General features: G+C 36.8%; 1 long non-coding RNA gene across 3 annotated transcripts; it reads right to left on the reverse strand.

Annotated features, from left to right (window-relative positions):
• Positions 1 to 4,981: 4,981 nt before the first annotated feature.
• On the reverse strand, positions 4,982 to 29,603 carry LOC127953183 (uncharacterized). Of its 3 annotated transcripts, none has more exons than XR_008153107.1 (3): positions 28,996 to 29,603; positions 16,399 to 16,697; positions 4,982 to 5,111 (listed from the first exon to the last, which is right to left on the reverse strand). It is a non-coding gene; the product is annotated as an uncharacterized LOC127953183 (long non-coding RNA). The 3 variants fall into 3 exon arrangements; XR_008153105.1 differs by lacking the exon at positions 4,982 to 5,111 and adding an exon at positions 11,233 to 12,008; XR_008153106.1 differs by lacking the exon at positions 4,982 to 5,111 and adding an exon at positions 11,233 to 12,008 and having other exon boundaries at positions 16,399 to 16,708.
• Between the last annotated feature and the right edge of the window lie 42,486 nt (positions 29,604 to 72,089).

Genomic DNA, 72,089 nt, shown 5'->3' on the forward strand with positions numbered 1-72,089 from the left:
CATACAACTGTATGACTTTAGAGCTCGTAGTAACACAAAATTGTAGATTTACACATGATGACTTTGATGATTTTTGATGATGATTTTGCTTTGGTGGTTTATAATATTATGATTTATCTATATTAATAAACTGGATTTAAACTGAGAATTCTCCCTAAAAAAGTAAAATTCCATCATTATTCACTCATCCTCATGTTGTTTCAATCCTGTATGAGTTTCTTTGTTCTATTGAACACACAAGATAAAGACATTTTGAAAAAAAACTTGGTAACCATACAGCTTTTGGTAGCTGATTGACCTATATGAAAAAATTATGACATTTTTGGGTGAATTGTCTCATTTATAAAAAAAAATAAAAAATAAATAAGTGGCAAAGTTTTATGACCCCATGGCCACATATTTCGGGACAGTTGCACCACCTCACATTTTTGCTTTATACTCCTTTAAAGTGTCTAAATGAATTTTAATTGAGAAATAAAACTTTTTTTTTTCATACAATATGAGGTCAATGCATGAATGGAATTTTTAATGTATTATTAAATATTTAGATCAATGTGCATCCTGTCATGTTTATGTATGTATGGGGGCTGGTCTCATGTGGCTGAATGCAGTACAAGAGCTCTTATGAAACATGCATGTGAGGTGCTGCAGTGGGCTCATTGATGATGATGTGCCCAACTCAGTACTGGCCAATCGGAACACTGCTTAATTAACTGTGCTCCACCGAGATGAGAAGGAGTGAAAATGCAGCTGAAAAACCATAACATTAACATACAGTCTGGTGGAATATCCATCCTACCATCTGCACATCCAACAACCACGACAAGCCCACTTCAGCAGGAATGGGAGGGGAGAGAATAAAGGATTCAACATTTTCCCACAGGATACTGCAGCACATGTCAAACATACATGAATTTCACACATGGAACAGTTCATGGTACAGACTCAAAGACTTTGATATTCAAAACATGTGCTTACACTTAATCTCAATTTCCATTTCTTTCTGTTCAACATATCTGCATGACAGACAGAGAACATTCATCAGATTCAAGATCAGAGTAAATTTGCAATTAAAGCAGCATTTGTCAGAACCGTCGCTGTGTTTGAGAGCTGAATACGGAGGTCAGAACTGCCCATCATACACTACATGATTTACTGTGAAATATGTCAACATCAACTGCCCAAAATTCACAAACTTGCTCTGATTTTTTACAAAATAACATCAACTTGTCCTAATCAGGGCAAACATCTTTGCAAAAGTTGTTCAATTTATTCCATCCTTAACGTCTTGTTTAATACAATGCCTTCACCTGATACATACCTGAATACAGTACAGTATAATTTGCTCATTTGGTATCCCACAATCCTGTGTGTAGTTAAGTGTTTGTCCAAAGAACTTGTTCCAAACAGGCCAGTTGCCAGGCTGTTCCTCACTCAAGCCACTGGCTGTTCTTCATTGAAACCACTGGCTGTCCCTCACTCAAGCCCCCGGCTGTTCCTCACTCAAACAACTGGCTGTCCCTCACTCAAGCCCCTGGCTGTTCCTCACTCAAGCCACTGGCTGTTCCTCACTCAAGCCCCTGGCTGTTCCTCACTCATGCCACTGGCTGTTCCTCACTCAAGTCACTGGCTGTTCCTCACTCAAGCCACTGGCCGTCCCTCACTCAACCCACCGGCTATTCCTCACTCAAGCCACTGGCTGTTCCTCACTCAAACCACTGACCGTCCCTCATTCAAGCCCCTGGCTGTTCCTCACTCAACCCACTGGCTGTTCCTCACTCAAACCACTGGCCATCCCTCATTCAAGCCCCTGGCTGTTCCTCACTCGAGCCCCTGGCTTTTCCTCACTCAAGCCACTGGCTGTTCTTCATTGAAACCACTGGCTGTCCCTCACTCAAGCCCCCGGCTGTTCCTCACTCAAACAACTGGCTGTCCCTCACTCAAGCCCCCGGCTGTTCCTCACTCAAGCCACTGGCTGTTCCTCACTCAAAGCACTGGTCGTCCCTCACTCAAGCCACTGGCCATCCCTCATTCAAGCCCCTGGCTGTTCCTCACTCAAACCACTAGGCGTCCCTCATTCAAGCCCCCGGCTGTTCTTCACTCAAGCCCCTGGCTTTTCCTCACTCAAGCCCCTGGCTTTTCCTCACTCAAACCACTGGCAGTCCCTCACTCAAGTCCCCGGCTGTTCCTCACTCAAGCTGCGGGTCGTTCCTCACTCAAGCGCCTGGCTGTTCCTCACTCAAGCCACTGGCCGTCCCTCATTGAAGCCCCTGGCTGTTCCTCACTCAAACCACTGGGCGTCCCTCATTCAAGCCCCCGGCTGTTCTTCACTCAAGCCCCTGGCTTTTCCTCACTCAAACCACTGGCAGTCCCTCAGTCAAGTCCCCGGCTGTTCCTCACTCAAGCCACTGGCTGTTCTTCACTCAAGCCGCAGGGTTCCTCACTCAAGCCACCGACTGTTCCTCACTCAGGCCAATGGCTGTTCCTCACTCAAACCCCCAGCTGTTCCTAACTCAAGCCACTGGCAATTCCTCACTCTTTGAAAGGACAATCTGGTGCTTCTGACTCATATTATATAAGTAGGTTTTCATATGTTAAGGATTTGCCACTGATGATTCAAACGCGAGTTTGAGTAGTGTAGAGTACCACTTGTTGTTTGTCATTTCTCCGATCAAAAAGGCAGACATGATTTTATGTTTGAGCAGCGTGATATTCAACACAATGTGTAAAAAGACAGTAAGTCATCATAATCATAATAAGTAATAATCCTTGTTTGTAATAGGTTTTATTGTTTTGTCATCTCATTCCTATTGAAAAATAATGATTACAGATTACAATGATTACAATATTTGCTTAGTTAACTGTAAACAGCCGTTTCAATCTTTCTGTTGTTGTGGTTGTTGCCTGTAAGTCAGTGAGTTACATTGGGGCTTTGGGTGCAGCCATTATAACTGACAATTCAAGAATCTATTCAGAGCTACTTTTGTCCTGGGACTCAAAATTATAAATTTTTATGACAGCACTCATAACCGCAAATGGATTCATCCAACAAAGTACTTTGTTGTTGACAGCAAAATTACTCTATTAATTCATGCCTATATCCTCTTCTGAAATATTGAAACACGCCAGGTAACAGTGCCTCTAATATAATGACACATCACACAGAAATATATAGCAACCAGACTAGTAAAGCAGATGCAATTTTTGTAGATTTCAAATGACACCCTGAGGAAAAATCTGAACTTATTCAACTTAAAAAAAGTTAAACAGTCTGGAAACTAATTGCATGACATGAACGTAAATTCCTGTTCTGTGGTGATAGAAATTAATAGAATAGATACAGTACATGCCTACATTTCATAGTAAACATAAGCCATACAGTATATAAATGTCTCAATTTGTCAATCCCAGCAAATTGTGCAATTATAGAGTTACCAAAATATCAGTTGTCACGCAATAGTGTCCCATTGTATTTCAATTTATTATAATTATCATTAACTCACTGTTCAGTAAAATAGCAGCCTCACAAGTTTGAAAGGGGGTTTTCCCTTGGGATTGTCCTTTTGCACTGCAGTGGGGAATGCATCAGGGAGAATTTAGCAGTAAGGACAAAGAACACGTCCATTAATTAGCTTCACTTCTTGAGAGTGGCAGCACACTAATCTGCTCTAATTGCTTTTCAGCTTTAACTCCACTGACATTGCACTCATTGTCTCCATAACATAGCATGAATAAATACATTACACATACTGTATACAGTGGGGTGCAAAAATCTCTAGCAAGAATGGATGTTAATTGCATTTTTCTAATCTAATACAGACTTTTCTTATATGATTAATGACCTAGAAATAGTGAAGGTTCTGTCGGATGTCTCTACATCAAAATGATTTACATCACGACTGAAAAATCATAAAATATTCTGTGTAAGACCAAAGCGGTCTGTATAGTTGAGATGAGATCAGCTTCTTAACCATACATCTACAAGAGAATGCTAAATAGAATGTTTTTATTTCTATTTTTAATTTTGCACCCTCTCTGTGTGATGAATTCATGATTCAGTTTTTTCAGGCTCTGCACAATTTCCCTGAGGGAGCATAAAGTATTGTACTTGTCAACTGCCTCACACATATTATTAAAGGCAGACAATATTTCATTTCCTCTTGTGGTTCCCTTATGATTTTACCAAGGCTTTTGTTATAATTTTGTTTTCATGAGCATTTTGCCACCCGCTCTCCAGATTACATAGTTTGACAGGATCACAAAACAATCAGTGCTGAAATGTGTCAGAAGCTTGGTAAAAGCTAATGCTAGGAAGGCGTACAGAAATAATCAGATGGTAAATAATCTGCCTGTTCCTGCGATGTTCAGCCTCTTGTGGAAAAAGAAATGCACATCTGTATTAAATCTGCACTTGTAGTGTACTTCAAATATTAAAAGTTTTACAATAATTTTTCTATGCTGTCAAACACATTTAAAGTTAATACATTTTAAATATACTGGCACTACATCATTACAAATGTGTAATTAAAAATATATTAAAATAAGTTGAAAATGACATTAAAGTGTATTATATCTCATAAAACATCATGGAAAAATTTCATAATGTCATTATGTTTAACAAAAGAAATTATGGAATTACATATAAAGATAACCTTAAATCCTACTTAATTGAGTCAAAAGGTAAAGTTAAGCTAATTACATTAAATATATTTAAACTATAATACATTTTGATTTGATTGCAATGAACAGGTAAAAAAATTATTAAAAAAAAAAATAAAAGAACAGATTTATAGATAAATAAATGAATAAATGTATTCAGTTTTCACTTAAGTGTAGTATATAAGTATATTGTTTTGTGTAAAGCATACTCTTTTTAAAAGTATGCCTCTCCTACAAGAGGTTTAACCATGAATTTTATGAAATAAATCAAAACCACTGTCTAGCAAAAGTAAAAGTGAGGCTATTTCAAAATATACTCTACTTTACTCTACTTGAAACTTTAGGCAACTGTTTCGAGCTAGTGGATAGTTTCTCCCAGGTTCGAGGTGTTCTGTGGTTCAAAATGTTTCTTTTATTGTTGAATCTGTGGGTCACTGGAGTGTCCTGGGTAACTGAAAGATAGAGAGACTGAAAAACAGAAAGACAGATTACTAGAAAGCCACCAGGGTGGGAAGATGAGGGTGTGGAGATACAAAAGCAGCTGAAAGGGTGGCAGTGCAGTAAAATAAATATTATCTCCTGACACAGCTGTCAGCATAGCACTCGGAGTGATATAGCGTTTCACTTATGCAAATCCAAGCTGACAGAAAAGACAGCTGAGGACAGGGCAGCATCTCCACAGCAGCAGAGCACAACTGATACTGAACACCGCCTGATACTTCTCACACACACAGTTGATGTTCCTATACATCCACGCACACTCTCTTCTGGTCAGCCGTTAGTCTAATTGATAAAGCAGCACATAACTGCTCCCTTGAAAACTGCAGGACATAAAATCGCTGCTTCACGCCAGCATGCACACCTTAAATTGGACGCAGAGCTGCTATCTGACAAAAGGCGTCATATTTATAGAGCTCCATGAATACTGATGCATGCAAATGTAACTTTGGCATGCCTGCTATAATGACTCTATAAATAAGACTGCATGCTTTGGTGTGTGTTATCACCTGGGAGGAAGCACAAGGAAGAGTAAGAGCAATTAAGATACATTATTCATAATAGCACGTCCCATTGCCTGCGCTGTAATCAAGCTGTCATGCTCTATTATACTCCCATTGGCGTTCAGAGACCACTCAAGTGGCTCTGTTTGATTTTGCACAATTATGCAAGTCAAACATGCTCATAACTTTAATAACCTCACTGGACATTCTGTTTCAAAACTACGACTGCATTAATATCACAGGGATTTTAACCCCCCTAAAATCTTGATGGAAAATAAAATGCAGCTTCAAGCAGCATTATGGGACCAAGCACTGAAGGAACAGATAACCCAGAAAGCTCATTAAATGACACAGGAAATATTCAGAGGCTATACAATGGGCCAGCCACAACCGTATATGTTTCATAGCTGTAGAGGACACATTTGCACAAATTTTGAGGAGAACTTTTTTTGTGAGAAGGAACATGCAAAAGCAGTAGGCTTACATGGCAGGCTAAACAATGAGCATGCTAAGCTAACTTAACCGCTAATGTAGCTCGTGGTTAACTTAAAAGCTGAAGAGCTACATTAGAAAGAATTGCCAGTGGTTGGCATGCAAATCAAATAGCATACAAAGCTAACATAATATAGACATAGTACAGAAGATAGTCTGAGCTCATTTTGGACCACATTAGATAAATTGTGAAGGAGTAGTATCTGAAAAAATTATATTTCAAAGTAGTGGAAGAGCAAATTGTTGTGAGATATCGGCAGAAGTAACAACAGAGAAATAAACTTGAACAACAAAAAGTTACATTGTAAAAGTTATTTTATATCTCCTGAACACTAGGTGGTGATTCAGACTTTTCAGGAACATTCATAAGATCCTGATTGTGAACTGTAGCTAAATTTGTACTGGTGAAAGAGTTTTAAAAATATTATTAGGACAAAGGACAAGGAGTCATTTGAGTCAAGATCTGTCAAAGCTATAGAAATTGGGAAGAGTAATAAAACAGACTGATTTAAAAATGGTGCATACTGAAATAGGTGGAGTATTAATGTAGGACATAGATTGTGAACAACAGAAGAAAAGTAATAAGGTAAACAAAATGCCTTTTTGGGGGGGGGGGGGGGATGCAAAGGATTGAAAAGTTATGAATAAAAGAAAAGCGCATTTTTGAAATTCTGATGGTTCTATAGTTTTGGTCCCAGAGACACAAAATTTGGTCAGATTAGTATTCAGCACAACCCTGATCAGTGTACCAAATTTCATCACTTTTTATTGTGTACGGTTCATAGGGCTGGCATAGACTCCCATTTGGGGAAGAGCAGAATGAAAGAAGGAATGTTTCCTAAAATATAGTTTAGAATAGTAGTAAATGTAATTCTATAAGTCTAGATGAGAGTTAAAAAAGAACCTGATTCAGCAATTCTAATATCCCAAGGCAGTCTGTTCGGTAATTAGGCTATAGATCCTGCACAACAAATGCTCTATCCTCTTTAGTTTTGCGGCATTTGGAAAATCTAAGAGGCCTAACTGTTTATTTGCATTTCTCTCTGCTCATCCCTCTATCATACATTTTCTTCATTTTTCAGTCTGAGACTGATTAAATAAATCAATGGAAGTCCATATTACTTAATAGCTTTGTTCTGCAGTTCCATAATTGTAAGACAGTGAGGTAATAATTTCCGGTTGGGATCAAGCTAGAGTGCAGGAAATGGAAATGAGAAGAACTGGAATCTGCAATAATGATATGAGAAAGCTTGCAGCTTTGGAGCTGAAATCACTAGGATAAGGTTTGGCTTCTGCTAAATTGACATGTAGCTTCTTCTTTGAGGTAAAACACACACATTTAGACTGTGAGAAACGGGCTGTCAGCTTGTTTGCGTGCTGGAATATCAAGGTTACAGGATGAGTTATTATGGGTACTCCCCTTTTTCTTTTCTTCTCTCCTGTGTTTTATTATTAGTTACTACACTAAATCACTATATAACCAGCATGTTTCCACTTGCAATGTGTCTCACATGGTGGGTGGATGACCAAAATAGCAGCCTAGTTCGTCTATAGTCACGCGCCGGCCCTGCAGCTGAAAATGCATATCACAGCAAAAACTAAGACATGAGGTCAAACTCTAATTGCCTGTAGATCTCAGAGACAGAATTTGGAAAAGATCTGGGGAAGTTGCTGGCAGTCACTTATTTCCAAAATATGAAAAAAATAAAATAAAATAATAATAATAAAAATAAATAAATAAATAATGGCAGTCAATTGGTTACCAAGATTCTTCTCTCTCTCTCTCTCTCTCTCTCTCTCTCTCTCTCTCTCTCTCTCTCTCTCTCTCTCTCTCTCTCTCTCTCTCTCTCTCTCTCTCTATATATATATATATATATATATATATATATATACGCGCGTGTGTGTGTTCAGCAGAAGTAAGAAATTCATTCAGAATTGGAAAACCTTGAGGGTGAGGAAATTATGAATTATTTGAAAATGCTTTGACCAAGCAGGACTCTTCTTAGATAGAGGCCAGACAGAGCAATCAGGAAAGAAAAAAACCTTTTATAAGAGCAGCAGACCAAGAACCTGATGGTCACACTGGATGAGCTCCAGAAATTATGGGTGTAGATGTGTGGGTTGATTCCTTGATGTCTGGGTTGTAAAGTGTCATTTGGACAGTACTTTGGATGTTGGACTTCAGTCAAGTCATTACGAATACACTGGTCAGTCGCAGTGAGAATTCAGCTCAGTGGACCCACAGGCTCTCGGCTAGCACTGACATGACATTCCAGACCCTGTGTTTATACCAACATGTCAAACCAACATGTGTTTATAGATGATCACAGTTCTTGCTGTCATATTGTATATGAAGACACTATAAGAGTTTTCCAGTGTGTGTTATGGATGTCACATGCAGTTGGTCAAGTAGCATGCACTTTCATTATAGAATCCTGTGCGTAGGATTTCCACATGATGAACTGTCATTTCTGGCACTTTTTCCTGGTTGAAGTCCCGCTTGAAGCGAACCTGATTTTATTGAAGGCTCATCTCTGACTTGAGAGATGAAAACTTGAGAGATGACAGTTCATAGCTTAGAGATCTGGAGTATGTCCTTTCAATCTACTAGTCTTACATACCAAAGCTTGTAGCCTATGCTACCTAAGCATCAGAATGAAGAATTTACCTCTGTTGTAGACTCTTTTACTGGTAAAGAAAGCTTTTTCCTTCAGTACATAAGAATAATTACCTTTTCTTTCCCTTTTACAGTGGGTTTTATTGATCGTGACCCTGTAACTTCATCAAATAAGCTGTCCTGAACTAGCCTCTAGTAGGTGTGATTCCTAACTGTTTCGTAAGAGCCAAAATTTTCACAGAACTTAATCATGCTCATGCCATGCTCACTGAATGAAAATCATGTAGCTTCACCGCAATATTGCAATATCTCACAATGAGAATGCCAACAGTTATTCATTACCAGGGACTGGAAGAGTCTGGCTAGAAGGCAGAGGCACTCAGTTATAGTTCTACACTTTATTTAAAAAAAAAAAGAGTTAGGATCTAACAAATCACAGCTCGCAGCACCTACAAAGTTCGAGAATAAGATAACCGAGAGAGGAGGGTTACCGGAAAGTGAAAACACCAAAGAAAAGGAATGAATCTGAGCTGAGTGTTGGAGGAAACCCAAGAGAGAATGCTGGGAAGAAATAAACTTCAGATTTCATCAGGCATGTAGGTGGTGTGACTAACAACCAGAATTTTCTGTAGTGAAAGTTTTTAATATGCAAACTAATAATTCAATGATCAGTTCACCTGAAAAAAAAAGAAGAAGAAAACACAAACAAACAATCAATCATTATTGTTCACTCTCATGCTGTTTTAAACTGAAGTACAAATTGTAATGTAATTTTAAGTGAGCCCCAGAGAAACGCTCAGTTTCACAATCATTATAGATAACAATCAGTATTTATAAATTGTAGCATTGCTCTGGAAGTAATTTGTATAACTTATTGTTATTTAATATTTGCATTATATTGTTTGTAGTGTGCATGTCATGGGCCTTACCACTCATAAGCAATAAAGCTTCACTCACAGGCCCCCACACATTACATAAATACAGTATGTTATTTTAAAGAATATTATTTCTGTAATAAAGTTTGTATTTATTAAATAAAAAAATATAAGTATATAACATATATAAAATAAGTTTTTAAACATATGCTAAAGTGTACTTTTTTTCCACAAGGCATGCTTAGTTAGCATAATAAACACTACACTTGCTGTCTAATAATGACTTAATCTGTGGTTTTATTCAGAATACAGCACAGCCTTTAATACCCTATATCTTAAGTATGCCTTACAATCCATTACAAACATTAAAGGATTAGTTCACTTCCAGAATAAAAAAAATAATATATAAAAAAATATAAAAACACAAAAGCTGATAGCTTCCAATGATGCTGGAATTTGTGCTAAAGGAGCTCCCACCAAGTACTGTTTTAAAGTTAGATTTCTAGAATTAGATTTTTATTTATTTATTTTTTTTATTTTTATTTTTTTTACTGATCTTAGGGAAATTGTCTAATATTTTGAGATACTAGTTTCTAATTTTTGGAGATGCACCTGTATGGCCACATTGCCCACAAATGAAGAATGGAATTCTTTCCTTGTGTTTTTACCCCCAAATTGGATGAACTGTGATATAAACAGCCATGATTTTCCATGTGATCCTCAGAGGGTCAAAAGAGGTGGCATGTGTGTGACATGATTTAGTCCTCTCACACATGCCACCTCTCTTGACCCCTTCATTTAATGCATAAAAACTAAGAATGGGATTTTTTCCTTGTATTTTTGCTCCCAGATTGGATATACAGTAATATAAATAGCCATGATTTTCCATGTGATCCTCAAGGGGCTAAGAGAGGTGGCATGTGTGTGACAGGATTTAATCACAATGCAGGCATGCCGCTGGAATAATAAGTCACTGTGAGGGAATAAAACAAAGTGGACGCCATGTTTGTCTTCCTCTCATGCATGTATCTGGTTAAAGCACAGATGTATTTAACACAGGGATTAATTTCTAAATAGCAAGGCCAGATGTTGCTCTATGAATGGTGTTTAATGATACCTGCATGCCTGTCCCACGACTGAGGACACCACAGATGTGTGTGTGTGTGTGTGTGTGTGTGTGTGGCTGCAGATGTCGGACTGGATAGACTGCGTCTCCCTGTTTGACCTCATTTTTTTCTTAATAAATGTAATACTGTGGATACTGTGTCCAGTATATGGCCATTATCCTCAATATGTGAGTGTATCAAATTCATATAAAATATTTCAGCTTGATCTTGGTGCATTTATTTTAATATATGTATATATATATATATATATATATATATATATATATATATATATATATATATATATATATATATATATATATATATATATATATATATATATATTTCATTTAGTTTGTATAGCCCTGAGCTGTTTTTGTGATATTTAATTTTAGTGTTATGAAGGTGCTTAGATGCTAGAACAATAAATACATGAGCCAGCCAGATCGTATAAAACCATTACCAGGGATTTAATTACATTTACACTTAATTGTTTCCAGCTTATTTGCATGTTTTCTCCTTGCACGCCGAATGAACTTGGCCTTTACAATATGCCAGTGAAGAGACATTTACCATTTGCCAGGTCTGTCCTTGCATTTTTTGTGTGTGTGAATGTGGTTTAGAGGCAGGTTTTGGTAATTATCCTCTGAGTCCCTTTAATTAGTGTATTGCCATTTAATAGACTAATAGCAATGATCCTTCGCAAGATGAAGTGTGTTTTTACATTTTAATCAGAGACCTTTCAGAGGACAATGATAGAAATATTCCTCCTTCAGACCCTCTACCAGGGTGAACACTAGAAGCATGCCATTTATTTCTTTTTTTTTTTGGCAGGTAGTCTTTTGGCAATGTTAGGCAAGTAATTTCTGCCCTAGAAATAGGCATAGGGTGTAATTCGCTGTTGTGTAAACATTTTTTAAGCAGGCTGAATTTCGCTTGCTTGACAACATGCACTTGCTTGACATACATTATTAAAAGCCGCATGAAAGAAAACAAGATCCAGTGCAAGATTACTTTCCCATAATACATGCATGCTGGACCCAAAGGCTGTGTCTGAAAGATGGATAACGCTGCCTTCTCCGGCTGTATACGGCAGTAGGAAAACATCAAGACTCATCCGAATTCAATGTTTCACATAACTTCCTGCCTACCGAGATGCCTTTGTGTAGCTGATTTTTGAAGGGAGCGTAATGCATCCTTCGCCGCCTTTGATCTTGTGTGTGCAGTTGGGCCGAAGTAAATATGATATCTGATGCAGCTGTTGAAAGAAGTGCATGAATTTCAATGACTTTTTTATCAGAAAAGCATGGTAGTCATGCTAATTAGTATTTGACTTTGGGCTATACTTAATATGCAGAATAATCTTTCTGAAAAAGAAGTGTGCTTAATTGTGTTGCGTGCTTAAAGAACAGGTCATATGGGTTTTTGAAAAATATCTCTTTTGCAATTTATTTCTAATCTTGTGCCTGTTACGTCACTGGATAACACATTTGCATAATCCCCACCTGTCCACGAAATACACGGTGTTCAAGGATACCACAGAAATACACTTTGAACTTTTTGTTGTGTGTACGTCATTTTACTAAGGACTGCTTCTCTAAACTTGACTTTCATCTTCGTCTGCTTCTAGTCTTCTTTATTTGGAGTAACAAGCGTCTTCGAACCACACCCGATACGTAATGTGTACATTTTCAATTGAGTGCTCAAAATATGCATGTTTTTGTGCTAATGTTTAGACCTAGTGCAGCTTCAGGTTTCCAGGTAAAGCACAATATCATGTCTTACTGAAATAGTTCTGATCATTCGCTGTGAACCCACTATTTCCTACGAATGTGTCGATTATTTATATATAATTACTACTTTGATTATTTAGAAAGTGACCAATAATCTGTGACTGGTTTTTCCTCTCTGAACTGTTTCTTAAGTGCCTTCTCTCATCCCCACTTCTGCATGAATATGACGAACACCATGGAGACCCAATGAAAAACTGGGATTCAATTTAATAACCTGACTTAAATTAACCTAACAAATCAATCGGGTCTAAAGTGGTTCCATAAACAATTAATTCACACAATCTCACAAATTTGTAGATGATTATTCTTAAGCGACCCTTAATGTCGATCATGGATCAGATCGATCCACCATGACAAACAGCAAATATATTTGTGCTGTTTAATGCATTTGAGACGTTGTGTTTTCCTAAGAACATGTCACAGGTATATATTTTTATCTGTAAATGTCAGAAACTCATGAAAATATATTATCTAAATGTGAGTGAGCGCTACTGTATGCATGTGTGCTAAACAGATGGAGCGCATTAGAATAGTAGCGCAATAATTCTGAGTAAAATATGCATTTAGCTAAAAATAATATTTGTTGGACATTAAATGTGTCTTTTATAGTTTATTTTTTTATTTTTTTATTTATTTTTTATATGAATGCAGTATCTGTAACGGGACTATTGTAATAGGCTTATAGAGACTCCGTAATAATTATATTATTATATATAATAGGCAAAAAGTAGGAGAGAACCCCAAAAAATAATCAAAGCAGCCATTTTATTACAGCTTATTACAGTTTATTATATGTAAGTGTAAATTCATGAATGTATCATATTGTTGGCTATGCATCAAGATGTGTATCATATTGGCATCGGTCATGAGATGCACATCCCTTGTTTATAGTTTAGCAGCTAAACTTAAGCTGTGGGCAAAATTCACTTGCATACGTGTTTTTATTTTTATTTTATGCCATTATTTTAAGAATGGATTGGAGCACTAGATTATTGATTTATGTAAATGTGCTTTGTCAAGGGTTACACTCGCTAACTTGCTCAAGGACTCCTCTCTTTGCCATTCACAACAGGCTTGGCCAGCTGACCAATCAAAGCAGAGTAGGATTATGGAGGGCGGGGTTTACTCCGAACTAGCTCAAAATTAATATTTTTGAAATCATTGGCACATGACTCTAATATTAAATGTATATTCTCAGAAAACTACAATTCTTTCTGACCTAAGATGCATTTAAACCTGTTGGAAGGGACTCCAACACAATATTTGTACTAAGTGTACTTAGGAAGAACACACTTTTCATGACTATTTTGACTAACTCACTTGTAGTGTCAGAAATCAGAAATTTACTATCAATTACATTTTAAATCATGTTTAAATAATATGTTTTGTCATGCTTTAAACTGGATGTTGACTAACATGCAGTACTAAAATGGTAACAATTGGTAACAATTTGAATTTAAAGTTAATGTATTTGGACTTATGCAGCTTTATCAATACAAATGTGTAATTACAAACATATTTAAATACATGACATACAAATCTTTCATGAACATTAAATTACATTTAAGTATATTTTAGTTTACTAAATGCTTAATTGTCAGTAAATTCATTGTGTGTGTGTTCAATTATAAGCTCTCTGTTTAAAAATGTTAGCTATTGTATTAACTAATGTTACCTAATGTATACTAACTACAAAGCGCTAGCATTTAACATAAATTATACATTTTTATATAATTACAGTTAAAATGCATTTAAGTGTCTGTAATTGAAAGTGCAAAATTCAGCTTACAGTTAAGTATATCATTTTGGTCACACTTCAGTTTGGGGATCAATTTTCACTATTAGTTAACTATTAACTCCATCTTTTGCCTTAATAAACTCCAAATTGCTGCTTATTAATAGCCATAAGATAGTTGTTGAGTTTAGGTATGTATTCAGATTAAGGCATCTAAAGTATGGTCATGCAGAATAAGAAATAAACAGTTGCTTTATAAGTACTAGACATTAATATGTGCTTTATAAACAGGTAATATGCTAGTAATATGCATGTTAGTTAAACATGCGAATTGGTACCCAAAATGGTACATTATTTCCATAAAAAGAGTATTTTAACAGGATAAATTGTATTCACAAGAGAAGCTATTTATGGATTTATCCCTTTACAATGTAGATCTAACCAAGATGAAATCCCTTGTCCAAGACACAAGGTCAAGCTTTGTGACCATGCGGAGAGGAGTGATGCTGTGAAAGACAGGCTAAAGCTTTCATATAGACCCCCTCCAGCCCTGGGACAATCTCCATCTGCACAGCTCCTCATGCAGGCTCCACTGGACGCTCTAACTAGTGTGCTCAGAAACTGTGAGGAACAAGAGTCGCTGGGTGTATTAACTGTGAGATATTTGACAGGCCATAGAGTTGGTCCAGAGAGATTTAGTGTAAGAGTATGTGATCTAAATTACAAAAATCTCAGACGGAGAAGACCATACAGGGCATGAAACAGGGCGTAGGGGTTTAAAAGAAACTGAAAGCTGTGCTCTTTTTAAGTGTTAAGCTCAATAAACGAGTTTGAATTCTGTCTAAAACCAGAATAAGAATGGGGTAATAGACAGTAAATCTCAGTGGGGGAAGACGGGCTAAAAATGAAACAATTAATAAATGAAATGAGAGAGCAGATTATGTCGTTCTGCAAGACTTGTGACAAAAATGTGATAATAAATGGCTATATTCACAAAGTCAGTATTTGACAAGTGTGAAAGGAGGCATATTTGGCATATAGGACAGACAACTGCATTTCGCTACTGTCTGAATTTTACAAATGTAAAAAAATAAATAAATCTGAAATTACAAACTCTGAACGATTTCAAAGACTTAAAAGACAGTGTTTAAGTCTATCATTTATTAAATATTCTGTCTACTTTGAATAATTTTTTCAGTTAATACTAAGACTGTAGGACTTTCTGTAGGACTTTTTAACACATTAAATGAAAGTAAAAGCGATTCATTTTTAAATGGTAATTTTTTTGATGCACTTTTATTAAAATATACTCAAATGCAAACTGAATGCAATGTTTCGTACTCTTAAATTACTAATTAATTGCAATTAAATAAAAATGTATAAGAGTTTAAATTCAAGACAAATGCTTTTAGCTGAACATTATAATGTCTTTCTGACACATTTAATTAGGACTGAAGTACATCTGTATATGTAATTTCATAATTAATTCTATTGTTTTTATAATAAGGGAAAATTGTACAGCAGGATGTACTGACAAACATCATGAAGTATTTGAAATTACACATTTGTAATGATGAAGATGCAGTTGTTATTTAAAACATTTATAATATATTAACTAATGTCAAATTGAATAACACAATGTCAGATTATAATCAAGTAGTTTACACATGCTTTAGTATGTTTAACAGATCAAAATAAATGCACTTATTTAAAGCACAGATAGAGATTTGAATATAATAATCTGAAATCTAAGTTATTTTACTTTTGAACATTTTATACAATTATATTAAGTTTATTAAGTATTAAGTATATTAATTTATATATTATATATATAAAATCTTAATATGCTTAATACTTAATAATCTTAACATTTATATATATATATATATATATATATATATATATATATATATATATATATATATATATATATATATATATATATATATATATAAAGATTATTAAGAATTATTCATATGAGGGGCCTTTATTAATATCATATCAACTGTAGCTACAGTTTATTTTTAATTTTGTATTTTTACCTATAGCTTTAAAATTTAAACAGTGCTCAGATGTCATCTTCTATGATGTTGCATGCGCCGTTTGGGCTTTATACTCACTTCTTTGATTCCGCTCCACAGCTCCTTTAATTCCTCGATCAGAAGCTGTTAAAAAATCACGAAGTGTGGAGGTTTGCGGTTTGTCGGAAGGCATGAGGAGTCTTCAGTGAGTCAGTGTTTGTGGTTGTTTGGAGGGTCAAAGGTGCAGGAGGGTGGGCAGCTCCAGGCTCCAGCAGTCTCGTAGCCCAGGAGACGCAGAGGATGGAGGAGTAGGCCGCTGGGACGCATGCTCGCTTCTGTGGAGGCTGTGGGTGTGGAGATCCCACAGGAGCATTGTTCACAGCCATCGACTGCCGAACCTGCTGAGACACTGAAAGTGAGACGCAACTTTTGGATGAAGTGAAACTTTAATGATCATTATACTTGCAGCAAAAGCATTACGTAAGGAGACTTGTTCTGTACTTTAATGAGGCAAAGATGTAGACATTTAGATGTGAGAACACAACACGTTCAGTAATTTATCAAATATAACAGAGTCTCAGAAGAGAATACTGTCATCTGTAATTGTGTACATTATATATATATATATATATATATATATATATATATATATATATATGCACACACACACATACATTCATAGGGTGAAATAACTATTGAACACATCACCATTTTTCTCAGTAAATATATTCTAAAGGTGCTGTTGCCATGAAATTTTCACCAGATGTCGGCAGTAACCCAAGTACTCCACACATACAAAGAAAAGAAAACAAATAAGTTCAGAAATTAAGTTCTGTGTAATAAAATGGAATGACACAGGGGAAAAGAATTGAACTACTGAAATCCATTTAATACTCTGTACAAAAGCCTTTGTTGGTGCTGACAGCTTCAAGATGCCTTCTGTTCGGAGAAGCTATTCATATGCAGTGCTCAGGTCTGATTTTGGTACATTCTTGTCTTGCTGAAATGTCCAACCTTGTTTCATCTTCATCATCCTGGTACTGTAGGTGTTGGGACTGAACCAACTTATATTAATGTCCACTGATAAGGGACATGAATGCTTTGATAGATTTCAGCTGGTGTCTTCCCTCTACATGCCTTTTTGCAACTACCTTTCTTCACGTGTATCAAGTTTTGAGACATTGGGCTATTGTATTAATTAATTTATTTATTTTGTATAAAGCATTGTTTCAGATTAGTGAAAAAAACACTTATATTTTTTCTAATTTATGTTTGCTTGTTTGTTTGTTTCTTCATTCAGTCAGTCATTCAGTCATTTATTCAGTCCATAAATTAGTTAATTACATACTGATTGTAATTTGAGTATATAAATGCAGTTTACTCTCCATCACTGATCCAGAAATTTCCACTAAGTAATGATTCTGTTGGTGCTGCTGTTTGAGCTTGGGCAGCAAGGTTTAATCAATGGCATGATAATTGAATTGAATTGAATTGAATTGAATTGAATTGAATTGAATTGAACTGAATTTAATTTAATTTAATTTAATTTTATTTTATTTTGAGTGATATTAAGCAAAATTCTAAACCCCCTCTTTTACAATATTTGACAAAAAAAAATAAAAAAAATAATAAAAAAAATAAATAAATAAAAAAAAGTTACCTGACTTTTTGTTTAGATTTCTGTTCTGTACAAAAATGCAGATTTTGCATATTTAAACATTTGAACATTTCAGAAAAAAACATTGTAATCAATCAGCTGGGTAAATGTGGTCATATCCATTATGTGTTTATATGTTTCTTTCCTTTTTCTATTTTACCAGGGGTTTCTTTCCTTAATTGCATGACTTCAAGGGGTCAGTCCATGACATTTGGATCCTTTGTTGGTCATATATTTTTGTGCTATGTGAATTAACAGGTCAGAGGTTAGCAAACAGACAAAATTGCATGAGTTTGCATCGGTCGGGTCTCCAGCAGTGACATGCCTGTGAATGCAAATAAATGGAGCTTCGAGTCTAGTGAGTTAGACTGGGCTTGACACCTCATTCACTTCGTTCAGTTTATGATGACACAAGCTGCAAGCATTTAGTGGGATAAATAAACGCCTAATGCATATCCAAGGAGCTAAAGGCCTAATGGCGTTTTATAGAGAAAGCAGAAAATGAACTGTTCATGCAAAGCAGACCAACCCCAGGGAACGATTAAATACAACACCCCATCAGCAAACACCCACTGACTGAAACACGGATACATGACTGCACAACACCTCCCTTACATGCTCCACAGACAGCAGCAGATCTGAATGAAACATGACCACAGGACAGCTTCTCCAACCAAATTTCAATCGACCATGTAACATCTATCATGTCCATATCACTTCCTGAGACTTCTCATATGGAAGATGCATGGTATCCATAAAACCAGCCACAAAGCTTCTTTAGCTTTTACCTCATTGACCAGTAAGCAATCTAAAACCATGTAAAATACTGCTTTAAAAAAATAAATCAGAAATGAAATTAAAATGATTTCCACAATGTTAATGTTAAACTAAAACAACAACAATTTACTAATAATTTATGCATTTTACACAAAAAAAAAGTGTCAGACCAACCTAAGCTTTGTAAATACATTGTAATTACTCATGTAATTACATTTCACACGGTGTTAAAGTCCAAATAAATTTGGAGAAACAACCAAGTACCCATATTCTTTTGATTTTGTCCTTTTCTCACGACTTTCTAAATTTTTCATGGGTTGTTTATTTTCCTAACAGTTTGCCTCAGTTGTTTACTTGCTATTGCAGATGTCAGTATGCTCAAAAAGCAGCGGAGTTTAAAGATTTTTTGAAATGCACGGGCTTTGATACGGCTCTGCTGTTTCCCCGCATTCTCTTCAGCCGCTGTGCACACGAACACATAATCTTTTATTAATCTCTGCTTCTGCTCCTCCAATCATCTCGAAACCCCCAAGTCAAAACGAAATAAACAAACCACCCGAATTCTGTCTGCCGTCAGCCCTCCGAGGGAAATCTGAGGGATTGCCTGGATGTCAGAACATGACTCCTCCTCTCAGAATTCTTCAGGAAACTTTAGAGAGAGTTATGTGAGGTTAGACAAGGAGTGAACAGCTCTTAAGATAAAAACATTGGCATCATGGTTCAAGCCATTTATCCACAGCTATGCCTTGTATTTGGACTCTATGGGTACAGAACAGAACAATGTTTTAACGAGGGCACTTAACAATGAGGAACAGATTCAGAATCAATTCACTATACATCGTCTCATGTATTCAGATCATGTCCCATTGTTTAAAATGCAGCCAGCAGCATTAAAATAATAACTCATGTGTGTGAAAGCAGCTATGTCTATTCCACACTGAATGCCAATGCATATGATTGCTTTTTTGACATCGCAGAACACAGAATTTACATTTATTTCCACAGACTATTATTTGCTGTTGATCCATTGTTTGTCATCATCAACTAAGAATGAACCCTCACTAGATCAAAAATTTCACAACTCCAGGAAAGTCATTTAAGATGGACTTTTGGTATAACATAGCTCTGTTTTTAAGCTGTTCTGGCTGGTTTCTAGGGCATTGCCAAGATATCTTTCTATTCAATGTTAGAGCAGATTGTTCTGGCTGGCTCTTATGGTCATAACTAGAATATAGGCACTGTAGGTGGTTGGCAGGAAGTTTGTTTGTAATAATTAAAAAATGTTACATTAGTTTTGGTGTCCCAATTATTGATTTAAAGTACATGTTTTTTATTATCTGCAGTTACTTTGCATTTGTCCACTATATACATATTACTTAGGTTTTTCAATAGAAGTCAAGCTTGTGATTTATATCAGTTAAATCATAATATATTGGCTTAGAAGATAACTGGTATGACTGACAATTCACTCCCTTTCATAATTTCCAACCCTTTCTTTTATAAGTATTGTTTTCGATGTGAATGGGCCTTAATGTGTTTCTCAAGCAGAAACGAGACATGTCTGGGAAACTGATTTGATTTGCTGGGTTTATGGATCAGGTTTCTAGGTACATGAAATGCTAAACTCACATGGACATCATCACTAATTGTTCCAACCACCAATATTAGTGATAAAACGTCCTTGTTCTAAATACAATTCGAGACGAGCAGCACGTAGACAGTACCAAACCAAAGGGAATTAAGGGACCTTTATTTAAATGAACTTTTTTTTTAAATCCTTTGTAATAAATATAATTTTAGAAGACTAGTAGCAGAGCAGAATCGGGATTAGATGTTAATATATTAAAATAGCAACGTGAATCAGCACAAAGCTACCAAACGTGAGTTTAATGAGGTCAGCGGTTGAAATAAAACCGAGTCTTTATGTGAACATGATGAATAACAATGCCGCTGCATCTGGAATAATAAAATCATCTGAGCTGCAGGGTATTCAAAAAGACAAGTGCACTTGCTGACTGACTCTCAAAGCTACTTGAGTTTCTTAAATATCGATTTTTTTTTTTTTTTTGGAGGAGAGCTTTGCCGTGCTGCTAACTTTGTTTAAACGGAGCATGTTCCCTGAATCCTTAATTCGCCTGACAGTGAGTGATGTCTTTACACTCTAAGATGGGCAAAAAATAAGGTTGAGAAGGAAGAGACTGGCCTTAAGTAGTCCCGGGAGTTTTCCCAGTAGGCTGGTCAACTTGGTCCAGCTGTCAAAACCAAGTTTAGACACAAATTAAATTAATAAAGAAGAAGCGCAGGCAGTACCATACTGACCCATTTAAGCCACGGTGGTGGATCCTGGCATACAGAGATCTCTAGGGCCTCCAAACATGCAGACCTCAGACACACGATCCACTTCTCAAACACACATTCAGGGCAATTTTCCAAGACTTTGCCCAGCCAAAGTTTTGTCCGCCCTTATTCAAAATAATGTAGCTTGAAGCTAGAGGAAAGCTTGAACACCACAGCTGAATAAATAAGCATTCAGGGTAGAATAATAATTTGGCTCAAATACAACTATTTGAAAATCTGGAATCTGGAATCTGAGGGTAAAAAAGAAGAAGAAATGTATATTGAGAAAATCACATTTATCATTGTCTAAATGAGGTTCTTCGCAATGCATATTACTAATAAAAATATAGTTTTGATATATTTACAGTAGGAAATTTACAAAATAACTTCTTGGAACACGATACTTACTTAATATAATGATTTTTGGCATAAAGAAACAAACAAACAAATATAATCTGAATGATGCTAACGGTAATACAGCACGGAATAGGGCCATCTTTGGTTTAGGAAGTTTTTTAGGGGTATATTAACACAATAACTTTGTTCTGAAGACAGTCTGTGAATAAACAGACAAATTTAAACCAGACAGTTTTACCTGAAAACACTGTTTTTAAACACCCCTTTAGACTATTTCTGATGCTTAATCAATGGTCCACTTTGCTCCACAACAATTCACACATCAACATACTGCTGATAACAAAAGATCCACACAGTCTGGTTGTTACGTTTGATAAGGATCAAACTGACACAGGGAGTAACATCAACTTATCGTATCCTTTACTTAACTTCTCTGTCCTCAGACACCAGTAGTCGAACACATACATTGGTCAGACATGACAGAATGCTTTCAGCACAATCGAACTCGATGCATCACTGAACACTAACTCATTGCATTATCAAACTACACTTGTGTGTGAACACAACATTTCCCCCCCTCCTACGGGGTTTCAAACATGAAATATTCACACAAAGTCCTGTAAGTGCCCTGGGCGAGAACAAATGCATACAGGCTGTGGAGAAACACAGGGATGAGGCTGGGCAGCCTGTGATTGGCAGGCACACATCTCAGCTGGCAGGTTGATAGGCATGCCTGGAACCTGTGCAGGGGCTTTCTGAGGTGTCAACTGAAGTGCTTGGGGTGTCCTGCCAAACAGGGGCTTGAAGTGCGATGTCTGTTGTATGTGCCGGGGGCAGCACTTTGCAGAGGCGGCTTGCGTGCCACCGTGTGCCGTGACTGAGCAAGAAGGTGGCTGGGCCTAACTGATGAGTAACTTGAAATGGAGGGTTGAGCCTGTCGAGGGGAAGGTGGAGCTCATGGCCAAGCATGAGAAAAGCTGGAGAGACCCCCGTTGTAGAGTGTTGCGTGGCCCTGTAGTGCAGCAATGTTTGATGGAAGGCCCGAAAGAAGTAAGAAAGAAGAAAGGAAGAAGCTCCACCCCTTGAACAAGTGTGCTCTCTGAGAGTGTTTCAGTTACTGATGAAAGTGTTCGACACCACCATTAGCTTGGGGGTGATAGTATGCCGTGTGAATGTGATTAATACCTTTGTTTTTGAGGTATGTTGTGAACTCGGTTGAGATCAGCTGTGGGCCATTGTCATTAGTGATAGTGTTTTGAAGTATTGCAGTCAGGGCCTGGTGATCTGTCCTTAGGGTGAAAGCGCGGCCTCAGAGATACAAGTGCCACCTCTCGCAGGCCCAGATGCAGGCTAATGCTTCACGTTCCCCCACTGAGAACCGTTGCTCCATCTGATTGAGGGCCCGTGATGCAAAGGTGATGAGCTTCTCAACACCCTGCTGACAGCACTGCTCCTATGGCTGTAGCTGATGCATCGCAGGTCACCCAGGTGGGGCTGGAGATATCAAAATGAGCCAACACTGGGGCTGTGGTGAGCTGCACCTTGAGCACACGCACAGCATCAGAGCATGCCTGTGACCACACCCATGGCTTATCCTTACGTAGCAGTTGCCGTAGTGGGGCAGTGGTAACAGAATAATGTGGGAGAAACTTCAGGTAGTAGCCCATCATACCCAAAAAGGAGGCGACCTGTGCAACTGAGCTGGGTTCGGGAATTGCCAATATGGCATCTATATTTGATTGAAGTGGTATGACGCCATATTCTGACAGCCGAAATCCCACATATTCAATAGTCGATGCAGAGAAAAAAATTTTTTTTCCGCATTGAAGGTTAGTTTGTGTTTAGCTAGGGCTGCATAGACTCTGCTGAGGTATTCACAATTACTCTTTGGGATTGGTCCATGGATAACCACATCATCCAGGTACATGGCCACCCCTGGTTTACCAGCCAACACAGACAACATGATTTTTGGAAACAGCTTGGGGCAGAGCCGAGTCCGAACAGCATACGTGTGTAGTGAAACATGCCTGCATGTGTCACAAAGGCTGTGAGGTTTCTGATGTCCGGGTGGAGAAGCACTTGTAGGTAGCCCTGTCTGAGATCCAGTTTCGAGAACAGTATTGAGCCATGAAACTGAGCAATGAGCTCTTCTGAGGTAGGCAGAAGGAACCTGTCTGGGATCACTGCCTTATTCACCGCTCGCAGCTCGACACACACCCGTAGGCCCCCTGATTTCTTCTGAGCTAACACCAGGTTTGAGACCCAGGGTGATGCATCCACTCGTTCAAAATGCCAACATCCAGCAGCTGCTTAAGCTCAGCCGAGACACCATCACGGAGAGACAAGGGAATGCATTGGAGTGGTCGGATGACTGGTTAAATGGAAAGGTTCAGGAGGGGTTGATGGGCAAAAGTAGTAAGGCAGCCCAAACCTTCAAACTGGGATGGCCATTTTTCCTGCCAGGGCATGGAGACTGTCAGGATCGCAGCTCCCTTCCTGTCAACATGAGAAAATCCAAGAGCCGACAAAAAATCCGGACGCATCAGGTTGGCCCCACAACGGGCAACGTGGAAGGTAAAGCTGGGCACCATCTTGTTGCCATACCCAACAGTCACTTGCAGGGAACCCACTAAGTCAATCTTTGAGTCGCCATATCCACAGAGTGAAGCAGAAGGTGCCGAAAGTGGCAGTGCTCCGAAAAAGTGCTGTAAGTGTGCATATCCAGGAGAGACACACTGGCACCAGTGTCCAAAAGCAGTGGGATACACACGTCATTTGATGACCTGAAAAGGCTTTAAATGAGACTGGTTCAGAGTAGACATTGTGAATGATAGTGGGTGTTTGTTCTGACACAGCTGGAGCAGAGCAGCAGACTTAAGCAAAATTATTGCGTTTACCATAGTTGCGGCATATTTGGCCATGGGCTGGGCAGTTCTGTGCTCTAGACAGATGAGACGAAGATCCACAGTTATCACAGGGTCTTGATGCTTGTGCTTGTGGGCGTGGCCGAGACTGCTGCTGGCGCCTCAGTAGCATAACTGCAGAGTAGTCTGTTGCCGCCAATGTGTTGTTCTGGCTGGTTTGTAACGTCGATGATGGCATGGGAGAGGGGGCCAAGTAGTCTGCGATTGTTTGCTGTTTGGTCAGAGCCGACGCACATGCAGCTGCACTCTCTATTCTTAATGCAATCGTGATTGCCTGAGACAGTGATAAATCATCCGGTTCTAACAGCAGAGTTTCACGCACTGATGTATCGTTGGTATGTTCAATTAACTGGTCTCGAATCATTTCGTCCTGCAACGCACTGAACTTGCATGTGCTGGCCAATCCCTGCAAGTTGGCTATGTACTGTTGCACGGACTCACTGGGAAGCTGTTGTCTTTGGCGGAACAGAAAACGTCGCAAGAGAGCGCTCTGTGTGCAGTGTGCATTCAGAAGTTCCACGGCTGTGTCATAATCGCTTGTAGTGCCCGACTCAAGCGCTCCCAGCACGCGCTGACACACAGCTCCCAAGCAATGCTGTAACAGCTCTTTTGTCCCCACTGCCAAAATGAAAGTCTCAAAGGACTGTAACCAGCGAGACCAGGGAATCGGAGGCTTGCCGGGTAGAACAAGGAGAGGAGCAGGAGGTGGTAGTGCAATATCAGCCATCCTTATCGCCAAATGTTACGTTTGATAGGAATCACATCGACACAGGGAGTAACATCCACTTATAGTATCTTTTACTTAACTTCTCTGTCCTCAGACACCAGTAGTCGAACACATACATTGTTCAGGCATAACAGAATGCTTTCAGCACAATCAAACTTGATGCATCACTGAACACTAACTCATTGCATTATCAAACTACACTTGTGTGAGAACACAACACTGGTGTCATTAAAGACACTCGTTAGAATTAACCTCACTACTTGACCTTCAAGTTCCATGATTAGCTTTTGGTTTCTACAGAGCTTTATGCTGTTCATAAGACAAAGAATGATGCTGATAGGAAGTCATCCAAAATGCCTTTATTTTACAGTATCACTATTACAGATTTAGATAAATGCAATCATGTAGTAATATTCTGCATAATTTTATTAAATGAAAAGAGTGTTAGCTATTGTTCTTTGCAATGGTGCAGCTGTCACATAAGCACAAAGACTAAAAGTGCTTTTATCCATTATATTTTTGATTTTGTGTCCTAATGCAAAGAATGTTAAAATACAGCAAATCCGAAAGTAATTCGAGTATATGTTTTTAATATAGCTTAATTAGTCATTGATGATATAGAGTCACATCACTATGGAAATAGGGCAGTTGTGCTGTATCATTATCACAACGCATTACAGATCATTGCAGTTCACCTCTGTCAATACAAATCTCCTCTTTATGTGGATTTAAGCGAATAAAAACCAAATAAATCCAGGTGAAAGGATGGACAGATTTATGGGGCAGTGAGTGTGAGTACAGCTGATTGGCTGGATTGAGAACAGGCCGGAGTGAATGTGACTTATCAGGATTACTGACACAGGTGGGAATGTGTCACACGTGACAGAAAGGCAATCTCGGATGTGCTGCGATGACAGACACTCAGATTTTGGATGTGGATATCAGTTACTGTTCTCTGAATCTAATATGCAAATTGCAGCAGGATTTGGGGCATCTGAGCCCTTTAATTAAGAGCTGAATCTGTGGTCTAGTTTATTGTAGTTTATATCAAATATTAAAAGTGCATTAAAATAAAAAAAAAATAAAAAAAATTCTGGTAGAGGTTAATAATAGTCAATGAAATAGAAGGTAACTATGTTTCTTAACATATTTACAGTACAAGTGCACTTTGTAATCATGTCAAATTAAAGGTTTTACTTAAACTACACTTTTTTATTGTGTTTTAATTATCATTTTGTTGGGATTTGATGAAATACAAATAAATAAATCTTTTTATTTTGACTTATTATAATTTGAATTCTGGTGGGTTATTCAATATTAAGTTAACATATTTAAACATACTAATTAAGTACAAATGTGTAATAACAAATGCATGACATTTATCATAAATACCATCAAAGCATATTTTGGTTTATAACTTGTCTGTACATTTTGCAGTACATTTTGACTATATTTCAAAAACCATACGTAATAATAAAATTTAACATCAATATAAGTCCCACTTAAATTGGTGAAAAAAAGCTTACTGCAGAAATAACAATAGTAGTGTGACATTTGTTTTCTTTCATTGTAAATCACAGACCTCTTGCGATAATGTGAACGTCTCTGCAGTTCAGAAACACACCTATAGAATGTGCTGTTTTCAGGCTTTGATATAAAAAGACAGTATTTATTTAGAGACTAATATAATTAGCAGGGTGTGTAAACAACATGATAATGATCCCTAGCTTCATTTTTACTCTAGATTTGACAAGGCTAAGGTAATTTTATCCTGTGGACAGTCTGACAGAGGTGTTTCCTATGCAGAGCGTGCTTTCTGCTCAGTTCCGTTGCGGTCTGTTTAGCTGTTTTGGATGCAAAAACGCATTCTGTGTGAATGGCCCCTAAGAGGGTAGCAGGCTATGTAGACAGTAGACAGGCAGGCAGCTCACTGGGGTTTTGAACAGAGCTGGTGTCAGCTGTATGTTCAGTGTGTTATGTAACTGCTCTCTTCGGACCTCCCTTGCTGATATTCTGACAGTGCAGGATTTGAAGGGCACAAATCTCAGGTCTTAATCTGATGCCGGTGTGCCACGCTCTCTTTGGCCTGAAGCTATGTGTGTGTGTGTATGTGTGTGTGTGATTGTGCTCAAGCTGCCACACGATCCGTCTTAACCACCTTAACACACATACGCACGCAAGTCCTGTTGGAATATATTACTCTTGGCTAACAGTACGTTTTCTAGTATGCTCAGTGTTACATCACAGGCTTACAGGTTGACACAAACATTTAGGAGCAAAGGAGATTCAGCACATATGGTGGTATGAGTTATTAACTCAGACTTTAAAATCACCATTGTGTAATACTGCACACGTGTATTCACATACAGACACGTTCAGACATGTTCTTATCACTAAAGGTCAGAAGATCAGGAAAAGCTGCAGCAGCTTTGTGCACCAGAATCACAGTGAGAACTCAACCTGTCCTTCAACTAATACGCTCGTATAGGTCATTTGTCCAAATACCTGAAATAGGACCCATCAGAGCGTATACTACAATTGTGCCCCTATCGGCAAAAGGTCATTTTCATATTAAGGGTTTGCACTCTTTTATTTGGTAGAGTATTGTGTTATACAATGATATGTATGCTATCATGGGTTCGATCCCAGAAAACGGATGTGCTCGGAAAATGTATATGCTCTATAAATCATAAGTTTGCATGATTTCTGTGAGGGTTAGGTTTAGGGGTGGGGTTAGGTGTGGTCATTCGAATGAATAAACCGCCCAGTTAAATATGTACAAATTACTGTGAGATCAGTGTTAAAAGTCCACACATTTCATTTAAATAAACGTGTGTTTTGATTGGCAATGATGTTATACGTCATTTCATGACGACAGACACAACACGATACTGTCGTTATTTTTACGCCCTCTAGAGGGCGTTTAACTTTAAAACATAAATTTAAGGTCGTAATAAGGTGCTTGCACAAACGACCTATGTGGTCGTTCAGAGCTTGATTTCGAATTAAGGAAGACAACTTCAGATTTAATGAAATCCAAAGAAATTCCTATAACGACTGTATGTTTTTAATACTTTTTTTAGCATGAAATTACCCATAAACAGAAACATTTTTATACTATTGTTAAATTTGTATTTGTTTAATATTTTTTTATTTTTTTCAATAAATTAACACTTTTATTCAGGAAGGACACATTATTTGATAAAAAATTAGTCATTAAATAACAATGTTACAGATATATATATATATTTTTTTATAATATTTGTTTTTTTGCACTTTATATTCAACAAAAGTATCAGGGTTTTCACAAAAAAGCCAAAACATTTTAATCAGTTAATAATAATGAAAAAATACTTTTTGAGTAACAAATCAGCATATTAAAATGATTTCTAAAAGGATCTAGTGACAATGAATGATGCTAAAATTTCAGCTTTGCATCACAGAAATCAATTACATTTTAATAAAATATTAAAGCAGAAAAAATATATATATATATGTTTTTTTTTTAACAAATAAATGCTGCTTTGGTGTGCAGAAAACACTCCTTTATGGAATCATATCTTGAATTGCATTTTTTAGTTGAGGAATTTTTTTTTCAAAATTAGTGAAAATGTCTGATTTAATCTTCTATTTTTCTATGTTCATCCAATTCCTCTATTATTTGATTCTTGAATTTCTCTTAATTGCAATTCAGTAAATTAATTTTACTGTCATTGTAATTTAATTCAAGTCCTGAATGGTCAATTCAGCTCTTTGAACTTCAAGACAAAATCATTTATCAAAGTTCGTATTTTGCCCAATCTTAGTCCCCAGGATGCGTGACCCCTCGATCTCAGAATGAGCTGTAAACTGCAGGTACCGCTTCCCTCCAGACTGTATTGTGTAAACTTTCTTTTGATTTCACAGTATTGACTTACCCATCTCACTGTTTTCTTCATCCGTACATCTTCCTTCTTTAAAGACCTCTGGGATTCTGGCTTATGAGAGCCAGAGACTAGTGCTGTTTGATTTTCTCAGGTCTTTCTAATGTGCGTGTCCCGAGGGAGCGGACGGATGGAGAAGCACTTACAGTCCTTCATAATCCCTCATTCCAATTCTTCTCCAGCGCTGACTGCACCATCATTGACCTAGAGATGCTCACATATTGTACTACAGCACTGCTGAACCCAGCCCCTGCCAAGACTGAATGACAAAAAAAAAAGCTGAATCAGTCATAGCAGTAAAGGATATTGTGCAGTCAGCTGAACATCACAGCAAAATAAACCATGACACGTCTTCTTGGCATTCACATTTATATCCCTGCTGAAAAAGACCAGCTGTGACCACAATCAGTTCCCATGCTGGTTCAGGCTTGTTTAGAAATTAGAAATAGTCTGAAGGTGACGGCAGAGTAACCGAGGCTGGAGATGTTTGTGGATACCCTGCTGAGTGAAAAGTGACTGCAAGAGCAATGGGATACAGCAGCTGTCATTATTGAACACTAGACATTGTTATGCATTTGGGCCCCTTCGATACAAATGATGGTCCTTTCCCTCTTTGTAGAAATCTTGGAGAATTGCTATGGTCTGAGTCCCGTTTATTCAGTTTCACCCATTCCTGATCACGGAAATCTCATCAATAGCTGTTGCTGATGATAGAGGTTGATTAATAGCTCAATCAGGACAACTCTCTTGAGTAGTTTTAGCATGCTAATGGATGCGACAATGTTAATGTTAATGACTTGATCTGCTACACATGCTGCTGCCAGTAGATACGCAGACATGCTACCATGAGAACTGCTGCTACATGAATAGGCATTTATAAATCTTGTTGCAGATCTATACAGGTGGAGCTGGGGGAGGTGGAGGGTCTCAGAGGAATTCTCAAGGTTTCTGCACTTTACGGAAAAATAATATGGCATTCGATTTTAAAAGTTTCCAGGTCTGAAAAATAATAATATTTGTGTTTCCAGACTATTGCCCATATTCTGTTTTATAAAATACAAGATTGAGAATTAAAATTATCATACAAGCAGAGTTTGTTTTTTTTGGCCAACGAAGCTAAATGTTTAGTGATCCTTTAGTAATTGTTTTACATGACTCAAAAAATTCAAAGCACATATTTTCATTATGCAAACTAGTTAGTCTTTTACCATAAGCGTGTCCATTCACAACAATGTTGGCATGGCTTGCTATGAAGTCAATGAAAGTTTGAAATACAGATGCACTGGATGGTTTATTTGGAGAGATGTGCAGCTTAGCTAAGTTTTGTTCTTAAATTAGTTTAATCAGTTTAAAAGTGAGTTGTAAAGTAATTGTTCATATAATATTGAAGTGTTCAGGATATGTGTTTAAAACGGCACAGTATATTTAATGTCCAATCAGTTGCCTCATAGACAAAGTTTGAAAACATCTTGATGTGAACACATTTAATGTTATTATTGAGGTTCAAGTTTAAAACGTTTGTCATTAGCAATGGCAATCGACATCATGCCTCAGATAGAGCTTATGTTGTATTTAACCCATACAAAGCGAGATTAAAAAATCAGCGGCTAGACAGCCCAGGTTCAGATTTTATCATTGATTTGTGTTCTTGTCTCTTCATATGCTAATTTGTTCTGTTGAACTGAGTGTACATCTGATGTAGCTGTCATTACAGAGATAAAAGTGTTGTCAAGGGATTAGTTTACGTGGTTCAGCTGTGAGCGTGATCATCGGCCGGGTCAGGCAGCGGACAGGCTGGTGGGTGATACGAGGGGAACTGACCTGTGAGAGCACACAAACTGTGAGGATGGGATTGTGGGATATCCCTGTAGAGGTCACAGGAACAGACTGCTGTGTTCGAAAGTTCGCTGTGTCATCATTTTTTCCTTCTATGTCATTCCAAACCTGAATCACTTCCTTTTTCTATGGAACACAAAGAACAGAAAGTCATGTTGCAATGATGTATAGCCTACACTCCCACACATACGCACTCTTAAAACTTAACAAAAACGAATAATATGTACATAAATGCTATGGAAACCAGCTTCCACAACTGAATAACAAAATAAAAAAGGTAATTTTTACATTTATCTCACAATTCTGACTTTTTTCACAATTCTGTATGTGATATAAGCACAATTACAATTGAGTTATAACGTCAGAATTGCAAGATTCTGATATGGAGTATATAAACTCGAAATTGTAAGAAAAGTATTTTTTTTGTGTTTTTGTAGATTTGGACCTTATTACTAGCAATTGCATTTTTACAGTACATAGAAATATATAATAGTAACAGTATATCTAAATATTCTTAAAGAATTCAGAATTATTAGTTTAATTCTCATAATTGCTAGTTTATTTTTTAGAATTGTACATTTATATTATGCAGTTGTGAGGAAAAAAAGTCAGACATGTGAATTTATATCATACATTTCAGAGAAAAAAGTCTGAATTGTGAGTTTCTTTTTTCAGAATTATAACTTTATTTTATATCACACATTACTGACTTTGTAACTAACAATTGCGAGAAAATAATCAGAATTGTGAGATAAAAGTTGCAATTAACCCTTTTTAAACATTTTAAATCAGTCTTTGAAATGGGCTTCCAAAGAATGCTTCTATTTAAATACAGTTGTAGGAAAATATGACTTTTTATTTGAATATAACACCACATTATATTTTTTTCATGTCATTATTTTATTTTATTTCATTTTTTACTTTTTTTTTTTTTGCATATTTTTGATTTTTGGAAATGGAATACAAAGAGAGAATTTGACAAAGACAGTTTTTTCTTTGTCATTGAAAACCTTTTTTGTCACTGATTCATTCACTGAAAATCATTGTGGGAGCTCTCAAAATAAATGGGGCATCATTTGATGTGTCAAGTTTGGCATCGGTGACGTCCACTGATTCAGGTACTGCGGTGCCTTTTTTCTGTACAGTTGCTCTGGAACAATATGTACCACAGCTTGTAATTGAACTGGGATGAAATGAGAGTGGATCAGCACATATGCAGGACAAAGCGAGGTCAGGACAGTGGCCATGTTTTCGTGTTTGTCTTTTGTCTGAGCAGGCAGATGAGAGGTGTGTAAGAGCAAAGGGAGCTTACACAAAGATAATCCCCTCTCACCTCCTAAATGTGTGTTTGTGTGTGTGTGTACAGTATGTAGTCACATCCAATTAAAAGTGTTGCTCTACTAATGTGTGAATGCAGGCTATAGATGGCTGTAAATCACGACTCACGCTCAGTAATATACTGCAGGTACACTCCCTCTCTCCCAGCACACACTTTCTTGGCTGCGTTTCATATTTCATCAAAAAACACGAGGAAAAAAAATCACTGCATTGTCTACAAGTCAGCTTTGATTCATGGAGAATTAAAGGCAGGAGCCATAACTCACAATCATCCCATAATACACACATCTAGACCCGTTCAACTCTACATGTTTTAAAGCAGCCACACCATACATTATTACCTTTATCCTCTATGTCAACTTATATCTTATTAGTCAGGGTTCTTTTTTTGGCCAAAATGTTGATTTATGACATTTTTATCACCCTTCTTGACCCTGTGAATTAAAACAAGGAGGTCTACGATACCTGAAGAAAGCTAGCTGTTGGCAATCCCATTCATCTCAGTGGCAGTTGCTCACCTGGCTCAATATAGTTTGCATTGCACCAACCTTCAATAAGAGCAGCTGGATTTAAGAAATGTTCAGGTTAGGCTCTAATGATCAGGGATTTTGTGGAAAGCTGATTTTAATAATGCAGGGATTCTTCAAAAGAATCTGCAGAGTTTTAGGTGCTACATCAGCCAGAAACAGCTCAAGGTTTGAATGACAAATACTTTTATTGTTTGTTCTTGCGGTTTATGGATATTTGTATCTTTTCTACTTCCTCTGACTAGACGAGCCAAGTTTTTAAAAACAGAATAGACATAACTGACATGAGTTAAAGAACAAGTCGTTTTTAATATATTGGTTTCGTTGCAATAATTGCTCTTTTCGGACTCGGAAGGAAATTGTGAGTTAAGATATTAATAATAAAAAAATAACACTTTAGATTAGAGAGCAAATACTTTTAACTACGACTTTCGCCTGAATAAACAAAAAATAATTAGCTGCTTATTAAAGGTACAGGTTGCAGGACCTGCTACTAGAGGGTGCACTATCAAAACAATAACAATCGCGTGGTTTGATGACGCTAAGAAGGAGTGTGGAATGATGGGATTTGTTGTCTTTTACCCAACCGCTGACTGCTATCAAATCAGATGGAAACATAAATCATGGATTTAACGATTTGTGCGAGTAGATTACATACAAAGTCAATGCAAAGATATGATCAGACTATGAACCAGACGCGTCCGCGCGGGTCCTCCCACATTTGGCGTATATGCCCCATAATACTAATCTTGTTGATCGTTATAATAGTATACTTTTTCTGTAAAGATACAAATCAAAACAACTCACCTGTCGAGTAAAACACAAGCGAGATCGGCATCTCTTTCTAGTTGAAGTTTGTTGTGAAGCTACTTCCGCAGTTGTCCACGACACTGTTGTCATGTGGTTTCTACGTCAGTAAAGGCGGTAACAAAGGGTAACTAATGTCATTAGATTCATATCCATGCTACATACTCCGATACAGTAGGTGGCGGTATGCACCTGATAAGCCATGGTTGCAATCTGCCATAAAACTGAGAAGAAAAAGAACTAACGTCATTGACAGGCGACTGCACTGTCCCGTGTCACTGTTTAGAAGGAGAATTTTCTCATGATTTACAAGTAGTTGAAAACATTAGAGATATTGTTAGTAATCAGCTGGACAAAATATATAACACTAGCCTAGTGGTTTTTGAACATTTTACTGCAAATATCTTACAAATTGTACCTTTAATAGTAAGGTAGTTTTTAAGAGTAGGTATTGGGTAGGGATCTAAAATATGGACTTTTAGAATAAAGCATTACCACATGATTTATAAGTACTAATAATCAGTACATATGCTTGTAAAATACATGCTAATAACCAACTACAGTAGTTCTCTAAAATTTCACCGAAAAAAGATTTCAAACAATAAAGTACTTTAAAGGCTTTTTTCATTACATTGTTTCTGTATTCACATATACAGTCCCTGTTTTTGGGGCCTCTATTCATCATTTTTTATTTGTTGTGTTTTCATGAACCCGTGACCCCTGCACAGCATACAGACCATTTGTATCATTACCTCATGTCCTGTCACCCGTCGAGCTCTTGGATTGGCTGCAGCTCGCAGCGGCCGAGTTCTCTGACCACACCCATCACTAGATGCGTGAATAATGAGGGAAATCAAGCAGAATCTCGCAAAGAACACAGATTACCAGAGAGAGGAATGACCCTGCCACACCTCCTCATGGGTGGTGAGGGAATTATGTAATTTCTTTAACTAATTCAGGGCAAGAGCGGATTGAGTACTGCAATAAAGTTTCCTGCACTATAACACACCAGAGAGAGAGAGATATTTGAAGAATGTACACATGCTCAATAAGAAAACATACTGTAATGGTAAATATCTTCTGAACTGGAGCAGAGCTGTATTATAGTTTTCACTCTGTGTCCAAACAGCCATGTACATATATATATTTTATATATATATATATATATATATATATATATATATATATATATATACACACAAAACAGTTCTCTCTAGTTCTTGGATCTAATTGGCTGAGAGATTTTTCCAGGAGTGGAATATTCTAGTGATAACAGCACTCGTATATTTCACTGTTTGTATCCCTCCACTTGCAGTATTTTAATTGTATTTTATTCAGACTTTTGGTGTTCATTTTAAAAACTGTTTACTTTTATTTCAAATAATAAATGTTTTATGGTTTGGGTTTTCAGCATGCCACAGCACCATTAAAGTGCCTTTGTTTAAAAGTGTGCCGTTTTTCAACCATCTCTAATTAGGGTCTCAGCGGCTTGCAATTAGATGGGTTTTATCCTGTTAGCTTTGAGACTATTGTTCACACCAATTGTTATGACATGCTCACACAGAGATAGAGTTTCATGCTATTACGGGCTTACTTCATTTCCTTCCTGTTTGTTGTTAACAACAGGAATTAAGCAGCTTTAGTCGGTCAGGTCAGGCCAAGGTGACTAAACCGTAGTAAAAAACAGTACAGCCAAACGCACCCAACAACCTTCTCTCTGTTTATAGAGCGAGAGTTAAGAGTACAGACTTAGACTGCTATTTTCAGATACGGACTGATTTATTAGAGTGTGTGGTTTCTCCTTGACAAGCGATCTAGGTGTGACTTGTGAGTGACTCACGAGGATGCGTATAAACACACACATGCGTTGCCAGATTGCCAAGCCCACCCATGATTTTGAAGGAACTTGCCTTCTGTTGCAGTATTTCATTTAAGCTGTTCAGGGTGCAGAACCTTCAGGTTCAATAGATTTACTCCTCAAGACTTTCCCATATTTCCACAAAGTAAATGAGAAATTAAAGAAAGCCACTTAATCACATAAAGGAGTTACAACCTACTAACAATTACTTACCCAGGAGAAAATGCAGGTGTTTTTACTGATTTAGGAATCAGGGCTCACACAGTTTGATCCACACCAGGAACTTCTTTTTATTTTTATTTATTTATTTCATGACTTGGAAAAGGTGAAAAATGTGCTTTATTGTAAAAAGAAGTTGTAGTTGCAATAACTTTACCATGTGACATATATTAGCAATGTTTTAGGGTTTACAAGACTGAACTTAAAAATACAGATAAAAAAATAACACAGTTGACTCAAAGATGAGAACCCCACCGCCACAATAGCACGTTGAGTGCCTAGAAAAGCGCTTTATAAATGTAATGAATTATAAATTTTTATTAAAATACTACAATAAACTTTATTTAAACAACTTAAGATGCAACATAAAGTCTAAATGCACATAAAAAAAAAACTACCAAGAATGATGGCGCTTTAAATATAGTTTAATATTAATGTTTGTTTTTACTTACAATGTCTGTACATTAAACAGTATTTTACTGTAAAATGACTTAAAATGTTAGACTGGTATATAGTAGACATTTTTGTGATCAGTTTAAATGTTTTTACCATAGCATTATTACAGTATTTTACCTTAAAAAAAAAGAAAGAAAGAAAGAAAAAAGGATGACATGGTAGATGACAATGGTGGCTAAGCTGTTTTCCTCATCTCTTTTTTCAGATTTTTAAAGCAATGAATATTCCAAATTCAACATAATACAATCTTTATGCGCAGCATTTGAGATGATTATAATATTCACTTGTCTTTCATAAAAAATAAGGTAAAAAAAGTGTTTACAGTAATGCAGTGACTGTAGAATGAATGTCAATGCGGCACTACAAAAATAAATTATTTTTTTCATATGGATTACAGAGAGTGTACTATGACAAAATCACTTATTGACCTTCTCTGTGTAAAGTTAGACCTTGCAACGTTGCTGAGGATTCAACAAAAGTCATAAAGGAATATAATGCATTGTGTGACCTTGTTAACCATGGTAAAATTACTGTAAAGCCAAAACTCTCATAGCTTCTTTTCTGAAATCAGAAATATTTTCTTTAAAACTCATGGAAATGAAAAGTACTCCCTCTACATTTTCCACACTCCATGGTAACAAAAATACAATAAAATAATTACAGCTTTGTAAGCTAATATAAAAAGTTAAAATAGAAAAAATAACTGCCAGTTATAAACTGCTACTAGTTTAATAGAAATTATATTTTAGAAAAACAAAAATAGTTGGTTATATAACCATAAAATGCTCTTATGTAAGTAGGTATATATAATTTGTATGTGTTCATGTGCATGTGTGTGTGTGTGTGTGTGTGTGTGTGTGTGTGTACATATGCAGTTCCTCATCTGATGCGGATATAAGGGGTTGATAATGTAGACAGGTCACGTGTCCTATGGGCCCTGTTAATTACTCAAGAGTTAATCGGTTTTAGAGAACGGTACAGCTTTAGCTGCAGTGTCTCTCTGTCTGTGCACTGTATTCAAAGGTTATATATGTATTTAAAGCCCTTGAGCTTGCAGATAAATGCCAAACAAGCCAAATTGTGAAAGATCCACAGAGTGGGTTAAAACCTGGCTGGTCAAAACACAGTCTGGTGGTCTCATGGAAGTAGCAGACAGGAGTAATTCCCTTTAATCACAAGAGATTTCCCGAGCACTTTGTGGGAATGGAAGTCATGAAGAGGTCATGCTTTGACAGACAAGTACGTTTTATACGTAAAAGTAGTTGCAAAGAGAAGATTTACAACTTTTCAAAGTGAATACAACCTGGTTAAACAGACACTCAACTGCACTGTTTGTGCTACAGTCATGGATGGGTGACACCTTAAACATTCAACATTAAACATGTTTAACATTCAAACTTACAATATTCACTTACAAACAACAATATATATATATATATATATATATATATATATATATATATAAATATATAAATATAATGAGGGACTCCAGCACCTAGAAATATCACAGTGATAGATACATCAGTGGCTTCATAATTATTTTAAGTTTAACTTTAAAGTGAAACATAAGGATTTTTCAAAAAGTTTAATTTGAAATTATTGCAAAAACAAATTGTTAAAGTACACGTTAGTTTGTTAAGAAAGAGTCATGAAAGTGTCTCTTGAAGTACACTTAAGTGGCCTTTTTTCACACAAATATTATATTAACTGCATGTTTTTAAAACTAGAGATGGAGCTATTCAAATGTAATCACAATTCTCTTTCACAAATGTTAACGGAGTAGTTCACTCCAGAACAGGAATTAACATGTAATGTACTCACCATCTTGTATTACAAGTCAAATCTTTCTTTCTTCAGTTTTTTTTTTTTTTTTTTGTGGAAAACAAAATTTCAGGATCTCTCTCCATTTAATGCACTTCTATGATGCCCCTGGGTTTGAACTTCCAAAATGCAGTTTAAATGAAGGTTCAAATTGCTCTAAATGATCCCAGGTGAGGGAGAATTGTCTTGTCTAGTGAAAAGATTGGTTATTTAAACTTTTTAACTTATATACTTTTTACCCTCAAATGCTTGTCTTTTTTCAGTTTTGTTTAAGGATGACATTTTTTGGCTTGAGCCATGCAGTTAGAAAACAACTGAAACACCCCAGATGTGCTCAAATGTCTAGGGTTAACCTTGAAACAATCATTTTTCCACAGGTTGAGATATATAGTATTCTTTTTGATAGATTTTTCTGGTCTCACTCAGAAACATTTACCTGACTAAATTGCGTCAATCGAGACCCATCTGTAACTCTCTGTTGGGTGTGTGTATATGTTTATACACACAATCTAAGTGTATGTGTGTGTCATCATCTCTAGCCAGGGGCTCTGCGGCTGTCATGTTTCTAGTACAGACCATCTGCTGCATGAGCCTGCCGTGATGCCAGCAGAGGCACAGGAGAACAATATGCCAAACACCCACCCACACCTACCCACACACACACACACACACACACTGAAGTCCCTTTCCATTGCTGCTGACTCTATTTACAATCCTTTTCCTAGACCCCAAGAAAACCCAAACAGGGCCTCTGCATCCCTTGAAATAAATGTGTGCTTTATAAATGGTCTAAATTGTGTTCACTTGTAGTGTATTTTAAATCTTAATAGTATATATATATATATATATATATATATATATATATATATATATATATATATATATATATATATATATATATATATATATATATATATATATATATATATATGATAAACTGTGCTGAAATAAAAGGCAACTTAAGTGTACTTAAATTTTGCACTTTGTAAAATAACATTTTTAGTGGCAACTTTACTTATTGGCATGCCACTATCCACTTCTTCCGGTCTAGGGCATCGTCGGGGGCAGTGTTTGATTTGTTTAATTTGTTTTTGTTTTTTTGTCCATTAATTTCTTTTTTGGTCAAACATGTGGTTGCCGTCCATTGTTTCTTCTCCACTGTGAACAACATGGCCGTCCCAATGAAGATTTGCTTCTTTCATCTTCTCTTTGATTGGAGCCACTCCCAGTACTTTCTGTACATCTTCATTCCTGACCTGGTCCAGTCAGGACATCCCAAGCAACCATAAGAGCACGCATCTCCATAGTGTGGAGAGACGGCTGGTGTTTGGTGGATGCAGGCCAATCTCATGGATGGGAAATCGCCAATCACAAACAGGGTTTCAGTATGTCTTAAAAAGTATTGCATTTTGCTGAATTACATTTAAAGCCATAAAAAGTCTTTGAGAAATTGGTATGAGAAAGTCAAGAGGTCTAAGGGAGGGAAAGACAAGAATTTATTGACAGCATGAATGAATGTGCATTTACAATTGACCCATCTGCTGTATTTATTCAGACCAAAGCAACACTTTTATACATCAAATGGTGGATTGATAGCAAGCTAATGCTAATGCATTATAACAATTTTAACAATTAAGACACTGAGGGATAGATTAACTAACAGTTTGCACCAGCGCAAACCATCTTTTGGTTTTAGAATAGTACTGTATGGATTTACTAAAGATGCACAGTGAAGAATTAGCATTGACAAAGCGAAAACACAGTTATTTTTTTTTGCGCCTGACCTTAATGGATATACATTTGTAAGAGTTACCTTTCCAGACACAAAATTTGTGCAGGGAGGTTATTCAAATGAATCACGCAACACTATTTACTAACATTTGTTCTTGTCTAATTCCTGGTCACATAATATAAAGTGGAACCATTCATTCATTCATAAAATATTATTTGGAACTAAATAAGAAGTAATTATATATTTTTTTACAAACATTTCCAAAAACCAAAGTAAAGCCAACTAACTTTTATGTTTTACTTTACTTTGTGTCCACACACAAAATTATACACTTTTCTGTTCTGTGAACATTTTTGTACTTCATGTCATCTAAAGCTTATTTTTATGCAGCTGCCAGTGAAAGCTTTCTGACATTCTCAAACCAGTGAGCCACTGTCCTAGATACGGACCTACTGTGACCGTGGCGTAAAGACATCAATATAGCCCTCAGATATGCCTGAAAATAAATGTCTAGCTTAAATTGTTCAATATCTATAAGACCGGTTTCACTCCATCATGCTGTAAGGCCTGTCACTGTACAGCTGACATACCAACACTAGTGGTGACCTCGCTTTTAATAACTCTGAAAACAGATACAGTAGACAATTTCAGATATACACCCTATCTCGACCACCTCACACAAGGGGAAAGGCATATGACACACGAACGCACACAAAGATTAACACAACCTTGGCTAACATTTTGTGAATGCTACAGCAGCAAACAGTTTTAAATACTGTCCCTGAGGCTTCCACAGTATAAACATCCTGCCGTGTCTGCCGCACTCCCGAACAGAGCCCTCTTTAAACTCAACAGTGCCGCAGTGACTACAGCCAATTTATCTGCAAGGATTAATTTGATTTATTTTATAAGATAAAAAAAAAAAACGTTTCACAGAGACCCTGCTGCTTTTTACAACTGCTGATTGAGTTTAACTCTTTTCTGTTAAGAAAACACTTGCTTCAGTACAACACACACCTGGACACTCAGGAGACATGGAAGTGGACATACTCATTTTGATAGTGGATTTTGTAGTGTACAGACCACTGGAATTCATAGTAGTACACTTGAAGCCAGGTCAAGTTTAAGAGTAGAGCACTAGAATGGAGTGAAGAGCAGTCAGGGATTAAGAGCCATCATGAGAATAACTTCAGGAGGCAGAATTGGGATTCAAATCAGGGTTATTAGTGATACCTAAAACTAAATCAATGAATCAATCAGTCAAACTTTTGCAATTATAATGTATCAAACTACGCGCACACATCATAAAATCTTAAATATATTGTGTGTATTTTGTGATGTAACACATTTAAAAAAAAAAAAAACTGTATATAGAGAGATGTGTCAGTTATATATTAGTTGGAACATAAAAGTGGCAAATAGCATAGCATTCTAAATGACAAATAATAAAAAAAGCATAATGAACAATAATTAATGATGTAATTATCAATGTTTTGTCACAAATCTTGTGGCTACCAAAAATAACTTCCTTGTTTGAAAAAAATGTGAATTTTAACTTTAACTTTAACTCTTCCTGCCAATCAAAGTACAATTGAACAGCCTTATCAATAAGCGATCATATTAAATAAAATTTTACTGACAGCTTTCTTTTGATAATAATTAACTGCATCAAACGAATAGCACCAACATTTATGAATCAGTGTGACAGATTTGAGGAGACATGTGTGTATGCTGATTTAGCTAGTGACTTCATTGAAATGTGCATATCAATGGTTTTGTGCACACAACATGTGATTCCTCAAACCTGAAATAGCATTTAATGGCACCTTATTCATTTCTAAGGTCCCGCTTTATATTGTGTCCCTAATACCTGTATACTTAACTAGACACGTACATAGTATGCAGCCAAAATGTAAGTACACACTGGTGCATAGTATCTACAGCTCTAATGTCTGTGTAACTACACACATTCAATAACCCACTGAACGGTATGGGTAAGTACAAATGTGTAACAGGACATTGGTAACAATACTTTTTGGTAATGAAAGTACAAATGTGAAACGATAGTGTTACACTTTAAATTAGATTTATCATGTAATTACTCTGATGTTACACAGCTTTGACCAGTAAGTTAGGTTTTACATATAAATTGTGGTTGGTGTTCAGAATGTTACACTTTATATTAAATGGACAGTGGTTCCCGAGGAGTTACCATGTCAGTACACTGGTATTACAGTGGTGCATTAAACTCAAACCTGCTCATCTCCACCCCTTGGATCCTACTCCAACCCTAAACGAACCCATCACCACCCCTTGCATCCCACTTCAACCCTAAACGAACCCATCTCCACCCCCTGGATCCCACCTCAACCCTAAACCTACCCATCTCCACCCCCTGGATCCTACTTCAACCCTAAACCTAGCCATCTCCACCCCTGGATCCTACTTCAACCCTAAACGAACCCATCTCAACCCCCTGGATCCTACTTCAACCCTAAACCTATCCATCTCCACCCCCTGGATCGTACTTCAACCCTAAACGAACCCATCTCCACCCCCTGGATCCTACTTCAACCCTAAACGAACCCATCTCCACCCCCTGGATCCTACTTCACCCCTAAACCTACCCATCTCCACCCCCTGGATCCTACTTCACCCCTAAACCTACCCATCTCCACCCCCTGGATCCTACTTCACCCCTAAACCTACCCATCTCCACCCCCCTGAATCCTTCTTCAAACCTAAAGCTACCCATTGCCACCCCCTGGATCAAATGGTTCCATTTACTCTTATACATATTGTTGTTACAAAATGTAGATAAATATGTCCCGTTACACATTTGTACTTAAACAAACCATCCTGAGGGTTGTTACGTATGTGTAGTTACAGAAATATTACAGCTGTGGATACTACGCACCAATGTGTACTTACACTGTTGTTACATACTACATACACATTTAGTTACTATGCAAGTACACAGGCATTAGGGACACTTAATATAAAGTGGGACCATTTCTAATATAATATTTCATATCTTGTGTGATTCTTTCTCTCTTTTTCTTTTTCACAGACACACAGACACTCACATTTCCATCTATGATTTGATTATCCAGACTCTGAGCATCTATAAGAGTACACTGTTTATAGCTTTTCTGCTGGAGGAGATGGGCGTCTCTCCCACACACCTCTACCATAAAAAAGTCAAAGCTCTCTGCATCTTCTACCAGTGGCACATTATTACAGGAAGACAGACTGTTGCGCAGGAGTGTTTTGTCGAGCCAACACACATTCCCTTTCCTCTTAACACACACAAACATACACACTCACGGCCCTGCAAATAAAGTCAGACTCTCTTCACGCTCAATTCTCCCATGAGTGCTCGAGTGTCACTGTTTTTTATACTCCCCTTGTCTTCTTCTCGTCATCTTGATTTAAAAAGTGCTGCACCAACACTGAGGAAAAAAGGGCTTAAAGAAATAAATATTTTAACAGTGCATGCATTAACCAGAAGCCTTTGAACAAAAGATTATGAGAAACGTAAATTCTGTGGCCGAACTTTTAATAAGAATTCTAGCTGAAATAGCTTTTTTTATTTAAATGAAAGAATCTTTACTATACTTAGATATAGCAAGGTAGTAATAATGTGTTACTTACAATACATTATACTTACACTCATATTTACTTAGGTACAATTCACCCCAAATCAAAATTCTGCCATTTTCATACCCTCAAGATGTTACAAACCTGTATGAGTTTCTTTCTTCTGCTGAACAGAAAATAACATGTTTTGAATAATGTTTGTAACCAAAGAATTGCTGGAAGCCATTGACTTCCATAGTGCCACATATATGTATGACAGAGCCTTATAATCTCTGATGCAATCAGCCTGGTTTCCTTTATATTAGCGCTGTTTTGTCGGATTGTTTAAACACAGCTCAAAATGTTTAACAGTTTAACAGCTCAAAATGATCTGATCGCAAGTAGAGTAGAATGGTTAAAATAGAAACTGTGCTTTAGTAATTTTGTGTTAACTGCGTTAAATTATTGTTAAGGATTGTAAAATGAATCACAATTGCGTTAACATGGTAACGATGACAGCCCTAATACTGTATATACAATCCATACCATGGAAGTCAATAGCTACCAGCTACCAGTTTGGTTACCAGTCTTCTTTTGTCTTCAGCTAAATTTATACAGATGCCACTTTTAAACATAAATTTTGTCAGTATGGAATTAATCAAAGTATCTTTGTAAGGAGGAATTCAATGATCATCAACGATCGACAATTATGAAATATAAGTGAAACATTGCAACATTAACATGAATTTCACTCATTTACATATTTGTATGTGTATTTGCATGCACCAGTTTATTATAATGTCAAATGCTATAACCTAATGTCTTAAATAAATGCAATGGCAATAAACTAATATGTTCAAGTTATAATTCAATAAAACGTTAATGCTTTAAATGTGGTCAATATGTTCATATTGGTATCGTGCATTTCAGTAAAAAAATAAAAATAAATAAATAAAAAAAACGCTTTGAAAAATATGCATGTTGTTTAGACATTTTATTACGAACACCTTTGCATACTAATGAAATCACGTTTTTGAATCTGCAGACAAGACCCTGACTCAAATAAGCACATTAGTTACATAAAATGCCACAAGCTCACACTCTGTCGTTTTATTTGTTTTGGCAATTAGAGCTGATAAGTCCACTGAGGCCCCGGGAAAGAAGAGACTTTCTTTAATTGCTTCATTAAAAACTGCTGATTCGAAACCAGCTCTATCAAGCTGAAACATGTTTCAATTTCTCCTGAGCTGTGGATGAGGTAGACATACTGTATATGCAAATCAAATTTGACGATTTAATAGTGAACGTGAATAACTTAATGAAAAATAAGCTGTGAGGGCTAATATGAAGTTGGACATACATAATCATTGTATGACTGTTGGAGCAATGTTGACTGAAAAACCATATGCCACAGCAGTCAGAGAGACGCACCTTCAACGTGGCTATGAGTCACTTCAGGTGACGAAACTGCTGTGATGCAGATGATGAACTGGCGGATGTGCTGTAATGTCTTATTTAGCTGCAGTGGCCCGCTGTGAATGTTCCCATCTGCTTCAGGTCGTAAGCACTTCTGATGGTCCTACTTCAACCCAGACACTTTGAGCTCAGGCCAAAAGCTCTCACAGGCCCTTCACTGTCATAATGACGTCTCTTCACCGCCCAGTGATAAAACCCATTCATGAGACGTCCAGAAGAGGGACTGACTCACTCTCCGAAACTCAGAAACTATGTTCTATTCAAAATCAGACATGGGACATTCCTACTCATTATACTGTTACACTGAAGGTTAGACCGGGTCATAACCAGATACAACTCGAATCCTGCAACATGTGATAAATGTGATCTTTTACATTTTGGTTTCCATATAGTTTTTATCCTAGCAAGTCACTGAAAACTTTTTATATTTGTAGAATTCTACCTGAGTGATACATTGTGAACATACCCGCTGAGAAGAGCAAGTAGGATCCATACCATTTATCATACAGTCTTAAAGATTTTAGTTACATTGTCTCCCCTAAGTAGTTTGAACAGGGAGCTTCTAGAAAGTCAACACATTATGGCTTAATCCCCCAGTGAGCAAGCAGAGGCAACTGTGACAAACAATGAAGAACTATTTTTTTTGATGGTAGCAGGAGAAAACAGTTCCCCTCTGGCTATCATCATCCAATTCTTTTCATGCATATGAATGGCACAACTAGCAGAGTGCAGATCCAAAACCAACTACTTCCAAACTGGGGTTTGCCAGGTCGATGTTGCTTTGATAGATGCCAAAGCATTCAAGAACAGATGTGGGGCTCAGTACAATGTAAACAGCTTCTTGACCAACATGGTGTTTGCAGACAGCAGTGCCATATTCTCCAACATCCTTTAACCACATTGCTCGATCCTATGATGTAAGAATCAGTGCAGATGAGACCAGAGTTAAATGACAGATGGTTTGCAAGCCAGTTTTCACCTTTGAAGTCCAAATCAAACAGGTCCAAGAATTCAAATATCATTTTGGTGCAGTAGAAGAAATTGGCATCTACCACCACAGCAAGGCAATCAGTCGCATGGTGTCCACCAAAAACAGAATTTGCCTCTTCTAATCACCAATCCAATCCTATGAGCAAGCTTGATGTCTTTCAAATTAGACACCTGAGACAGAATCTGGATGTCCCTATATGTGATACTCAACACAATAGGAGAATTTGCATAAAAAGGGTGACTTGCCAACCTTCAGTCGAAGAACGAATCCAAAAAAGCAGACTGTAATGGTTTGGCTACTCCTGAAGAATGAACACCAGTCGGCTGCCACCTAAACACCTTTGGCCAGAGTGTCCTGTCCATTTTAGGAGAAGGACCTCAAAAAATGTTGCAAATGAAGCATGTTGAAAAAGACCTAAGGAACCTGTGATTGGCCACTGACTAGGCATGAATGACACATGGAATCCAGCTGCTCCTATGGCAGATTATAGTTAACCTCCTACACAATCACCAGCTAAGGTTTAAATAAACTACGACATTAAGGTACATCTTGACAAAAACAGGTTGTAGATCATAACATATTCAGCAATTTATTCATTTCACTGCATGTGACATTGTAAATCCAGGGTTTTGGAATTGAATTGGCCACACTGAGATGACATGCAACACTAATTCTGTACTGTTCCTTCAGTATTCCCAAGGTATAACAGGTTGGAAAGCATTAAGCAATAAGTTTAATATTCACCATATTTGTTTACATTCATACCCTCATTTGCACTCTTTACCCTAAGTTAAAGTAGACTGCAGCATGTGTTATCTCTAGCCGATGCATCTTACCTATCAACTGTTCTCTGTGGGCACATGTGCCAAGAAAGATGACAGGCCCAGGGTTTCATCCAAAGATGATCTGATCCAGCTAAGAAAAAGATGCAAGGTATTTCAGTGTCAAGAGACACACACCAGCAACCCCCCCACCCACCCCCACCCATTTCTTCAGGCTTGTGTGCACCGTTTGTTCTTCCTCACAGCTGAGCTCCCTGCTCATCAATTGTTCAGGTCGACTGCAGTACAGACCTCAGCTCCCATACATTCACCAGCTGAGTTTCAGTCATAGTTAAGCTAAAGGACACACACTCCAACCAAGCCTACAATATTACACTTTAGATTGAAACACAGACACGTCCACGTATCGGCTTTCACGCGTGGAGAAGGCGTCACATGTTATTCAGGAAGAGAACGCCAGACGGATTAATCCTCAAGGTCATGGAAAATATGATTCTGATGGGCTGCATTTGTTTAGAAATGTGGTTATCTGTGTAGCACTGTTATGAATGGATTAGTAAATCGTGCTCAAACGTGTCTCTTAGTGCATTGACCTATTTAATTTCACCTGCATGAAGACCGGATGAAATGGTAATAGATTAATTAGCTGAATTTGTATAAGGGAAAATACAGTATTTGCAATGGGTTGTACTTTTCATCAATTAAAGGTTAGCTGCGGCCATTTCTAAACAGAAGAGAGCATGATTCATGATTTGCTTTTATCCAACAGTTGAATGAACAAAAAATTAAGAGTTATAGTTTGTCCAAAAATAATGATTTGCTTAAAATTTACTCAGGTCATCCAAGATGTAGAGGAGTTTGCTTCTTCTTTGTAACAGATTTGGGCAAATTTAGCAATACATTACTTGCTCACCAATAGATCCTCATACAGTAAATGGGTGCCATCAGAATGATACCCAGAATCTTGTGCTCTCAGAGTATCTATGCATTTTTAATTGCTTGAATAACTGTGTGTTTAAAAAAAAGTATGCACTGCAACACCAAGACATGGGGAAATTGGTTGAGAAGTTAATTTTATTAACTGAATATGAGAGGGGGAAGCATGAGAAGCAATAATTCAGTGGAGAAATTCAGGGAAATGCTGCACGCTTGTGTTTACAGGGAACTCTCCATGGTCCTTATCATCTCCAGTTAGATCTGCCTTCCAGTACCATCAATAATAGCAGAGACTGAGAGTGGGGTACTCTCCATGGTACTGAAGGTGCCTCTTTTACACTGTAGACGAAAGATTTAGGATTAGGACACACCTTCAAGCTACACAGCACATATTATATAGTATGAATATGGACTATCAATAGGAACATAATACACCTGCCATGTTGACATACTGCTTTTTATATGAATTTTATATACTGCTATATACTGGGCCCTCCAGGATCAAGATTGAGAACCACTGAATTAAACAGAAGCAGTAACATGGAACAAAACAATATTAAAATTCTAACAGTGGCACTAATGAGACATGAGTTTACCTTGAGGTGAGATAAAGTTTTATTTTGTAGATATATTTTGTGACTTCAATTCCAGCTGACCTGAATTTTTTTCTTTAAAAAACCTTGGTAAAAATTACAAAACTAATTACCTAATGTTTTTTCTTTTAACTCGAGCATCCTCTGAGAAATCAAATCCAGTCCGGATGGGAATATCAGTGATTGTGTCTATTTGAATTTAGTAGAAGCACTAGAACAGAATGCTTTCTTGGGCATTGTGTCTTTTCGTAAAGGTCATGTCATAGTTTCATGTAGGCCCAGATTTCATTTATTTATTCTCTTTACATTCACAGTAGGTCTCAGATACGCAGTGATTATGTCAAACATCAATCACTGCTTCTGTTTAGTAGCTACATTGCTATTGACTATGAAATAAATGCCTTAAAAAATGTCAAATTAAGATTATCTTCAGAATGCATCATATATACAGCCTTTCACACACTTTAAAATAAAAAAAATAAATAAAATGTACAATAAAATTCTCTGCACATACAGATTAAATGAATAAACATCAGCTGGGCACCTGTGTTTAGCTGACACCAATGATATACAGGAGAAAAGGTTGTGCCGAGAGGGAATTCTGCTGTATTATTCCCAGAAAAAGAGCCATGCTGACAGAAAAGAAATCACTCCCTGGAGCTCCACTCTTCTGTTTTTCTCAAGATAGTTTCAAACATTCAGTCTGGCAGCCTCAGAGGAAATCGCAGTCAGGCGGGTTGAGAGGTGCTAGCCACGGTTTACCTCGCAGTACGTGCTGTGTGCCTCTCAGTGAGATTCTCTTTTACTTTTTTACATTAACTTCTTACTAAGAAGAATGTTCAGTGCTGGAACTATGGTATAGTGATATATCATGTGGCAATACCAAGGTACTTTGATACATAACATGGTACTTAATGGTTACAACACTTGTACCGCTAATACAGTCTTTACAAAGTATGTTTCAAAAATGTGATTATAATGTGAACAAATATTTTTCTCATCTTTTATTATTTTATTAGAACATAAAGTGATAGAAGAGAAGATGAGCACAACTAGAGTTTCCAACAAAAGTAAAAGTCAGTTGCATGCTGTTATCTGTAACGGGGCTGACGAGTCATGAGAAGTGCGGATCCATTCACATGCTTTTATTATACAGAGATGTGGTGGTAACAGGCATGGGTCAAACACTGGCCAAACAGGTGTATAGAGGGCAAGACAAAGAATATTCAGAGGGAAAGCATGGGTCTTCGATGAACAAACAATATCCAGAGGGCTAAGCAAGAGGGGTAAACCAGAATTCAGAGCAAAGGGTCAAAACACGAGAAACAGGGCAAGGCAGGAAAAACACTAAACTATGAAAACTATAAACTAAGATAAGACTATGAAAACTATAAACTGAAACAAGACTGTGAAAACTAGAAACTGAAACAAGACTATGAAAACTAGAAACTGACACAAGACTATTAAAAATAAAAACCGAAACAAGACTATGAAACAAACACGGAATGGCTTGGTATTACAGCTATCACTAGGAGAGGGATATGTGCAGAACAATGCTCAGCGAGTGAAAAGAAGTCCAATACTGTGTAGTCTGAAAGTCTGTGTGGTGAATTAACGGTAGTTCAAAGACCGGATCATAACATTGTCTTTTAATTTAAAAGTTGGATTTAGATTTTTTTTGTGTAGCACCCTTACGTAGCACCTTTATGCTAAAATGCTTTTATTGCTTGCAAATTATTTATTTCTCAACAATTTGCACTCCTTCCTCCAAAAATACAAAGCAAAAATGACATTTCTGATAAATTTGCACATTTATTTTGAAAAATATCTGATTGCAACAGTATTGAGATCCTTAACACTGTACTTAATAATAGCATTTTCCAATAAATGTATGTAATCTGAGCTGAAGCCTAATGTTTGGAGCATGTGCTCCATACATCTTGAGCTGAGGTATTCACATGGGAAATGCAGTTTTGAATCCATTCTGTGTCATGTATCGAACACCTCGCCCCTCTTTCCAATTATTCTTGTCTTAACCGTTCGGTTTAAAAAATGGTAAAACAGAATTTTAAAGCAGCACACATTTCACAGCCCTGCTGTAGCGCTACTTTGAAAGAAACAGCATTAACCTTTGATTGACAAAGCATTGTTCTCCTGCAGGCCTTGATCTGCTGCTCATTTTGTCCTCCTACTCACCAGATGCTCCTGAATTTAAACTCAACAATTACTTCCAATAAACGCAGCAGACTCATACAGGATTCAGAGGAGTCTATTATTTACCCAAACCTGGACACTTTCTAAACTCCTAAAGAAAAATAAGACCTGGAATAGTGAAAGGTTGAAACTTAATATATGAGCTTGTTTCTTAGGGATCCTTGTATCTTTACACCGGTAATTCTAAAGTTAGTGAAACTTTTATTTCAACCGTACTCCCTGCACTGCTCAAACAAAGGGTCCCTGATATAGCCACTGTCCAATTATAGGGTATACGAAAAAAAAAAAAAAAAAAGAAGAAGAACAAATCAGAGAAGGAACATTTAGATGTTTGGAGGAACATTCCAATTAAGCAGATTAGAGGTCTCCACTGAGGTATTATGCTCATTTTCCAGCCCGGCTGCTTAGAGTGCCACTGTAAAAGTTCACCTTCATTTGTAAAGACAATTAGATCTTGCTGACAGTGCTGTGCATTTAAAATCTATACTGCATATGTCACATTTAGGCTTCGGATATGTACCCTGAGCAATGGGGGCGTGCTTGCATCTCTTAATTCAAACCATTTATGAGACATTTTAGCATGTGCCTTTAAATGGGAAAAACCAACGTACTGCTAATTAGCATACTGTGCAGCATAATGAGCTTATTTTTAACCCAGGAATGTCATGCATTGGGCATCAGTGTGACAGCTGTATATTTAGAAGTCTAGTTAATGAATCATCTCCTTAAAAAAATCCCAGACATCAAGCTTGGCATCCCTTACTATTATTAGAAACCTCTTCTTTTTTTTTTTTTTCAGGTCAGGGGAGTTTGAAAGTGAAGCATTTAAAAATATCTCTATTCATCTTTGTGCATTGCAAAAATAGTGTTCCTCTTGGATGACTTGAAACTTATTCTTGCCAAGTTTGGAGTTAGCATATTGCTAAGCTTTCAGTTAATTTCTGTATTAAATAAACTATAAATATGTGCATTCTTAGTATACATGATGCGATGACTTGGCATTTTGAATGATTAATTCTTTTGAAAGTAAGTATTAGTATACTGTCACATTGTCCAGTTTTGGGCATCTCCATGCATCATTCACAGTCAAGCTCAGGGATAAAATAATAAAATAAAATATATATACAATTTTAATACATGCATCATTGAGAATATTCAATGGTTTTAATTAATAAATGAACATTTTACACAATATTTGTGTGTGCTGGCAATTATTTATTATACGGTTTTGTGCATCACAGCAGTTCAAAAATAGAATGTCTGGCAAGTGGCACTAAAAAGTTAATGTCTATTGAGGTTGAAAATATCATACCACCTATACACTAAACCATACCTTAAAACACATTTTCTGAGGCAACCATGCCCTCTAGAGAGCTTTTTAATTGTGATTTGAGATCCATGGGACTTGTACCTAAGCGCTCCACATCACAAATGCAATACTTCACCAGGTGAGTTTACGAGCAAGTTTACCATCAGAAAAGCCATTCATATGGAACTCCTTATGTGAAGCGTATGTCAAGAGGCATTAGGTTAGAAATCTATGCATTATGGTAAAAGTGTTTTGAGGTCATATTATTGTGTAAAGAACTGTGCAAAAAATAATTGTTTATTAATTAATAATCCGTTCTGTAATCATGATTTGCAGGGAAAAAGAATAAAAGTTGCAGGTCTTTTACTGCCAGCGGTGTTCATGTCTGATTAAAAAAACTGCAGTGAATTGCATGTAAAGGTATGTTGTTTGGAGTTTTCCAAAAATTTAGGTAGAGGCATGTTTTCCAATGAGCCCATGTTGTCCTAAACAGTCCCTTATGAGGTTCTCTTTGAGTCCGGTGCTGCTTCAGAAGCCAGCTGTAGGCATCAAGGTTTGATTCATTGTGCATGGTGTGGCAGAATGGTGTGCTTCTGCCATCATCATCATCATCATCACCATGTCCTGCACTGTCTTTGTCAGCTCAGCATCATGAAGCTCATAACCTTCAGTCAGATGAGTGCTGCTCGCTTTGACTTTGCAGAAATGTGCAATATTCTGTGGGTTTGAAACCTGGGCAGCAGTTTCTTTGATCGATGGACAAAGGCAGCAGAGAGCTGGCATTTGGATTTACCTGCAGGCAGAATCGAGCGAGCGGCTTCTGAGCCGTCGGGCCTGTAAAACAACAAAAGCTATGAAAAACAAAGCCTTATGAGATCAGAGTTTATTGGAAATGCCCTACCAAACATTTCAGCATGTCTCCAAAGGATTACTCCAGCTAATCATTTAGATAGCGTTGGAGAATTGGAATATAATCTAATGATGGAAAGCGAGGAGGATAGGGAACTCTATTATAAATAATCTCAGCCACAAAAATAATACAATCACAAACAATTCCACGGTGTAATGGACATTTTAAACAACAAAATTACTGGCCCAACCTGCTGATATTGAACATTACATATTATAGCTACAGGCCATGATTGTGGTTTTGCAATGAGTGAAGACTGTTCTTATGCTCAATCCCACAATAAAAGGACTAATGCACAGCCTTGAGTTTTGTATTTCTTTTCTAAATGTTTTTATTTATTAATTTATTTATTTGTTTTTGTTTTTAAATGCAAGTTTCTATGTGTGTGTGCTTGTGCATTATAATGCATTAACTACATTTACTTGGACATAGAAGCTTCATTTAAATTGTTACCAAGATTTCCTTGAATTTGACACTTTTAAAGTGAGAATTTTCTCGAGAGCACTAATCTGAGCGAAGGGACCGGAGTGTGATCATTATCCGAATCACAAAAGTCTGCTCGATGACTGAAACATTAACTTTAACTGTTCTCCGTGACACTTCCTCCCTGGAGGTCAATCCTCGGAGTTAAGTCCTCATGTTTGCTCATTAAATCTATTACATAGTTGGCTGAAATCGATGTTTCCCTCTCTCTAGCTCCAAGGTCAGTGTTCTCCAGCTGTTTGTGTCTCTCCATCAGTGGACAGTTGGGACGCCGAGTGTTGGTCGGCATTCTCTCACAGTTCAATAATACTGAACGATGGGGAATTCATTAGATGTTTAGACCTTCTTCTCCTTTCTAAAGGTCTCTGTAAATGCCTGCACTTCTGGGACACAAATGTACCACTGGAAATGTTATTTTTGACTTAAGTCTTGAAACTTACATTTTTTACCGAAACTTATGTTAATGGCTTTTATATACAAAAAGTTTGGAAAAGGTTGAACAAAGCTGACAATATACTGCCTGGAGTTTTCTGTTGTCGTGACACTTGGCCACTTGCTCTTTTCGTGAGCCTGGAACGAAGGCCAGTGACAGCGCTGGGCAATGATCATTTGAGGGAAGCCAAATGTTCCATCATGCTGTCAAACCTAAGAGACTGAAAACACAAAAAGATCTGAACTTTTAGCTTTTCACTTTTTTATTTGTACTTAGGTAATTTTTCAAAACTCTTCAGACAGCTCTCCAAAACAACTTTTCAACAGTTAAAACTACACATCTATTTTAGTATTATTATTTTTTAATATGAACACTGAAGTCATAATTACAGATAGATAGATTCTAATGATAGATAGATAGATAGATAGATAGATAGATAGATAGATAGATAGATAGATAATTAGATAATAGATAGATAGATAGATAGATAGATAGATAGATAGATAGATAGATAGATAGATAGATAGATAGATAGATAGATAGATATAGAAAAAACTACAAATATAGATGAGGCAATGATCATATCTTTTTTTTTTTTTTTTTTCACAGACATATGAGACAATGTATTTGATGAAGGAGCCTTAAAGGGCCAGGAATAGACTCAATGAGTAAAATCTTCCAGCTCAGCTCACCAGCATGCTGGTCATAGTGACATTGTATAAAGACAAAAGCATGTGGACCCATTCAGGTGGACTATTTGTGTACCTGTGAGCAAAGGCAAGCAAGAGAGAGGTTCAGAAGGACACAAGAGAATACTCAGCACATGCAACATCCCTAAATGGCCCAGGGATAAAGCAGTGTGAACCGATGCCTGATATAGCAGCAGATAATGGCCTGTGTGACGCAGAAACTCTCCTGACACCCCATTCCTTTTTACTGGTGAATAATTAGAGACAGTTCCCTAGTGCCATAGATACATTTTCCTATTTACTTAAAGCTAAATTAGATGTGGCAAAGACAGGGAAAAACTTTTTTTTTATTTATTTATTAATTTTTATTTATTTAAGGGAGCCATGTTTGTGCTGCCCCAGTTGTAACATTGCCTCCACAAACCACATTTTGTCCCACACTGTCTCAATGAAATGAATGAACAACATTTGCCTCAGAAGTGTATCGTCATTAAATTTCAGTGGTGCATATGGTGCATAATGCATCACCTAAAACTGGTGGTACTATAATGATAATTACTGGGAAAAGAGAACATTATTGCAACAATATTTAGAATAATATTTATGAAATGAATAACACTTTACAGTAAGGTTCAATTTGTTAACATCAGTGAACTACATTAGTTAACTAACTAACAATGAAAAATTATTCTAAAACATTTATTAATCTTAGTTAATGTTGATTTCAAAATTTACTAAATCATTATTAAAATCAAAAGTTGAATCTGTTATCTGTTAAAATCAGATAATTTCCTCGTTGTTCATTTTAACAAATGGAACTTTATTGTTAAGTCTTTATTTTTAATATAATCGAGCATATTTCCACCCAAATTCTCAATATTTATTTTTTTGTTATTAATTTTTTAGCCCATTTTTAATCATCATTTCATATTTACTTTTGTGTTCCAATGAAAAAAACAAACAAACACACAGCACACAGAGTTGAATTGCAAAAAAGTTAAAAATGTTTACTGACATAGCGGATGAAAATGCTAATTGTTCAATAAATTAAATTGGTAGCACTTTATTTTACAGTCCTGTTCCTCATGTACATACTATGTACTTATTATAGTAATTACAATAACTATGTAATAACTAGGTACTAACCCTGAACCTACCCCTAAACCTAACCCTACCCCATGTAGTTACCTTGTATTACCAGAACTTTCTTAGATAAATACACTGTAAGTACACTATAAGTACATGTTAGTACACGTACTGTAAAATAAAGTGCAACCATTAAATCAATACAGTATTTCCCATTTAATTTAAGCACATTTTACAACGTGAGAGGGGAAATCAACACCAACAACAAGAAACAAAGTTTGGAAACATTTTTTGTTAAAAAGAAAGAAAGAAAGAAAGATAGATAGATAGATAGATAGATAGATAGATAGATAGATAGATAGATAGATAGATAGATAGATAGATAGATAGATAGTAATTAATTATAAAATAATTTTCACCTATTGTATGTGTTAGTTTTCATATTCAGACCATGCTGGCAGACCAAACCATTTTCATTAAGTGCATCAACAAATTTCACAAAGTCTGTGCAAAAATGGACATAAGGCTGTATCTCCGCAACACTTTAGTGAATACTGACCAAACTTGGTACATACCAAGCATGACCCTAGGAAACATGAGCAGTTTCAGCACAAATTAATTATATATTAAATATATATATATATATATATATTGGGCAAAAGTCATAAGATTGGTATTGTTAGCTTTGGAGTGTGTACATTTTGCAGTAAAATGCTGTATCAGCAAATGTCTTTTCTGCAGAGTTCAGCTTCTACTCTAATCAAACATTCCTGAACCAGCTAATGAAGGAGTTCTGGGCTACTTAATTACAAACAGCTGTGTTGAAGAAGTCTGTAGAAAGGTGGATCTCTAGGAGCAGGGTTGGAGCTTGCAGCTATATTTTCAGTTACAACTGAGTATACATTCTCCAGCCGTGTTTTCTAAATGTAATTTTTAGAAATGTAACGAATAATCATAAATCATTTAAAATCATATATCTTTATTTCTTTTTGTACTTTGCTTGTGGTCGTGATAGTGATGGGTTTTGTGAGATTCCCTCCACCACTCCATTTAACCGGCGTGTTCTGGGCTCTCTTAGAGAAAGGTGAGAAACACACGACAGATTGTTGCTCTGTTTGCTTCTGCTCTGTTTGACTGCCCTGCATGTTGCAATCTCACGGAGAGAGATGGAGAGAGAAATACAGAGAGAGAAAGATGGGAATGAAATATTTAGTCACAAAAAAAAGTCTATTTATAGATTCCAGTTGGTGGGGGGGGGGGGGGGGGTTCAGTTAAATTATTGATGTGAGAGTGTGAGCGGGGATTTTTCTCAGGTCTGAGAGGAAGGCAAGGCCATTCAGAAAGAGATGGAGGACTCGCTGTAGGGATACACCTTATAGATCGGTGAAATGAGAGAGAGAAATGAACAGAATGTGTATGAATTGACAGGGTCACAGTCAAAACAATAACTCCCTCACTTCCACTTCCACTTCCACTGCACTTCCAGAGTTCAAAATATCAGTCCACTCCAGTAATGTCCATGATACTGCACTGTTATTATACAGATTTATTCAATGTACATATTAATATTTTAAATGTTATTTTTAGTGCGGGGAAATTATGAATTGCGATTAATTGCATCCAAAATAAAAACTTTTGTTTATATATTATTTATTATATTAAGGACACATACAAAATGCTTGGCATGCTATTAAATTTATTAGAAATGTATTCATGAATTGCTGTAAATAGTTAATTGTATTTATTTGAATAAAAATACAAAGTAATCTCGTAATATATAATTACAATTTAAAATAACTGTTTTCTATTTTAAAATGTAATATACTCCTGTGATGCCAACCTGAATATTCAGCATCATTACTTTTGAATGGCAGTGTACATGTTTATATACGAGTATGCGTAAGTTGTTTTAAACCTGAATATATTGTGTACATGAATAAGTATTGTAAGAATTATACTAGATATATTATTTATAATACATAATTATATTACAATATGTAATTGTAAGAATTATAAACAGTAAGCTTCATTTTACATTTATTTAACATGCTAATTAAGGCTGCTAACAGTTACTTGACCCATAGTGCGGTGCGAGCTGAAAATCACCTGTCACCAGCCTGTCTCTGTACTACCTGAAAGTCATCAATATGACATTAGTTAACATGAGATCAGTGGAAAAAAAAGGACAATATGTAACGTAAAAAGGCAACATCAACCCGTGTTTATACAACTTAACGTTAGCATGAAATACGTTTTTAAAATAACGGTACTTGAACACATCCTCAAATATTACCCGATTTGATATTTTATAAACAACATTGCTGTAACTACATACTCATGCTACATACATATGTCGGTGTGTTGTATAAATATATAAAATAAATGCATTTATTGACTCCTTATTACCAGAAATCGCAGTTCTGTCACTCTACTCTTTCAGTTTGAATGGCCGCCAACGCACTTCCTGGAACTATTTGAAGTCTACACGAATCACGTGACAACCAAACATTTCGAACTTCCGTTGTCGCAACTCTCTCTCTATATGGCTCTGGATGTGACTAAACACAATTAATCATTGCCTAGCACTAATTATTTTATTCATACGTTACTTTATTCATTTCTATTTTTTTACATTTGATTGTCTGAAGAATATTGCAAATGTAGTAATTTTTTCGATTTTTATCTATAGTATTTGGACAAATCAGACACACAACTATTTGTTATATTTAACAAATAATATCTAACCCCCTCATCTAACCAAAGGGTCGGTGGACCCTTGCCCGAAATACAACTAACACCTCAAAAAGGCCAACATGCATTTGATTCCATGGTAACCAAAGACACACTATCTGATAAGACTAGATTTATGACTCAAAGGAACTTACACAATCTCTCTAAAACAGACACATAATGCTCATAAAATTGACTCTCTAATTAATTCATAGGAAAAACTTTCTTTGAATGAACACACATATCCTTCAGGTCATTGCTGTGCAGTGTAAGTCTTGAGCCAGGAGTATCCTCTGGCTCCTTCAAGGAAACTGTTTTTAGAGTATTTTTGCCTTTTCTTCTCTTCTAACATGGAAGCTTAGTAGAGGATGTGCTTGATGAGGGAGCATCATCTTCATCCAGGAACTCAAAAGAACTGTCTCCAGCTACCTCTTCTCGGACGGGGTGATAATCCTGATCCTCTACTCCAGTGGATCTCTAACCTCATGATGAAGTACCCCCAGCACTGCACGTTTTGTATGTCTCCCTATATATGACACACATCCACTTCAGGTCTTGCAGTCTCCACTAATGAGGTGATGAGTTGAATCAGGTCTAATAGAAGAGGGAGACATAAAATGTGCAGGGCTGGGGGTCCACCAGGACAGATTTGAGAACTTTATTGGGTCATCAAGATAACTGAGATCAGCATCAGAGTCTTTGGGGGTTTTCTGGTACATGGGCCTGAAGTTCTTGTACCATAGAAACTGTTGACATCCATGTAAAAAAGTAAAACAACAACAACAAACAAATAAATAATAATCTCTTACATTTTTAGTGCTGTTGGCACATCAGCATTTGTCATTTAATAAGTAATTGCCTTTGATAATTATGATTTCCACACATTAACTTTATGAATTCATTACATTTACTTCAAAAAGATATCTGAAAGTGGCAAAAAAAAAAAAAAAAAAATGAAGTTCTCATTATATTAATGAAAAATAACACGAGCTGTGTCATATTCATAGTTATGAATGATCAGAAACTTATATTTCTCAGCAGTTTGTACATTCTGACTGCAGAAATTGATGATCTGAAAACATTAGCATAGCTTTTCTAACTTTACCATAAAGTGACAAATCAACCGTTTGGTTGAGCAGGTTTTTGAAAAAAAATATTAAAAACATACTAAAGTTTTTTCATTGCACCAAGTAACATAATTTTGTAAAGTTAGGCCTCTTACGGTGTAATTTGTTAAAAAGATATGCTTACCTTGCAAAATTTCACCAAGAAGGGCTCACATGACAGGGGTGATTTCTTTGTTTCTAACATCCATTTTAGAAGAAGGATTGTGTCAAGTGCTATTGATTGACACTCTGACATCTATTGGATTTTCTTCAACCAGATGGTAGAGATGGCTCAATCAGCTTGAGTCAAGTTAGGTACTCCTCTCAATAAAATATATTATCTCAAAATGTGCTCAACCATTTGGTCGAGCAGGCAGTTGCAACATATCAGTGTTCTAAGACCCTTTAGTTATTTTTCAATACCCCCGACTCGAGTTCGATTTGCAAATTACATGCTCTCAGACAAAGGCTCATAAAACTCCCCGGTATTTGTAACCTCCCGCTTCCAATTTCAGGCTTTCTCATTGGACAAGCCCATCCTGAGAGGCGTGTATCTTCTCAGACCTTAAAAGGCTCACGCACAGTTCCACCCAGGTCTTCTTCCTTCTTCTGCCAAGTTGTCTGCTAAAATCTGATTGTGGTCCGTATTGAGATCTGGAACCGGTGCAGGTGTCACCCAGTCAGTGTTTTTTTTAGATCCTAAGAGGAGGAGGAGGACGAACTAGAGCTTCCTTGGACCCCTAAGCACGTGCGAGGCCTTCGGCCTTGACTTTCCATTCACCAAAGATCCTAAGATCTCAGCTGACGTGACATTAGCTTTTTTCATTTTCCACTGGGAAGAAACTCCCAATCACCAAAGAATCAGAACATCTTTGGAGTTCATCACTCTTCAAACCCGGAAGAAGATGATCACGACTTCTACACCACAGACTACAACTTGACGCTTGTTTCAGGCCATGGTGATGCAAGTATCGCACATTTAACTGAACGAAACAGAGGTTTAGTATAAGCTATAGACCCCGTTATAAACGACGCTGATGGTTTTACTCAGGTGGTTAACTGACTCTTTTCATAGCTTCATTATCTGGTTTTTCTCTAATGGCTTCATTCATCCACTTTACTCTCCTTTTGTATGTATGTATGAGTGTATGTATGTTGGATTGTTTGTTAGACTAGTTTTTGTTAGTGTTTAGTGAATAAACTCTTGTGCACAAGTTTCTGATTCTGCCTCACTACATGCACTGATGCATTAAAACTTTATGAAAGTATTTTCTGTTGCCATGAAAATTTCCTTTCTTAGAGTTGATATGAAAGTACATTAAATGCTGGACGAACATTAGTTGATGGCAATTTAATTCTGATACAGTTAATCATGTATGGTAGCTAATATAAATAATTCTGATTAATTATAATTAATTGTGATTATTTATATACATTTCCATTTGAGCTTAATTTATTACATATCACTCTACCAGTATTTTTGCTTGTGTGGTTTAACTAAAGAACTTGAACAATGTCTCAAAACACACTGCATATTCTTTTATTTACCTTCCATTTTCTGCCTTTGGCCAACCCAGGGTTATGAAAGTACATATCTATGTCAACACTTATGCTAAAAACTATATAATAGTGATCTATATGATGTCACATATTGTATATCACATTTCATGCACATTTCAAAGTGGAACATCCAGTGAATGGCGCTAAAAACTGTGTTACATTTTGTCAGAAACTGATAAGGGTGCCTACATTTTATATGTTTGTTCATGTACAAATCGCTCCAGCTCGGAAATCAAATGCCCTGAGAGTGCAGCTGAAAGGTTAATGCTCAGTCATGTTTGAAAATAACATACCACCTACATGAAACCTTATAAATATGTAAAAAACCTCAATAATTCTGAGGATAAATATGCATTTGCTGAAGAAACCATGCCATTTTTTCTTGTTTTCACACAGCTTATAAGCTACTTAGCAAGTTTATTACATTGGAAAAGCCTTACAGATGGAGCTGGTTATATGATGCAAATGTCAAAATGTATTAGTTTACCAATCATGCACTATGATAAATATGTTTTGAGGTCATAACATAGTATTGTGCAAGGAACCAAATGGAAGTGAGTCTTCGTTAATTAATAATCTGCCCCATGATCCTTTTTTGTGTAAAAAAAATAAAAATAAATAAAAAAGTTGTTGTTTTACCCCAGTTTTTACTGTCAGTGATTTATCTCTCTTTAAAAATGCTCAGAGTAGAGAGAGTTAGAAAAGGGAAAACCTGAAGTTATTCATACATTCATATACATTCCATTACTATTTTATTATACTGTTATTAAGTATTATAGTATTAGTATCTCATTTTCATCTTTATATATATATATAATGGCAAAATGATATATCTATATCACTGCATCGAATAACATTGTGAAGCTTAAAGCTGCTTGTTTTTAATAAACAAATTTGTCATTACAGCCAAAATACCAGTCCAAAATACCAGTTCGCTTCCTCCAGGGAAGAAGTACATCTCCTTGTTGTCCTCTCACTTCAAAATCCACCACAATATTTATTTAGAACTGTAGGACTCAAATTCCAGCCAGATGTTTTTATCAGCTATTTAGACTCTCATTCTGACGGCACCCATTCACTGTAGAAGATGCATTGATGAACAAGTGATGTAATGTTAAGTTTCTCCAAATCTGTTCCCATGAAGAAACAAAACTCATCTACATTTTGGATGGCCTGAGGGTAAGTAAAATAATATGACAAAGCACACATCATTTGAAAAACTTCCATCATCCCACCAGGAAAAAGAATTCAGATGCCGTTACAAGCCTTGGGCACGATCTGACTAACATTGGAAACGTGCTCAAAAATCGCATGACAGGGTCAATAACGTGTCTTGGAAGTGAGTGTTGAGCGTGAGAGTGAGCCAGTGGGAGTGTGTGACTCAGATTTTTACATTCAGACAGAAGAATGGTGAGTGTTGTGAAGAAGCTGCATGCTGCGCCAAGGCCAGATTGTATTCTGTGGAGAATGGCCCTGCTTTATTTTGAGAAAATAAAAATAAATAAAGAATAAAAAACCTAGGCCGAGTGTGGGACTGGTCTCATGTTCAGTAACTTTTATTAAACTCAATAACCAGACTCTTGTATTGTAGCTACCCAACTTGACCATCTGTTCTTGATCCAAGCCTCTTAATTGACCAATTCAGTGCATTTTCTTTGTATCTTTTTCAAGTCCTGACCTAAAAAATGCTTGATTATTAGGAACTAAAGTAGAAGAGCATTCAATAATAAGAATAAAGGTCTAAAATAGAGAACATTGGTTGTTAGTTACACCTCTGTGGCACTAAATACAGATTTTAAAATTGCAACAATCCAACACACTCTCATGGCAACTCTGAACTTTTTTACTTTTTGGAAAAGTGTCAGATTCAGAAGATTTTGCACAATCTCACTCACACACTTTTATAAAATCTTCTTACACCCCCCCATCCCCTCTCCCCCTCGGTTCTGTTTATGGATGGGCTTTAACGCTTGTATTTTTATTATTTATTTTATTTATCAAATTCTTTCGGATTCATATGAAATCCCATGAGATCAGTAAACACCAGTTTAAAGCTAAATAAAATGTATATACATGCAAATTATGGCCTAAATGAGAGTGCTTTTTTAAGAAAGTGGGGTTTGGGATAATTATGTAACCATCGCCGCTGAACACCTGTCGGTGTGAATAATTGAAAAGTGAGGAAGTTCCTCAAGTCAAGCAATCGGAAGAATCATCTAGTGAAGCCATGTGACAGGAGGAGGAAATGTACAGAATGAACAGAGAAATGCATTTTTCATGTGTCTAATTCGGGTTATTGAAAGCTTCTCTAGCTACCTTAATGCCTTCCCTGACTCATGTCTGTGACTACAGCGGATGTATAACTGCTTACCTTCCTAAATACAAGAAGGATGTTGTGCAGTCTCCTTCATTATTGACAGCAAGCTTAATCCATCTATCCATTTCCAAAACTTTCAGGCATGTTATGAACACATCACATACATATGAAGATAATGCAATTACCTTGACTATTTTTGACCCATGATTTGAACATAATACCTTATATATAAAGAGATTGGTTCCTAAATTGGTTCCTAAACGCAATGAATCAATTTTGATTAATTTGATTGAAAATGTGTTTTCTTTACTAAGGAAGAAAACCACTATTTCCTTGTTCAAACTTTCACATAGCATGTTTAGGTTTTAATAATGTTAAAATTTCAAATCCAGATTTAGATTTTCAAAGATTTATTATAAAGTGTTATTATTTTATCCCCCAAAATCCAATAAATCCATTATACTTATTTTTTTCTCAAAATGCAATAAATCTATTGAATCAATATGAAATGTATTTTTCATATTGAAATGGATGAAAATACACAACATGCTAGTAAGTTGAACCACATATGGCAGACTCTGAACTTGGCCAATACTAATCTTATATACAGTCACTGAACTAAAAATACATTCTTCAGTCATTGCTTAACAAAATAATCTTGGTAATGCTATAAATTAATAATAGCAAAAACAAAAAACAAAAAAAAAATGTCATAATGAACAATAATATCACATTAGACCACAAAACTTGCAAAATGACATTTCCCTTACATTCAACTTCCAAAAGTGCATGCATTGTTGCCATGTTACATTCATTTAGCTGACTAGTGCTTCTGTACGTGCTGTATTAACAAGAACATAAATAACATTGATAAAAACACTAACACTGACAAGCTACGAAATATAGCGTTCATAATCAAATATGATTCATCCAATAAATGTGATATAGCGTAGCTTGTCAGTGATCTATGGGTCTGTGTATTACATGCATCTGAATCATTTCCATCTGAAAGCAAGTGATAGAGATTTACCAGTACTATTAATCACAGAATCGGCTCTACTGGTGAGAAGCACATGACAGTCACATGCAATTTATTGCGTAGCTCTTGTTTGTTGATCAGAAAGTATAAAGTAGATGAGGAAAACTAGGATACCGGGTGAATTCAAAGCATAGCATTACAATCTAGAGTGTGTGGAATGGTGCGATGTGATTGGTTGAGAGGATATAACACATTCTGCAAAAAAGGAAAACCTGCATTTGTTGCGGTTTTGAAAAAAAGCTAGAAAGCATGACCTAATATTAATGAATACAATAAATATTTGATTTTTAGACATTGAACAATAGAGTATTACAAAGGAGTTTTCTGTAAATGCTATCCAAGCAGGTCAGGTTCAGTTTATGTAACCTAATCTGAGCATAATAAAAAGGTAAGTGAAAAGGTCAGAAGGTTAGTATCAAAATAAATTAAAATCAATAAATAAATAAATAAAATTTCAGAGGATTCAGATGAAACTACACAAAAACTAAAGACTGATTAATTTGAAATATCAGGAAATATGTTTCACATTCTAATATTATTCAACCACCTCAATGGCTATGAAATACATCCGCGGCCAGAAACTGTGTACAATCTTATATGGATAATGGCCTTGCTTTATGGTTTGACAAAGCATGAAAGAGAAAAGGCTAGTCGAGCGTGGGTCTGCTTCATTATGGTAAATCATATTTGGTCTAAAGTTGTGAAACTTTTTCAAGATTAATATGTTCAACTCAACAGTCTCTTTCACATGACAACGTGTCTAGATTTTGTTGCAAGCCTTGACTGGCCAATTCAGTGCAACATATGAGCTGTTGGTGAAAGTGTGACTATTGATCATTAAGTAACTCAAAGAGAAGAACATTTGTGACCCTGGACCACAAAACCACATAGGTAGCATGTTGTAGCAATAGCCATCAATACATTGTACTGTATAGGTCAAAATTATTGATTTTCCTTTTATGTCAAATGTCATTAGGATGTTAAGTAAAGATTTGTAAGTAAAAAATAAAATAAAATAAATCCTACCTTAAATTTAGCATATTAATAAAGTAATATGCATTGCCAAGAACTTTATTTGAACAAGTTTAAAGGCATTTTTCTAAAAAACAATTGTGCACCCTTATATTCCAGATTTTCCAATAGTTGTATCTCAGACAAATATTATGCTATCATAACAGATCTTCAAAATGTCAAAAATTGACCTTCATAACTGGTTTTGTTTTCCAGGGTCACATTTAAGGTGAATGATAAAGGTCACAAGGAGAGTTTTTAATGTTGGTTCTTCTCTTCATGTGGTGACACCCCTCACAGGATTGTTTCTGGAACAGAATCCAGTTTTAGGCTGATTCAGAGAGGAAAAGGGTAGTTATGTAACCAGTAAGTAGTCATTTAGCAGACTATTTCAAATGTCTTCACAATCTGGGTTTTGACATGTTTCTCAACATTTGTGAGGACATTTTCAAACATTATAGCCAAATACACACAGCTTCAGTACAAGCTGAATAAAACTAAAGTAACTACAAAAGGAACCTTTGTCAAGACAGACCTTGCATATTGGCCTGACAAAGCATTGTCTGGAATTTTAAGACAGTTTGAAGTTTAGTTTGATGTTTTAAGGTTATACAAATCATATATAATCTTAAATACTTTTGCCATTTGAAGAGAGACTGGATAATCCTTGCTAGGCTGTTGCTAAGTTGTTCTGGCTGGTTGCTAGGGGGGTGTTTGGCGCTTAGACAGAAAGAAAATATAATTATGATTTTATCATATATATTACATTCCTTTAGATTTAAAATATTTATCAGTGTGACTCAATGTTAAATTGTATCAAAGTCATGTGCGTTTGTTCAATCCTATTTTTTAGAATATGATGTTTGTATTACATGTATATGTCAAATAAATGTTGATGTCTTTATGTGAGAAATGCCTTTATGTGAGCTGTCATGTGTGGGATGAAGACATGGATTGGGTCATTATTTGATATCATATTGTCTGAGACTTTTGAAGAACAAATAATTCATGAGTTTTGATATTGGGAATATTAAACTTCTAACAGATGTCATAATTCAAGCTCTTGGGCTCTTACCATATGTAAATCCTATTACCGTCTAATGCAGTCATTACTAGCAAACATAATAACCAGATATTAATTATCCTATTCTTTCACGTAAGTCTCCATCCACATGAGACCTGAAATAACAAGACTATTCGGCATCACATAAAGCTGAAACAGAAAGACCAGGGACAATCTCTCACAGTTTGGAGAGATTAGTTTGACAGTTCATTACCAGAATATAGTTACTGTTGAAACATCCATCAAAAGCTAACCATATAAAACGAGCAAACAGGGAAAGATACAAAGACAACTGCTACAGATAACATTCCTTCTTATTACCCAATAACTCGCTGGTGAATAAACGAAGAGATATGATTACACCAGTAACAAACTTTTGTTTAAACCTGCTGAGCTGAACAACTGTTATTCATTTGCTTTTAAGTTGGAAAAAAATCTAATTTCAGTCTAAGCTCAATAATATAAATATATTTAATGCATATAAACTCTCTTTACAACAGCATCCAAACCAATGCAACATAGCATTAAACATGATGGCCTCTCAGGTCCGGGAGAAAGTGCTTCTGAGCTTGAAACACAGCTAGCATTTCTAGGCAATGCATGTGCCATGTGAGATGGTGACTTCCCCTTAGACACTGGGTGGAGTGGTCAGTCATGAACGCTCACTAGCCCATGAGGGTGGCTTCCGTCATTAACGTTAAGCAACGACAAGGAGCACACATCACTGGGGCTTGTAACAGAAGCCAAGGTTTCTTCTACATGTCTAAGGCCTTAAAGCCATGCAGCAATGCTTTAAGGCCTAAGGCATGTAGAATGTCTGTACATGTAGATCATGCGAAGTGGGTTGCCCCTCTTGGAAAAACCCATTGGTCCTGAGCCACCACTACAGGGGTCTCATGCATTGCATGCCAAAAAGTAGCATGTTTGAAGCAGCTGCCACCAGACCCAACTGTTTCTGAAACTGTTTGACAGTGAGTGACTGGCCTTCTCTCACTCTCTTGACTGTTGGGAGGATTGGCTCGATCCGAGCAGGAGACAGACGTGTCTGAATCATAATCGAATCCCACACTACACCCAGAAAACTGGTTCTCTGTAATGGAGAAAGCACACTTGTCTTTGTGTTCAGTCCCAACCCCAGTTCTTGTATATGGGCGAGGACAACATCTTGATGCCGAGCGGACAAACCGCTCTGATTGAGCTAATATCAACCTAACGTTAATAAAATTCAGTATGTCCTTGATGCCCTGAAATCATAATAAGGAGCGAGAGAAACTTCCACACAGTGGATGAAATGCAGGGTGAGAATGCAAGACTGAACATAAGAATCCGATATTGGTAAGCGTCACCTCCAAAAGCAAACCTGAGGAACTTCATGCTTGGGAACGATGAAGTACCTGGTGTAGAACCCAGACTCAGTCCACCTTGATGGCCTCCTTCCTCAAGAGAGTGTATAATTCCTGCTCCATTACCAGAGCCTACATTCTGCAGGACCCATTGTGAGACATTGTGAGAGAAGTTTCTATGCTGCCAGAAGGTCTACTAAGGGAATCAATCTCTCAAGACTGAACTCTGCTGTAATTGGAGTGGGTAACCGAATGGAGAGTACCAAACTAGCTGCTCTGGAGACCTCCTTAGTGGTAGCAAGCTTCCCAGAGCTGCTACTTTTCCTGACAGATGCTGAGACATGCGCTCGCTGGAGATCGCTGTGCTCTCAAGCACCGTGGCTGGTAGGGTTGATAGACTGGTCACCTGTGGGCACTGAGGAAAAACAAGCACCATATGATGAGGTGTACACTGCTCTTCCCCGGAAGGGCCTGCCCTCAGACGTCCTGAGCCATGGGCATCATGACTTTTTGGCTGAAGTCTCCTATTGAAAATGACGGTCCTCAGACCCATCATCTCCTTGGAAGACTGACACAACCAGAACCTGCTCGGGGCAGGACCCAATTATAAGGGGATAATATTTGGTATAGTATAATGTTTAAAGTGGGTGGTTCTTGACCATGATAAGCTGCATTTTGGACTTTTTACTAATAGTCTGATTATACAAGACTGACATGCAAATGCCTGCTTGATCTAGTTTTATCATTCTGTTGGCAAGAAATAGAATTATCCATCCTCAATCATCACTCATCAATCTTCCAGCTGAAATCCCATGAGTGTCAAACTGGCTCACTATCAGATCATTTGTAAGCACATGCAACTGACAAGCAGTGAACAATTTTGTCCCATCAGTGTGGCTGAAAACAGAATTTGAGAGAGAAGAAGAAAAACAAAATAATAACGTCTAACCCCACTGTGATGATACACAATATCTATTCAGGATGCCTTGGAAGAAAATATTGAAATTATAGCCTTTAATAAAACATACAGAGGGAAGCTAAAAACACATTCATCTGCAAAGCATAAGGGAAAATATATTATGGAAGGACAAAAGATAGAGTGCATGTTCATGTGTGACCACAAGGGATGAAGATTGTCTTTAATTAGTCGATTCAAGGGTATTTTTCATTTCAGCTGGTATTTGAGTGTCTAGTTAGTGTGGTGACCCTCAGGTGACTGAAACAATGCGGCTCTGGGAAGGCAGGGATGATCCTGGCACTCAGGCCCAGGGAAGCTTTAATTGGGGTTTTCCTCTGTGATGAAGTAAGGCAATTAATTCTTATAAGCATAAAGGCAGATTCCACAGTATAAATTCACGGTGTGAGTTCGTAGATGAGTTGAGTGAATTTTGTATTCATGCTTCTCAAACAATCTATCCAAACTGTTCTTAAAGGCGACATAGCACACACAGTTTCGCCCAATCTCATGTTTATCTTGAGTACCTATAGAGTAGTATTGTATCTTTCACATCTCAAAAAAGTCTTTAGTTTTATTATATTTATAAAAGAAAGATACAGCTTTACAATTCTCTCCGGAAACAGCCAAGCTCTTTGATGCGTGCCGTGGGCGGAGCTAAAGAGTGACTAGCGCTTGAGCTATGATTGTGGGGGATCATGACCGGGATCTTTTATAGCTGGGACCACTCCAACTTTCAGTATCAAATGATGTGCAAAATAGAGCATCGAACTGGGCCTTGTTTTATAAAGTGTTCGTCAACAAACACAAAAAAAACTGTGTGAAAAGTGGGGCGGGGCCGAGAGCCGTGGGAACGGAGCGAGGCCGGCGAAGTCATATGGAAATGAGCGACACCTGCTCGACTCACCGGTCTCGAGTCCAACGGAGGAGATTGGAAGGATACAAAAGAGGAGCGACGACAGTAAAGGACGAGAGAGGACAAGGCCTGGGCTTTATTTTGGGTTTGGTTTTTTGTTTGTGCGCGACAGTTTGTTGTGTGTTTATTTTGTAATTAAAGTTCAGTTTGATTGTCCGCCGGTTCCCGCCTCTTTCTTCCCACGAAAGAACTTTATTACAAACTGCATCTGCTGTCTACGTAACACTAAAAAAAAAAAAAAGAACTCGGAAGTAAGATTTATGACATAGAAATACTCGGTCACACGTTCAACTTGTTGTTGTTTTTTTTTACTTTGCCCATACTTATAAAAATCCAACTTTTAACTTTTAACAGTGTAAACAACTCTGAATGCATGAAACAGCATTGTAACCCCCCTCCCACCCTCCAACTCTTTTGGATAAAATACAGAGGGTTACTGAGCAAACCAAAATACTAAGGATTCATTGCTAATATGATTGCTCAGTTGTTCACTTTCGCAAGACTGCAAACACCTATTTCCCCAGACAGCACCAACAAGACTACAAATCATTGCACATTATTATTTAACACATTCAGGCTCTTTGATTGTTTGCTTATATTAACGCACTGCGCAAACTGGGAATGGATCAACTAATAGATTGCACTACTACACAGAGCTCAGTGAACAAACACAGTTCTAATGGGAGGAGAACAGATAGCTTAATCCACTCGGCTAATTAGCCATGCAGAACAATAACCAGGTCCAGATGGATTCTACAGTCATTTTCTCCATAGATTTTGTGAGAAAAAACTGCGGAACTCAGCCGAATAGGCTCAAAAAATGGTGTTAAATGGAGCTGAAAGAACTACACCCTTGTTGGTAGCTGAAAGCAAAAAATAATTAGCCCAAAAGATATGCAAAAGGTCATGAGATGAAAATAACTATGTCTGAGTATGAATATGAATGACATACATCTCAATTCTTTGGAAATCTTTGGAGAGTTGTGAATACAGATGACATGTGAGCCTGAAAATAACTCCTGAATAAGAAATATTTCTTTGTGCCATATCTTATGATTAGATTTAAATTCTGAAATCACCTCTTGTGTGCTTAATACTGAATGTGCACTTGTATGCTACTTAAAAGCCTTAAACCTTAAAAGTATACTTTTAAAAACCTGTACTTACAGATATTGTATCAGTAACAATAAAAAAACTTTTAAGTACACTTTCATGATTGTTTCACACTCAAGTACACTTTTAAAAAGTACTTCATAGTAATATCAGTATATTTTAAAACAGTGAATCATAGCTTCATCCTTACCAATGTGCAATTAAAAATCTATTTCATTCAGTTATGTAGACGTATACTTTAACCGCATTTCGAAGACAATAGAAGTAATTATGAAATTGCAAATGAAAATATGCATTCATAAGAAATTTTTTTAAGAACAGAGGTACTTAAGTTAAACTAATTGCATGTAATAAACATAATGAATTTTCATTGTCAGTTTATACTTATGCATATTCATTTCAAATATATAATTTCTGTAATAAGCACTCTTTTTAAAAGGATACTAAAGTGAGCTTCTTTTTCATAAGGGCTGGATACGAGGGAAATCATCTTATCAGAAGGATTTCTGATTAAAAACCCACTGCAGAAATTGACAGTAACAAGCTCACAGTGCCAGTGGACCTATGGGTCATAACGTATAAGGCCAGGGAAAACGCAAAAACTCTGCTGAGGCAGCCAAGAAATACACATCTCCCATTTATTAGCACTTTGCAGTAACCCCTCATAACCCTCAGTCGAAAACTGCTGTATGACATAATGTCATAATACAGCTTCAGAAGATACTGCCGTCTTTTGCTAATGCACGGTAAAGTGAGAGGCAGCATGTGAAATTACAGTCATTGATCTCTGTCGTTACTCTGTGTGTTTCTGCCGTTAAGGGGGTTGCATTATTTACTGGAGTAGGTCTGTTTCGTAATGAAGCTCTGGAGTATTAATGCATGCGTACGTGTGAGAGAGTAACCTAGAACAATTTCTGTGTTGTAGAACTTAATGAGAAAAAGAGTTTGGATAACTCATTCTGGGAGCAGTAAATTGTACATTAGATTTGCTCTTCCAGTAAGGTACTGTCTAGGGTTTCTGAATGAGCAGAGTAAACCCCGCCACATTGGTGCCCATACTTTACGGCTTTTTTTGTAAGATAGTATCTAATAATAATGATGAAACAGAGATGATTTTGCTTTTTTAATATGGACGTTTTCAGTTTGGACTAACAAATCAAGCAGAAAATATACTAGAGGTTTCAGTTTCCCAAAAGCATTGTTAGCCAGGTAGCAACATAGTTCAACAATTCAGTGTTTCAATAGTAGCTGAAACACAGTAGCATCGCAATGTTGTTGGGATGGAACTACAGCTCTCAACATGCGGTTAAAAGAAAAGATTCTCATTGATATCAGTAGTTCTGGGACCACGGGAGAACCAAAATGAGGGGACGTCCAAACTCGGACCTGGAGGGCCATCACCCTGCTAAGTTAGGCTCCAAAGCCATCTGAACATATAAACTTATCTAAACCAACAAGTAAAGCTTCAAGGCAGCTGGATAACAACCAGCATGACATAATTGTAATTTTGGGGAACGCGTTGGTTAACTACTGTATGACAGAACTTGCGACCATACTTGCTTTTGTGAAACGCACCCCAACATGGTTTGAACAACAGAAGTGTGACAAAGTATTTTGGGAACCAGTAATTAGCTTAAATACATTGGTAATTAAGCTGTGAGTTAGGAAGTTGTTCGGGACACACATGCCAGGCATGACGTCCATTAGCACGATGTCCACCTTAAATATGAAAATCTCATCAAAGACCCTATTTGACATGTAAATGTACTGTGAAGTCAAACAGGATTTTGGATGAATAAGATACGGATGTCTATGCGGCATCATTTCACCAAAGTGTAGACTTTGTGGAGTCAAGAATGT

Source organism: Carassius gibelio, chromosome B3 (genome assembly GCF_023724105.1).
Source record: "Carassius gibelio isolate Cgi1373 ecotype wild population from Czech Republic chromosome B3, carGib1.2-hapl.c, whole genome shotgun sequence".
NCBI lineage: Eukaryota > Metazoa > Chordata > Actinopteri > Cypriniformes > Cyprinidae > Carassius > Carassius gibelio.